The 71,214-nt window shown below is 43.9% G+C and overlaps 3 protein-coding genes and 1 long non-coding RNA gene across 7 annotated transcripts; 1 reads left to right on the forward strand and 3 right to left on the reverse strand.

Annotated features, from left to right (window-relative positions):
• Positions 1-5,560: 5,560 nt before the first annotated feature.
• LOC146890961 (cytochrome P450 2D20-like) lies at positions 5,561-41,852 on the reverse strand. Of its 3 annotated transcripts, none has more exons than XM_087899112.1 (9): positions 41,577-41,852; positions 40,680-40,851; positions 40,254-40,406; positions 40,016-40,176; positions 39,149-39,325; positions 38,823-38,964; positions 38,436-38,623; positions 5,868-6,009; positions 5,561-5,774 (listed from the first exon to the last, which is right to left on the reverse strand). In XM_087899112.1, the coding sequence occupies exons 1-9, from the start codon at positions 41,763-41,765 to the stop codon at positions 5,596-5,598; spliced, it is 1,503 nt and encodes a 500-aa protein (XP_087755238.1). In that variant the 5' UTR covers positions 41,766-41,852; the 3' UTR covers positions 5,561-5,595. The 3 variants fall into 3 exon arrangements, with proteins under 3 accessions (XP_087755238.1, XP_087755237.1, XP_087755236.1); XM_087899111.1 differs by lacking the exon at positions 5,868-6,009 and adding an exon at positions 37,895-38,036; XM_087899110.1 differs by lacking the exons at positions 5,561-5,774; positions 5,868-6,009 and adding exons at positions 37,539-37,794; positions 37,895-38,036 and having other exon boundaries at positions 41,577-41,851.
• LOC125407439 (cytochrome P450 2D27-like) lies at positions 22,236-26,568 on the reverse strand. Of its 2 annotated transcripts, XM_087899115.1 has the most exons (9): positions 26,380-26,568; positions 25,416-25,587; positions 24,993-25,145; positions 24,753-24,913; positions 23,910-24,086; positions 23,576-23,717; positions 23,192-23,379; positions 22,652-22,793; positions 22,350-22,552 (listed from the first exon to the last, which is right to left on the reverse strand). In XM_087899115.1, the coding sequence occupies exons 1-9, from the start codon at positions 26,566-26,568 to the stop codon at positions 22,374-22,376; spliced, it is 1,503 nt and encodes a 500-aa protein (XP_087755241.1). In that variant the 3' UTR covers positions 22,350-22,373. The 2 variants fall into 2 exon arrangements, with proteins under 2 accessions (XP_087755242.1, XP_087755241.1); XM_087899116.1 differs by lacking the exon at positions 22,652-22,793 and having other exon boundaries at positions 22,236-22,552.
• On the forward strand, positions 23,309-28,130 carry LOC125407442 (uncharacterized). Its single transcript, XR_014997897.2, has 3 exons — positions 23,309-23,446; positions 24,230-25,217; positions 25,490-28,130. It is a non-coding gene; the product is annotated as an uncharacterized LOC125407442 (long non-coding RNA).
• Positions 41,853-51,665: 9,813 nt separating the features above from the next.
• Positions 51,666-55,917, reverse strand: LOC125407437 (cytochrome P450 2D20-like). The gene is made up of 9 exons (XM_087899113.1): positions 55,687-55,917; positions 54,784-54,955; positions 54,361-54,513; positions 54,116-54,276; positions 53,273-53,449; positions 52,947-53,088; positions 52,562-52,749; positions 52,022-52,163; positions 51,666-51,923 (listed from the first exon to the last, which is right to left on the reverse strand). The coding sequence occupies exons 1-9, from the start codon at positions 55,873-55,875 to the stop codon at positions 51,745-51,747; spliced, it is 1,503 nt and encodes a 500-aa protein (XP_087755239.1). The 5' UTR covers positions 55,876-55,917; the 3' UTR covers positions 51,666-51,744.
• Positions 55,918-71,214: the final 15,297 nt, after the last annotated feature.

Consider the following 71,214-nt stretch of genomic DNA (forward strand, 5'->3'; position numbering starts at 1 on the left):
CAGACCACCTAAAGACACAACTAAGATATAGAATTACAGATCGATCTTCCTGATGAACATGGGTGCAGAAATACTCAATAAAATACTGACAAACTGAATTCAAGAACACATCAGAAAAATCATCCACTATGACCAAGTAAGCTTTATCCCAGACATGCAAGGATGGCTGAACATATGAAAATTTATGAATGCAATCCACCTTATAAACAAACTGAAAGAAAAACCCACATGATGTCTCAACAGACGCTGAAAAAAGCCTTTGACGAAAGTCAATGTGCCTTCATAATAAAGAGTTTGGAAAGAGCAGCGATACAAGGAACATATCTAAACATAGTAAAGGCAATATACAGCAAGTTAACAGCCAACATCAAGCTAAATGGAGAGCAACTCAAAGTGATCCCACTGAAATCAGAAACAAAACAAGGCTGTCAACTCTCTTCATAACTATTCAATATAGTACTCAAAGTTCTAGCTAGAATGATAAGACAACAAGAGGAGATTACAGGGATAAAAACTGGAAAATAAGAAGTCAAACTTTTGCTATTTGCTGATGATATGATAGTATACATAAGTGACCCCAAAAGTTCTAACAGGAAACTACTATAACTGATACCTTAGGTCATGTTGCAGAATGTAACATTAACTACAAAAATCAATTGTCCTCTTAGATACAGATGAAAAATGGGCTGAGTGAGAAATCAGAGAAATATAACCCTTTATACAAAACAAGAGTGAAAGACCTGTATGACAAGAATTTTAAGTCTTTGAAGAAAGAAATAGAAGAAGACATCAGAAATGGAAAGATCTCCCAAGCTCACGAATAGGTAAGATTAACATAGTAAAAATAGAGATGTAAAGTTTCTAAGGTTGAGAAACATAAAAGCTTAAATTGTTTAAAATATATTTTGAGTCCTTAAAAGATAATTTGGGGTTGGTAATACAAGTTAAGATAGAAAGTAAATGAGGTCACAACTTCAGACTCACCAAGATAGGCTAGATAATGGAGCATTTTCTCTGAATTAATCAAATGCAAATGAACCTGATATTGTAAATATAATTCTTATTTGGTAATTGTTTTTATTGTAAGTAGTCATGCTGTGTTAAAGCTAAAACCTTTCATTTTATTTAGACAGAAAAGGCGAAATTTTGCAGAATATTTGTTTAACTATGCAAAGGCGTGCTGCATTTGCTTAACTATGTAAATATATGTTGTATTTGTGTATATTGCAAAGTATTTGTTTAACAATGAAAATATGTGTTGTATTTGTTTAATTATGTAAAGATATGTTGCTGTTTTACCTTGCCTCCCTAAGGCACCTGACTCGTAGAATAAAAAGCTGAATGACCAATAGCAAGGCAGGAGGTACAGACAGAACTTGCAGTTAGGGAGATTAATTAGTAGGAGGAATTTAGGCCCAATAAAAAAGAAAGGAGACAAGAGGGAGACCTCATGGGCCAACCAGTCACAGAGAGGAAGCAGGGAAGTAGAAAATACAGACAAAAGAATGCTAAAAAGAACCAAGGAAAAAATGTAGTTGAATAGAAACAGGTGAAATTAAGATAAAAAGACTATTAGGACAAGCTTGACCTACGACCAAGCATTTGTAATTAATAATAAATCTCCATGTCTCTATTTGGGTGCTGTGTGAATGCCCACAGAAAATTCCAACTGCATCTGACTCCTTTACAAGCTCCCTCCCAGCCAGGTTGGTAATGGTGGTAAACAGAGAGGAAGATACCTCAGTCACCCACTGCTCCAGTGATTACCTGGCTAGGCAATAGATGATATAATCGCTGCTCTTACCATTCAGGCCCATAAGGTGAAAAGACCATACCTGAACACATGCTGTCTGAGTGTAAAAAGGATACCTATCTATGCTGTACTCTGTTACCCACATTTCTCGTCTCATCTGGGTCCTGTTTCACCCATTTCTCCAAAATGTTGTCACACACACTAGCCATGTTCCTTGTCACCTTGAAATTCAATGACTTTCCCTTTCATTGCCTGATCACGTATCATCACCATGGCTCACGTAGCCCCATACTCACCCCTGACCAACTCTGTCCACACAATCTTTTGATTTTAGTGCTGGGCATGAATCCTGGGTGGTCCAAGATAGATGCTGGCATTTGGTTTGCACCAGTAACTCCTGCATGAATTTCTGTTCATAGACCATGACCTACACCTTCAGGCCATCTGTAAGTGGGACACCTCTCTGCAATTGTTTAGGCACTGAAGGTGAAGGTCAGACTACCTCCAATTAGAAGTCCATCAGATTGCAAGAACCAGGTTCAGCACACAAGTCTTTTTGTCTTGGGAGTTTGGTACATATTTTACCCAAGTGTTGAGGGGGAAGACTGATTGTTTGTTCTTGGCTTCCCAGAACTGAAATAATCACACAGAAAATATATTATTTGCACTACTGTTTGGCCAATAGCTTAAGCATATTGCTAACTAGCTCTTATATCCTGAACTAACACATCTCCATTATTCTGTGCATCACCAGAGGTCATGATCTACCAGCAAAATTTCTGCAGCTCCGGCAGAAGTGTCTGTCTCCTGTGGGTAGCTACACAGCTTTTCTCTGACTCTGACTACTCTCTATATTTCTATAGCCTATCCCCCTTTAAATGTAAACAAACATTTATAAACAATATTTGGGAATTTTGACATAGTTCTTTCCAAACTACTTCCTGCTTTTTGTTGGTGGAAGTAATTTGGGGAGGTTTTCACAGCGACCTTTCAGAGGGTCTTGGTCCATCAAACCACATTAATATGGAAGGAGCCCACAGGTTCTCATCCTTTGTGGAAACAAAAGAAGAACCTCTTTTCCACAGCAACAAAACCTTAGACCCAAATTTTGAAGTCAAGATACCTTTAAAACATGTATGTTGGTTTAGCTTAGCAGCCCATATAATGAAATGTTTCTCTGTACTTAGCTGCTTCATAGTCAAATAATTAAAAAAAAAACCAAAATAGTATACATAATCCAGACTCTCAGTGTATAGTCCATCTTTATGTGGCTTATTTTTCTTTCTCCCTTTAATCTATGACTGTCTTTACTCTGCTTCTTTAAAGACTTTGTTTTAATTTTTAAAACCATTACTTCTTTTTATGACTGTCTGTATTCTTTATCTTCTTTCTCTCGAGCTCTCAAGCCTACATACATTTATCCAGCACTGTGAACCATTCAGATATCTTTTTTTAATCTGAATCTGTCTTTATTGCATACCTGTGATTCTTTTTATAGCAGGAGTGCTTTTTAAAATGGTAAGCAGCTTGGTTGCAGTGGCTCTGGATGCTGGCTCCGCCTCTCTCCACCTTTCAATATGGTGGAGTTACCATTATTGCCATCTCTGGGACTGCCAGGTAGGAGCAGCACTCACCACTTTAACTCTGAGAAGGCACGTGCAGTACATAAACCATTTTTATCTAAGTAATAGCACTGCACGTCCTGAAAATAAAATCTCTCTGTATAGCAGTAGGAATTTGCCCAGGTGGGAGCCGCTGAGCCACGGGTATAGATAGTCTCAGCTACTTTCCCCCCAGCCCTAAGGGGGCAAAAAAGCATCCAGACCCAAAGTGGGTGGCAGACATCAGTTCCAAACATTTCAGATCATGTTGGCACACCAATCTGTTGGGGGGAGGTCGCTTGTTCATTCCCAGCTGCCCAGAACTGAGATAATCACACAAAAAATACATTATTTGCAATACTGTTTTCCAATAGCTTAAGCATATTGCTAGCTAGCTCTTATATCCTAAACTAACTCATCTTCATTATTCTAAGCATCATCACGAGGTCATGGCCTACCAGCAAAGATTCTGAGGCTCCTGTGGAGGCGTCTGTTTCCTGCAAGCGGCTATACAGCTTCTCTCTGACTCCGCCTACTCTCTATATCTCTTTCAGTCTGGCTTTACTCTGTTAGGCCATTGGCCAAAAACAGCTTCTTTATTAACCAATAATAATAAAACATATCACAGCATACATCACCTCCCACATCACCCAGACCCTCCCATGTATCACTGATCTACATCGATAGTCTGAGATCTAGTACCTGTGTCTGGGGAGGACACATCTTGTGAGCTCAACAAAGGAATCCTATCAGATAAGGGCACCTGACTGTGTCCTGGCCAGAGCCCGGGAATTGCAAATTGGCATCTTAACATTTTACTGTGTACAAATAAAGTCAGATTCCATGAGACAGGCAGTGAGGTCAAGAAAACACAGCACCTCCCTTCATTTGCTTTCTTGACTAAAATTCTCCATTAGACTCTGATCCCTTATCCACACCCTCAAGACTTCATCCATTACCGGGATCAGAGGAGACTTGAGTCTCCATAACTCTGCCCTGTGCTATCAGATGTCAAATCAGCAGCCATGTCCTGTTCCACTTCCTGGCCTTTCCATCACACCTTGCACTAAGAAAGTCCAAAGTAACCTCAGACACCACTGAGCCTGTCGTTGGGAAGCTGCTAAGTCTACTATGTGGGGGCCAAGCTCCCTGTCTGTTCTGTGGCTTCAACACCATTTTCTGCTGCTGGAGGTGCTGTGATCTCTGTTGCTTTTAATTAGCACCTATTCCCCTCTCTCTATGTACAAGTTATACCAAGTTTTCGGCAAGTTCATGCCCAGTTGAACAGGGCCTTCCAGGTAGCTGGAATTCCTATATTTGCATTAATGCAACAGTCACACCAGTAAAGGAAGATGTCCATGAATACGATGACAGGTCACAGTCAGCTACCTCAAGGGTACATCTCTGCTGCTAGGAGTTTCTGGAAGAATCTTACGTCAACTACTGCAACCACCGAAGGTCAGGAAAGAGAGCTCATATGGAACCTGGAATCCGTCCCCCAATAAAAGAAGCAATGCTGCCCTTTGTCTTCTGGTTTGAGTTGAGTGCCTACATTTTCTCTTTAGTCTGAGTGCTTCACAGTTTAGGAAGGATTGCCTCAGTTTCCTAAATCTTCTTCCCTTCCCAGGTGGTTACTCACTGGAGGGCATCAGAATGTGGGAGCTGACTCTGCAACAGGTGTGGAAAATGTTAATCTAAGGGCCGTGAGTTTGGGGCACAAAACCATTGAAGCTTGACTTTGGTCAGCAATTTTCACCAACGTAACAGCCATTGATGGGTTTTTACATGTGATGTAGAGTCAATTGCTGAACACCAGCACAATGACCTCTCTTCCTATTTTATCTCAGTGTTTCCTATCTCTTCCCTTTCATTGCCTCCTCCTTCCCTTCATCACAACCTCATGACTACATACCTCCCTTTTGATCAAGGGTCTCATGAAGTAGCTAAAGGTATGTAATGCAGGCCTAACTTGAGCTTGCAGTATTTTTGCCTCCGCCTCTCATGAGCTATACTGCAGGCCTGGGTCACTGCTGTGGCTCAGTAAACTCTTTTCTCACAACATTAAAGTTGTTCATAGGGGAGGTCTGAGGAGAAGGTGAAAGACTGATTGTAGACTGTTGGCTGGGGACACAGTGGAGACAATTGTGTGGGTTGGACCAGGAATCTGAGTGACAGCCACAGAAAGGTTTTATTAGACATCATTCAGCACAAGCTGGGGAGAAGGATGGAGCTGCTGTCCTTCTAGCGCGTGACTGCACAGAGCTCGTAGGGGGTTGGGGGAACTGGCAATGCGAAGATGCCACGGTCGCTGGGCTGGGGCTGTCCACTGGGCACCAAGAAGCTAAAGCGCTGCAGGAGGCAGGTGAAGAAGAGGAAGAGCTCCATGCGGGCCAGGGGCTCCCCCAAGCAAGCTCGGCGGCCTGCAGGTAGGAAAAAAAGTTCAATCAGTCTGGGGACTGGTGGATGCTCCAAAGCCCCTGGGAAGAGACATGGAGACAGGCATCCCACAGGACCTGCTGAGAATGGCATGAAGGCCTCATGTTTCACAAAGCGGCCCTGGGCATCCAAGAAGTGCTCAGGATGGAAGCGGAGGGGCTTCTCCCAGACAATCTCATCCTTCATCACTGAGGACAGATTGGTGATGAGGGTCGTCCCCTGGCAGGAGGCACATGATGTGGACATGCATTGCCACTAAGTTCATATAGACAACCTTTTCCTGCACACACTGGATTCTTTTATTCAGACATAGCTCCAAACCTCTCAGCCCCTTCTCTAAAGCCTTGGAGAGTATGGTAATGAGCCTTCTATGGGCTCCCAAATCAGCCCTTGTTCCTGTGTTCATGCTTCTAAAAGTTTCTTGTGACTTATTTCATTGGACAAACCCATTCTATGTGGAATCCTGGCCAATAGCTGCAGTGAACGGAACCCAGGTTGGTTCTGTCAGCATGTGGAAATCCAGGATGTGTTAGTTTTGGTCTTCACCACCCATGCTTGCCTAGTGGGAATCCTGGGACAAGGGTGCCCACACCTACCTTAGGGATGAGGAAGTCCTGTGCTTCAATGTCACGGGATGTCATATGTGGAAAATTGGTGTGGGAGAATTATCTGTATTCTGTCAATCATATTTTAATAAAATGCTGATTGGCCAGGCAGGCAGTATAGGCGGGAAAGCCAGACAGGAAGTAGGGGTGGAGCAAAGAGACTGGGAGTATTCTGGAAGCAGAAGCTCCCTCTGCCACTCCTGCCCAGATCACTGAGGAAGCAACATGCAAGCTGACAACTGAAAAAGGTACCAAGCCATATGGCTACCATAGATAATAATAATGGGTTAATATAAGTTACAAGGGTTAACAAGATGCCTGAGCTAATGGGCCAATCAGTTTATAACCTTATGGAGTCTTGTGTGTGATTTTCCTTGGGGTATGTCGGTTGTGGGGTGCCAGGTGGGAACAGATACCCCAACAAGCCGGCCCCTCATGTTACAGAAAATTCAATGGGGAAATATCAACATATCGTTGCAGCTGGTACCCAAAACAGTCTTATGGTAGCACTGTCTACATCACGATGTCATCTCTACTAGGTGGAATGGTTACTGTGGGGCCCCATCTTCTTCCTGGAATCTTCAAAGATTACTGCAGGAAAAGGATCCGTAGGAAAATCTTTTGTTCATCATGGAAAACTTAAACATCATTCATATAAACATACTTACAATGAAGAATATGATATAGACAAAATAGGAATGAAGAAGGTGAATTTTTTCTTAAAGTTTTTGTTTGTCCCATACCAGATGGCTCTTGATATGAGACAGAAACTCTGAATGTTCCTTTTAACAATATGCTTGAATTTAGAGAAGTACAGAGCCATTGTCCAACTCCAGAACCAGCTGAATGTGTGTGTGTGTGTGTGTGTGTGTAAATGTAAGTATAACTAGTACCTTTATACATAATCCATATTCCATTTTCTAGATGATCCTTAGTGGATGGCTGTTTTTAGTTCTGTCAGCATTCAAACATCCAGGGTCTCTTGAATTTTTGATGATGTGTAATTTTCCTGCAAAGATAAGAGCAGAACCCTGCCCCAACACTTACCACCTGCATGGCTGTCACCATTGTGGCTGACCTGTCATTTCTGTTTTAATAGGTTATTCCTTTTCAAAACAAATCTTTATTAATTTTGATGGTATCCATAATTTTTCTTCTCCTGTGGAAACAAGCAAAACCCCTTCCCCAATGTAGCACATTTCCTGGTTTCCATTGTGAGGTCAATACATCCTTGAAATATACTGATTGATTCAATTCAGGAATTCATTCCATTACCCAATGTCTCTCTGCTACTGTTGTTCCTTTCTTATTACCCTTAAGAAAAATCAAGATTAATAAATGTTATGCAATCTATTTCTGGGGGGTACTTTCCATCCGTTTTTGTTTGTTCAGTATATCCTTTATAGTACGATTTGAACTTTCTATAACTGCCTGACCTGTAGGATTATTTGGTATACTTGTAATATGCCTTATATTATAATAAGCAAAAAACCGTTTCATTTTCTTAGATACATATGCTGGACCATTGTCTGTCTTTATTTGTATAGGAATGCCCATGATGGCCATAACTTCTAATAAATGTGTGATTACTGAATCAACCTTTTCTGAGCTCATGGCAGGTGCCCATTGAAAATGTGTCTATGGTGTGGTATGCATATTTTAATTTACCAAATTCCGAAAAGTGGAACACATCCATCTGCAAGATTTCATTCCTTTGAATACCATAAGGGTTACTCCCTGCAGGCAATGGTGTTTGATTATAGAAAGAGCAAGAAGGACACCTCTTTATAATCTCCTTAGCTTCTTGCTATGTAATAGAAAACTCTTTCTTTAAACCTTTGCTATTGACGTGAGATTTTTATGAAATTCAGAGGCTTGCAACACACTTCCAATCAATAATTAATCAATTTATTGATTGCCATGTGCTAGAGGACCTGGCAAGCCCATATGAGATTGGATGTGTGTTATGTATATAGAACAAAGCCTATTCCTGATTATGTCTTGCACCTGGATAGACAATGAAGTCAATTACATATCATCTGGTATAAATTCAGCAGTTTCAATATGTAAGACAACTCTTTCTGCATATTATGAATCAGTAACTATATTGAGAGGTTCTTTAAAATCCCTTAATACCATAAGAATAGCATATAATTCTGCCTTCTGAACAGAATTATAAGGGCTTTGTTTCACCTTACTTAATTCTTCTGATTTGTATCCTGACTTCCCTGTTTTATTTGCATCAGTATAAAATGTATGGGCTCCTGTTATTGGTGCATTACATACAATTCAGGGAAGAATCCAAGAAGTTCTCTTTATAAGGTTAAGTCTATCGCTTTTGGGATAATTGCTATTAATTTCTCCCAAAAAGTTAGCATAAGCCCTTTGCCAAGGTTCATTGTCTTCCCATAACTTTTTTATTTCATCAGCAGTAAAAGGTAATATAACCTCTGCTGGGTCTATACCTGCTAATTAATAAGTCTCAATTTACCTTTTATAATTAATTCAGATCCTTTTTCCCACATAAATTTTTATTTTTTTACTTGGTTTATGTGGTAAAAAGATCCATTCTAAGATAATATTGTCCCTCTGCATTAAAATTCCTGGAGGAGAAGTTCTGGAAGGCAATGACTAGAATACAATTAAGATTTGGATTCATCGCCCGCCAGCCATCCCAGCTTCCATCCAGAGGGCCATCGGAGGGGTGAGTTTGCTTCGGGCCCGCAGAAGGGGCCCGGCGAGAAGGAGCTAGGACTTTCCCCGACCCCATAGACACCCAGGTCAGCCTGCACTGCTGGCACCACCCTGCTAGCGTCCCCGCCAGCCATCCCAGCTTCCATCCAGAGGGCCATCGGAAGGGTGAGTTTGCTTCGGGCCTGCGGCAGGGGCCCTGCAACGAGGAGCTAGGACTTTCCCCGACCCCATAGACTCCCAGGTCACCCTGCTCTGCTGGCTCCACCCTGCTAGCGCCCCCGCCAGCCATCCCAGCCTCCATCCAGAGGGCCATCGGAGGGGTGAGTTTGCTTCAGGCCTGCGGCAGGGGCCCGGCGAGGAGGAGTTCGGACATTCCCCGACCCCATAGACTCCCAGGTCAACCTGCAGTGCTGGTTCCACCCTGCTAAGCTCTCCCGCCTGCCATCCCAGCTTCCATCCAGGTACAAATTTCTATATTTCTCCCCTCCCACTGGGGCCATAAAATTTCCCCAGTTCAGCTGCCTTGCACACTGGGCCTGCTCTGTAGGCGCATCCCAGAAAGAGGGAGTACCTGTGCTTCAATAGCCTGCCTGAGGAAAGGTAGGCATTCTATCAGTGAACTCCCTGCCCAACAAGGGAACCTGACCCGCTACCAGAAGTTCCAATAGAGAGCATTTGAATGAAGAGATGGGCAGACGCCAAGGCAAGACCTCCTCCAACAATCTGAAAAACAACATGAAAACACCAGATCCCAATGACCCTACAACAGAAGGACTTGAACACTCTATCCCAGATGAAGTGGAAAAAAGTGCCATTATGAAAGCAATAGAGTCCCTTAAACAGGATATGAATAACTCCCTTAAAGAACTGGTCAAGAAGTATAGCAAAAAGTTTGAAGAAATGAGTATAGAAATGGATGAGAAATATAACAAAAAGTTTGAAGAACTAAGTAAATCTGTGAATGATACCCTGAGAAACCAAGAAAAAACAATCAAACAAGTAAAGGAAACAGTCCAAGAATTGAAAACTGAAATGGAGGCAATGAAGAAAACACAAAACAAGAACCGGCTGGATATGGAAAACCTAGGTAAACGAACGGAGACTACAGAATCAAGCATAACCAATAGAATACAAGAGATAGAAGAATGAATCTCAGATTCTGAAGATACCATAGAGAAAATAAATGCTCTGGTCAAAGAAAACGGCAAATCCAACAAATTCTCTTCACAAAACATTCAGGAAATCTGGGACACAATAAAAAAACCAAATCTAAGAATAATAGGGATTGAAGAAGGAGAAGAACTGCAGATAAAAGACCCAGAAACTATATTTAACAAAATTATAGAAGAAAACTTTCCCAATCTAAAGAACGATATTCCTATGAAGGTTCAAGAAGCATACAGAACACCGAATAGACTGGATCAAAAAAAAAAGTCCCCTCGCCATATAATAATCAAAACACAAAACATCCAGATTAAAGAAAGAATATTAAGAGCTGCAAAGGAAAAAGGTCAAGTAACTTATAAAGGTAAACCTATCAGGCTTACACCAGACTTCTCTATGGAAACCATGAAAGCCAGAAGATCATGGATAGAGGTACTGCAGAAACTAAGAGACCATGGATGCAAACCCAGACTACTATACCCAGCCAAGCTATTGTTCGCTATCAACGGAGAAAACAAAATATTCCAGGATAAAAATAAATTTAAACAATTCGTAGCCACAAATCCATCCCTACAGAAAGTAATAGAAGGAAAATCGCAACCCAAGGAATCCAACATTGCCATCACTGCCTACAATAACCGAGACATCTAGCAACCCTTCACAACCACAACTCAAAGAAGAGAAACACACAAACTCTACTACATACACACACACACACACAAATAATAAACGGAATCAACAACCACTGGTCATTAATATCACTTAATATTAATGGACTCAACTCACCTATAAAAAGGCACAGACTTAGAGACTGGATAAGAAAACAGGATCCAACACTCTGCTGTTTACAAGAAACACACCTCAACCACAGAGATAGACATCTACTCAGAGTAAAGGGTTGGGAAAAGGTTTTCCAAGCAAACGGACCTAAGAAACAAGCTGGTGTGGCCATTCTAATATCTAACAAAATTAACTTCAAACTAAAATCAATCAGAAGAGATGGAGATGGACATTTCATACTCATAACAGGAGCAATTAATCAGGAGAAAGTCTCAATCCTGAATATCTATGCCCCTAATATAAAAGCACCCACTTATGTAAAAGAAAAACTTTTAGAACTCAAGGCAGTCATCAAACCACACACACTAATAGTAGGAGACTTCAACACACCTCTCTCACCAATGGACAGATCAACCAAACAGAAACTCAACAGAGAAATAAGAGAATTGCTAGAGGTAATGAATCAAATGGACTTAACAGATATCTATAGAACATTCTACCCAAAAAGGAAAGAATATACCTTCTTCTCTGCAGCTCATGGAACCTTCTCGAAAATTGACCACATACTCGGTAACAAATCAAACTTACACAGATACAAAAAAAATATTAGTAATCACCTGTGTCTTGTCGGATCACTACGGAATAAAGTTAGAATTCAATAACAATTCGAATTCCAGAAAGCCTACAAATGCGTGGAAGTTGAACAGTAAACTACTGAATCATCCTTGGGTCAAGGAAGAAATAAAGAAAGAAATTAAAGTCTTCCTTGAATTTAATGAAAATAAAGACACAACATACTCAAACCTATGGGACACAATGAAAGCAGTTCTAAGAGGAAAGTTCATAGCGCTAAGTGCCCAGTTAAAGAAAACGGAGAAAGCATATATTGGAGACTTAACAGCACACCTAAAAGCTCTGGGAAAAAAAGAAGCAGACTCTCCCAGGAGGAGTAGAAGATTGGAAATAATCAAACTGAGGGCTCAAATCAACAAAATAGAAACACAGAAAATAATCCAAAAAATCAACGAAACAAAAAGTTGGTTCTTGGAGAAAATCAACAAGATTGACAAACCCCTAGCCAAACTAATCAAACGGCAGAGAGAGAACACTCAAATTAATAAGATCAGAAATGAAAAGGGGGACATAACAACAGACACAGTGGAAATTCAGAGAATCATTAGATCTTACTAAGAGAGTTTATATGCCACAAAGTTGGAAAATGTACAAGAAATGGATTGGTTTTTAGATAAATACCATTTACCAAAGTTAAATCAAGAGCAAGTGAACAATCTAAATAGACCTGTTAGTCACAAAGAATTAGAAGCTGTTATCAAAAACCTCCCCACCAAAAAAAGCCCAGGACCAGATGGTTTCAATGCAGAATTCTACCAGAACTTCCAGGAAGAGCTAATACCTATACTCCTTAATGTATTTCACAATATAGAAACAGAAGAATCATTGCCAAACTCTTTTTATGAAGCTACAGTTACCCTGAAACCAAAACCACACAAAGACACAACCAAGAAAGAGAATTACAGACCAATCTCACTCATGAACATTGACGCCAAAATACTCAATAAAATACTGGCAAACCGAATCCAAGAATACATTAGAAAAATTATCCATTATGATCAAGTGGGCTTCATCCCAGAGATGCAGGGCTGGTTCAACATACGCAAATCTATCAATGTAATCCATCATATAAATAAACTGAAAGAAAAAAACCATATGATCATTTCATTGGATGCTGAAAAAGCATTTGACAAAATTCAACACCCCTTTATGATAAAGGTGTTGGAGAGATTGGGTATACGAGGATCATACCTAAATATAATAAAAGCAATATATAGTAAGCCGACAGCTAACATCAAATTGAACGGAGAGAAACTCAAAGCCATTCCACTAAAATCAGGAACACGACAAGGCTGTTCACTCTCTCCATACCTCTTCAATATAGTGCTTGAAGTCCTAGCAATAGCAATAAGACAACATAAAGGGATCAAGGGGATTCGAATTGGAAAGGATGAAGCTAAACTTTCGTTATTTGCAGACGATATGATAGTGTACATAAGCGACCCCAAAAACTCTACCAAAGAACTTCTACAATTGATAAACACCTTTAGTAATGTGGCAGGATACAAGGTCAACTCCAAAAAATCGGTTGCCCTCCTATATACAAAGGATAAAGAAGCAGAGAGGGAAATCAGAGAAACATCACCTTTCATGATAGCAACAAAAAGCATAAAGTATCTTGGGGTAACTCTAACCAAGGAAGTGAAAGACCTATTTGACAAGAACTTTAAGTCTTTGAAGAAAGAAATTGAGGAGGATACCAGAAAATGGACAGACCTCCCCTGTTCTTGGATTGGGAGAATCAACATAGTAAAAATGGCAATTCTACCAAAAGCAATCTATAGATCCAACGCAATTCCCATCAAAATTCCATCAAACTTCTTCACAGACCTTGAGAGAACAATAATCTTTATATGGCAAAACAAAAAACCCAGGATAGCCAAAACAATCTTATACAATAAAGGAACTTCTGGAGGCATTACCATCCCTGACTTCAAACTCTATTACAGAGCTACAGTTTTGAAAACAGCTTGGTATTGGCATAACAACAGAGAAGTCGACCTATGGAATCGAATAGAAGACCCGGGTATTAACCCACAAACGTATGAACACCTGATATTTGACAAGGGAGCTAAAGGCATACAATGGAAGAAGGAAAGCATCTTTAACAAATGGTGCTGGCATAGCTGGATGTCAACCTGTAGAAGAATAAAAATAGATCCATATCTATCACCATGCACAAAACTCAGGTCCAAATGGATTAAAGACATCAACATTAATCTGACCACTTTGAACCTGATAGAAGAGAAAGTGGGAAGTAGTCTACAAGATATAGGCACAGGAGACCAGTTCCTAAGCAGAACCCCAGGAGCTCAGACAATAAGAGAAGCAATGAATAAATGGGACCTACTGAAACTGAGAAGCTTCTGTAAAACAAAGGACACTGTCAGTAAGACCAAAAGGCTACCTTCCGACTGGGAGAAGATCTTCACAAATCCCTCATCAGACAAAGGTCTGATCTCCAAAATATACAAAGAACTCAAGAAACTAGACACTAAAACTCTAATTAACCCAATTAAAAAATGGGGTACTGAACTGAACAGAGAATTCACAACAGATGAACTCTGAATGGCCAAAAGGCACTTAAGGTCATGCTCAACCTCCTTAGCGATCAGGGAAATGCAAATCAAAACAACTTTGAGATATCATCTTACACCTGTCAGAATAGCCAAACTCAAAAACACCAATGATAGCCTATGCTGGAGAGGATGTGGAATGAGGGGAACACTCATCCATTGTTGGTGGGAATGCAAACTTGTGCAGCCACTGTGGAAATCAGTGTGGCGGTTTCTCAGGAAACTGGGAGTGGACCCAGCAATTCCACTCTTGGGAATATACCCAAGAGATGCCCTATCATACCACAAAAGCATTTGTTCAACTATGTTCATAGCTGCACTATTTGTAATAGCCAAAACCTGAAACAACCTAGGTGCCCCTCAATAGAAGAATGGTTAATAAAGGTGTGGAACATATACACATTAGAGTTCTACTCAGCGGTAAAAAACAATGACATCTTGAGTTTTGCATGCAAATGGATGGAAATAGAAAACGCTTTACTGAGTGAGGTAAGCCAGACCCAAAAAGAGGAATATGGTATGTATTCACTCATATGTGGATTCTAACCATAATTAAAGGTCTTTGAGCCTATTATTCGTGATCCTAGAGAAGCTAAATAAGAAGGTGAACCTGATGAAAATCATGTAGCTATCTGCCTGGAGATTGGAAATAGAGAAGAGTCCCAGGTAACCTCAAGTGCATGGGGGGGGGTGGAATGGTATTGGAAGGGGAGAGGGTTAGAGAGAAGGGAGTAGGGGAGGAATGGGGAAAGCTAGGTGGACTGGGATGGGGGGAGGGAGGAAGGATGGATATGAGATCAGGGAAGAATATATTTCAACTAAGGGAGTCATCTTAGGGTTTACAGGAGACTTGATTATAAATGGGATCACAGGTCCAAGGAGATCCCCAGACTGTTCTCTGGATAGAAGAGAGGGTGCCTGAAACGGCCTAGGCCCATAACCATACTGATGAATATTTTGCTTATCACCATAGAACCTTCATCTGGCGATTGATGGAGATAGAGACAGAGACCCACATCGTAACCCTGAACTTAACTCCCTAGGTCCAAACGAGAAGCAGAAGGAAAGAGAACGTGAGCAAAGACGGCAAGATCAGAGAGAACCTTCATTCCACGATGGTTGGCGATACAGATGGAGACCCACATTGGAGCACTGGACTGGGCCCCCCAAGGTCCAAATGAGGAGCAGAAGGAGGAAGAAAATGAAAAAGGAAATAAGGACTGCGAGGGATGTGATCACCCACTGATACAAGGGGACGGATCTAATGAGAGTTTACCAAGGCCAGTTGGACTGGGACTGAACGAGGACGCAATCCAACCAGATTCTCTGAATGTGGCTGGCCGGAGTCTTTCTGAAAAGCCATTGACAATGGCACTGGGACTTGTTTCCTCTGCATATACTGGATTTTGTGGATCCAGTCTGTCTGGACACTCACCTTCCTGGACCTGGAGGGAGGGGGGAGGAACTTGAACTTCCCACTGGGCAGAAAACCCTGACTGCTCTTAGGGATGGAGAGGGAGGAGGAGAGAGAGTGGGGGGAGTGGGAGGGTGGTGGGAGGAGGGGCGGAAATGGAAACTTTTATAATTTAATAAAATAACAAAAAAAAGACACAGGATCATGGAATTCTGGGTGAGAGGGCTATTTAGAAACTGCTTAGTTCAACATTTAATGATGAGCCCAAGACCCAGGAAGAATAATTGTCTGCATGTAACCTTGGGTAAGGAGCTACTGTGAATCTTTCTGTAATGTCACGTGAAATTATTTTTTCATCGAAGTCTGGATTTTCATTTCAGAGCTTAATCACTAACAAAGAAGTATTCCAATGTGTACTTTATATACTAATATTAATGTAAATATCTAAATAAAAATTAAACTGCTGTTTATTTGAATGCTTAAAAAAAAGATTTGGATTCATCCTATCCACCTGTGCCTCCTGTAATTTCTCCTCAACAATCATCAATTCCTTTTCTGCTTCAGCTGTCAGTTCTCTGGGACTATTCAAGTCTTTATCCCCATCTAAGCTTTAGTTTAAATGAATTATTAAATCAGGTGTTATCCCAACAGCCAGTTGTAGAATGGAAATGTCTCCCAATAATTTTTGAAAGTCCTTAAGAGTCCACAACCAGTCTTTCCTAATTTGTGTCTTTTGTGTTCTAATGTTCTATAAGCCTATTCTGTAACCTAGGTAATTAACAGAATCTCCTCTTTGAATCTTTTCGGAGCAATTCGTAATCCCCATTTAGGTAACACTTTCTTTACTTCTTCAAACATCCTTTCTAAAGTATCTGCATTTGAATCAGATAACAAAATGCCATCCATGTAATCGTAGATTATAGACCTAGGAAATTGCTTACATATTATTCCCAATGGCTGGCTTATAAAGTATTGGCACAGGGTGGGACTATTGAGCATTCCCTGTGGGAGGATAGTCTATTGATCTCTTCTAGTAGGCTGAGAATTATTATAAGTAGGCACTGTGAAGGTAAACTTTTCTGTATCCTTTTCTTGTAAAGTTATAGTGAAGAAAAAAATCCTTTAAATCAATAACTATGAGAGGCCATCCCTTTGGTAACAGAGAATGCAGAAGAATTCCGGATTGTAGAGGGCCCATAGGTTGAATAATCTTGTTGATAGCCCTTAGATTTGTCACCATTCTCCATTTTCCAGATTTCTTTTTAATAACAAATACAGGAGAATTCCAAGGGCTAGTATATTCTTCTACATGTTGAGCATCTAGTTGCTCTTGTACCAGCTGTTCTAAAGCCTGCAACTTCTCCTCAGCTAGAGGCCACTGCTTGACCCATATTGGTTTCTCAGCTAACCATTTTAAAGGTAGGGCTGTTGATACCTCTGAAAGTTTATCAACTGCTTTGTGTTCTTGTACAACCTGAATGGCTTGTGTCTGTTGTCTATATTATCTTCTAATATTTTCCTCAGAAACATAAGTTTTGGGGGCTGCAGGAATGTTAATCTTGTTATTCCATGGCTGCAATCGGTCATGACCCCACAAATTCACTGCAATATTGGCTATATATGGCCTTAGTCTTCCTATTTGCCCTTCTAGTCCTATGCATTTAACCCATCTCATGCTTTGTTTTACCCAAAATAGTGTTCCAATTCCCAGGAACTAAAAATCTACCTCTTGAAGAGGCCAATTCAGATGATCTGGAGTAGTGATACTTATATTCACATCCATGTCTAATAAGCCTTCAATAAAAATGCCATTGGTCTTTGATCATTTATAGAAGTCTGCTAAAATATATGTTTCCTCTGTCTTACTGCAGTTTTTAACTCATCTTCCACATTTAACCTATCATTCAGACCAGTATTGCTTTTTACAGCAGGCTTTGGTTTTTTTTTAATTTACCTGGTGAGATATATTCTCCACAGTAACTGGGAATACTGGACCACATTTATCATGGGGGCCCACAAGAGACCCCCCCCCGTGGCATTTCTTGATATTATCCAGTTGCCTTATCTGTCTTTCATTGACCTACATTCATTGGTCCAAGGTCGACCTTTGCCACACCTCCTACATATACCTGAAGGCTGAGTCCTCCTATTTCTGCCATTCCCAGAGGAGGTATTATTCCTAGGAATTCCTTGTCTACAATCCCTTCAAATATGTCCCATTCTAGCACAATTAAAACATTTGGTATTCTGATGTCTTCTCTTACCATTGGAAATTGCTTCTCCTGTCCACGTTTCAGTACCATAGTCAAGTGTCTTGACATTCATCGTATGCAAGACCCATTCATCCATGGGTGCTGATCTGATTTTTAAAGGCCCAAGGGTCTGTTTGCACTCAATGTTGGCATTTTCATAAGCCAAAGATTCAATTATTATATGTCTAGTTTCTGGGTCAGTTACCCCTATTTGTACAGCCCTACTTAGTCTTTGCAAAAAGTCAGTAAAAGGTTCTCTATGACCCTGTTTAACCCTAAGATATGGTTCAACTCTCTTTTCTGGTTCCTGAACCCTGTCCCAACCTTTAAAGCTGCTATGGTACATAGGGACAAGGTGTGCTCATCATAAAGAGCTTGGTCTTTAGAATCAGAGTAAAGTCCTTCACCTAGAATTTGATCTAGGAAAATCTCAAGTCCTTTGGCTTTTTCTTGTTGCTCTAAAATGCTTGATTCCTCTTTTAAAAAGCACCTCCAAAGCAATTGCAGTCCACTTTTTGGGACTTCTGAGATTAATTGAGTCCAAACTTGAGACATGGCTTTGCTACTGAAAGCCAACATTTTGACCATTTCCCTAACAAAGGATGACTGTAGTCCATAAGCTACAATTGCTTGTTTAATTTCATTTAGATCAGTCATATGTGTGGGCTCCCATGTATATTCCTTGACAAACTTAGGGTACTTGGAGCCAGATACCTTTTCTTTTGTTATTACTAGAAAGGCAGGCAGAACTCTGGAGAAGCTATCCCAGAGATTTTTACGTACCTATGAGGTTAAATTTTGCCTTTTATATTTTGTTCCTCGTCTTCAAATTCAATAATTTCCTCAATCTTTTAAAATTTGTTTATCACTGCCTTTTGTAATGTCTGGATCTCCTGTCCAGTGTTCTACTATAATGCCCTCACCCAGGATTCCAAGGTATAAAGTCTGTCCAGTAGAGATAATGTCGCATCCTTGGACATAATCTTTATAGCATGCATAGTACCTTACTGGAGAGACATTCTATCAATCAATCTGTCATACCCCTTTGACAGAGTCTGATTAAAACATTCAACAGTGTGAATTCTCTCAAATAATGTTTCAGCACCCACTATCATTGATTGGGTTTTATGTACCAAATCGGCTGTTTCTTTCTCTAGAGTTCTGAATCTTCCTTTAAATAAATTACTATCAGTCTGTACCATTTCCAAAAGTATCTCAGTTGACCGAGTTTTGTTAGTTAAATTGTTCATATCCTTCTTCAGATTTCAAACCTCTTTCCTGGGAAGTGTGGTTTCAGTCGGAAAAGACTGTACCATTTCTAAAAATGTCTTATTCCTAGCCCTATTGTCAAACCATATTTTTATGAAAAAAATAATGAGTACAATACTAATCCCCAGAAACAAAAATAGTGATGTAGAAGGGAAATCATATAAGTCTTGTAAAAACTTGCACATGGTGTAAGTAAAGAGGCTATTGGAACCTTGGATGGTTAGATTGTCTGACATATTACCCCTTTAAATGAGAAACTTATGTTCTATATTTAGGATATTAAATCTTACCTGTGGTTCAATCAGCTAGATTAGGTGCAATAACTGTAACCTGCCAGTAGGTGTTGCGGGCCACCTACAAAACTAACACAGCAAGGTGTAGCGGTGCATGGGAATTCACGTGGCTAGTCTGAAATCTGAGTTTAGAGCAAAATGCTGAAAGACAAATCACAGACTGTGTGCTCTGCAGATGTCTTTAGAGCAATGGAATAGGCAAATGCAAACAGATCATTAGAACACTGCAGAACAGTTGGCTCAGATGTGGGAATCCCATGTCTCACCCAAATGTCTGCAGTGTGCCCTGGTGGGAGGCAAATGGTAGGGTGTGTGGGTACTTGAAGTCAATCTGAGTCATGTAAAGAGGAAAGAACTGCAGCTGATCTATAGAAAAACCACTGCGCAAGATTCTATGTGACTGCCTCTGCCAGGGTGGAAGAGGACAGCTGCCAAGTGAACAGGCAGAGGGGCTTATGTAGGCCTTCTTAGGGGCATAATTTTTCAAGAGAGATTTTTCAGTGAGGGAACTGGTCAAATTTTGATCACCTTGAGCTTGGGCAAACTCTGATTGGCTAGGTTTTATGCTCAGGAATTGTTTGATTTTCTTCTCAGGGATTTGTTGGCTTTCTGCTCAGGGATTGATTGGCTTTCCTGGTCACAGATTGGTTGGTTTTGTGTTCAGTAGATCAGGGACAGATTTGACTCTGGTTTCAGGGCCAAAGTGTGTTTCTTTCACTGGCCCTTTTTAGCCTTTAGGCTCTAGTTTCAGGGCCAGGATGTGTTTCTTTCCCTGACCCTGGTTCCAGGGCCATACTGTGCTTCTTTGGCTGTGGTTTCAGGACCAGGATATGTTTGTTTGGTAACGGTTTCAGGGAAAAGGTATTTCTTTCATTGACTCTGGGTCAGGGCCAGGCTGTGTTTCTTTCACTGGCTCTGGTTTCAGGGTCAGAGTGAATTTTTTCACTGCCTCTGGTTTCAGGATCAAGGTGTATTTCATTGACTGGTCCTTTTACTCTACACCTATAACAAGAGAGTCAGTGGGAGAACATTTTCTTTCTTAGAAAAGTAAAATAAAAACAGTGTCTGTAGATCACTGTGTCTCATGCCATAGAGGTTGGGGTCTTGGAATGCTGCAGTCTGACCTAAGACTACATGGAGAATAAGATAATCCTTGAGGGGTGCTACATGGCCCCATGTTCTCCCTGGCCCCAAGAATCCCCAAATTCTTGAACTTTCCTAGTGAGTATAACCCATTATCTGCTGTCCATGGATACCGGGAGCACTCTCCTAAATCTGGAGAGGTGGCTCCAGACATTACAACAGGATTCTGCCCATCCTCCTGGATTCTGACACCTTTTGCTATGTAGATTTTCTCCTGCATCCTTTCACTGCAGCAAGCTGGACTGTGAGGGCAGCAGCTTTTATATCCGTGAGAGACCTCTTTTTTTATTTTATTTTTTATTGATTTTTGTTGAGCTCTACATTTTTCTCTGCTCCGCTCCCTGCCTCTCCCTCCCCTTCAACCCTTTCCCAAGGTCCCCATGCCCCCAATTTGCTCAAGAGATCTTGTCTTTTTCTATTACCCATGTAGATTAGATCAATATATGTCTCTCTTAGGATCTTCATTGTTGTCTAAGTTCTCTGGGATTGTGGTTTGTGGACTGGTTTTCTTTGCTTTATGTTCAAAAACCACTTATGAGTGATTACATGTGATATTGTCTTTTTGAGTCTGGTTTACCTCACTCAAAATTATGTTTTCTAGCTCCCTCCATTTGCCTGCAAAATTCAGGATGTTATTTTTTTCTGCTGTGTAGTACTCCACTGTGTAAATGTACCACATTTTCCTTATCCATTCTTTAGTCAAGGGACATTTAGGTTGCTTCCAGGTTCTGGTCATGACAAACAACGCTGCTATGAACATAGTTGAGCACATGTCCTTGTGGCACGATTGAGCATTCTTTGGATATATACCCCAAAGTGGTATTACTGGGTCTTGAGGAAGGTTGTTTCCTAATTTTCTGAGAAATCACCACACTGACATACAAAGGGGTTGTACCAGCTTGCATTCCCACCAGCCATGCAAGAGTGTCCCCTTTACCCCACAACCTCTCCAGCATAAGTTGTCAGCAGTGTTTTTGATCTTGGCCATTCTTACAGGTGTAAGATGAAATCTCAGAGTTGTTTTGATTTGCATTTCTCTGAAGACTAAGGATGTTGAGCATTTCCTTAAGTGTCTTTCAGCCATTTTAGGTTCCTCTGTTAGGAGTTCCAGTGAGAGGCCTCTTAACCATTTGTGGAACTTCGGGATCTTGGGGATCTATATCAACATCTTTCACCAAAATGAAAATTTTGCTGATTTCCACCAAAAGCCATTCACATTTCCTCACAAGACCCACTGAGGCTTGACTTGTGTCAGCAGTTTGCCAACAGCTCAGCTGCCATTGATGGATATTTAGATGGGATGTAGAGTTAATTGCTGAACACCAGCACAATGACCTCTCTTCCTATTTTATCACAGTGTTTCCTATCTCTTCCTTTCATTCCCTCCTCCTTCCCTTCATCACAACCTTGTGACTACATACCCCCTTTTGATAAAGAGTTTCATTAAGTAGATGAAGCAATATAGCCCAGGCTGACCTTGAACTCGTAATCTTGCCTCAGGATCCCTTGTACTATACTGAAGGTCTGGGTACTGAAGGTCTGGGTAACTGCACTTGGCCCAGTAAACACTTTTCTCAAAACACTAATGTTCATCAGAGAGGTCTGAAGAGGAGGGGAGAGACTGATTGTAGACTGCTGTCTTGGGACACAGTTGAGACAAAGATGGGGCTTGGACCAGGAACTTGAGTGGCAGCCAAAGAACAGGTTGATAGGACATCAATCATCACAAGCCGGGGGAAAGGATTGAACTGTTGTACTTGCTAGCGCACGACTGCACAGAGCTCATATGGAATTGGGGTAAATGACAATGTGAAAATACCATGGTCGCTGGGCCGGGGCTGTCCTTTGGGCACCGAGAAGCTAAAACGCTGCAGGAGGCAGGTGAAGAAGAGGAAGAGCTCCATGCGGGCCAGGGGCTCCCCAAGGCATGCCCGGCGGCCTGTAGGTGAGAAAGAAGGTCAGGCAGTCTGGAGCTTGATTGAAGGGCTACCCTTCAAAGCACCCGGGAAGAAACATGGAGCCAAGCATCCCACAGGACCTGCTGAGAATGGCATGAAGGCCTTATGCTTCACAAAGCGACCCTGGGCATCCAGGAAGTGCTCAGGATGGAAGCGGAGGGGCTTCTCCCAGACAGTCTCATCCTTCAGCACTGAGGACAGGTTGGGGATGAGGGTTGTCCCCTGGCAGGAGGCACATAGTGTGAACATAGATTGCAATGGGCTGCCATGACCCTTGCCATTAGGTTCATATGTACAACTTCTTCCTGCACACACTGGGTTCTTTCATTGAACATTAGCTCCAGAGCCTCTCAGCCCCTTTTCTAAAGGCAGAGACAATATGGTAATGAGTGTCCTATGAACTCCCAAGTCAGCACTTGTCCCTGTGTGCAGTGTTTTCTAAAATCCCTTGTGATTTATTTCACTGGACAATCCCATTTCCTGGGGAATCCCAAGTAATAACCACAGTTTACTGAACCCAGGTTAGTTCCATCACCATGTAGAAATTCAGGGTGTGTTACTTAAAATTACCACTCTTGTTTGCCTATTGGGAATCCTATGAGAAGGATGCCCATGCCTACCTTAGGGATGAGGAATCCCTGTACTTCAATGTCACGGAATGTCATACGTGGAAAATTCAATGGAGCAATGTCACCAAATCGCTGAATCTCATGGACAACAGCATTGGTGTAGGGCATGCGGGCCTGGTCTGCCATCTCTGGACACCGCACCTGCCCTATGACTTCATCAATTTCCTGTTGGACGCGGCCTGGAGGGACAGCCTCCCCTCAGTGAAGCAGTCCCTTAGTGGCTCTTCCTCGACCTTCTACCACTGGGTGAGTAGGTGACTAAAGACTCCCATCAGAATTATGGGACTCTGAGTCAAGGTGATGCTGGAGCCCCCAGCTTCTCAAGTACTTCTACCTTTCTTCCTTACGTTAACTCCCAGCCCTAGCCAGGCTCACTCTGCACATCTGGGTGTAGGATCATGAGCAGCAGGGCCCAGGACAGTGTGATCGCAGAAGTCGCAACCCCTGCAATGAACATGTCAGCCACCATCACACGCAGGTTCTCATCATTGAAGCTGCTCTCAGGATTCCCCTTGGCCTGGGTCAGGGGTCAGACAGAGAAAGTAGGCTCAGGGACATGGAACAAGGGAAAAATGATCTATCATTGTGTTCATGACTCCCAGGGGTTAGGTCCATGGATGACATATAAAACCACCCACTTGCCTGGTATCACAGCTCACAGAGCACATCAACCCAGAGGCCCTGAGTCCATTTTGCTGGCTGTCCTAACCTTTGCTATCTCAGCCAGGAAGGCATCTGTTAGGTCTCGGGGTGGCTGGGCAGGATCCCAGGTTGTCTTGTGGTCAATCAACAATTTATCCAGGGAGTTCATCAATGCATTCTTCTTGGGGAAGGCTTTCTCAGGAAGCCCAGGGATGTGGAGGAGTACTGGGAGGGCTTTCAGCACCTGTCAAAGAAACAGAAGACATCTAGTTGTATTTATTATTAATTGAAAATTAATTAGTTTTTGTGTGTATCTGTGTGTGTGTATACATGCACCTGTACAAGCGCACTCACACATGTGCACAATGCCTTTTGTTTGTTGGCCAGAAATCAATCTGTAGAGTAAGATATATCTCCAACATGGGTCCCAGGGATCCAGCTCAGAGCTCCAGGCTTGCTTGGTAAGTTCCTTTACCCCTTGATCATCTATCTCTCTTTCCCCTGAATGCTGTTTCTGTTCGGAGTTCACCTGGACCAGTCTCAGTTCCCAGTCTCTCCCACAAAGGACTCATGGTCTATCTTTACCCACCCAACACCTGCTTCTTCCTCAGTTTGAACCTGTAGGCTGTCTTGTAGCCCAGGATGAACAAAATGGTTATTTTACCCGGCACATCAAACAGTCTTGTGTATTTTCCAATGGACGGGGGAAGTGGCTCACCTCCATTCTAGAGCCATTGACCTTAGTTCACTCTTTCTCTCCTGTTATCTGAGATTTGCCAAGGTTAAGGCATTTCCTCCTGCATTTAACTATCACACAAGGCCCTCACCCTATTTGCCCTGAATGAACATTCATTCTGATTTTTTACAGCACAGAAGTGGCCATGCACACTGACTGCCCTGAGCCTCATACCTCAGCAATGAAGCCAGTGTCCTCTCCAAAACTTTCCTGTAAGGTTTGGAGCAGCCTGTTGAGGAAAGGATCTTCATACTCAAAGCGCTGGGCATAAATGAGGGATGAAATCACATTGCATGCACCTTTGTTCAGGAGGGTGGTGGGATTAAATGGTTGTCCTAGGAGCAGAGATGCAAACAAGTCATAACGTTGTTCATAAGTGCATGCCCACGTCTCTACATCTCACCCATCACCCACCAGCCTCCTTGGTGAAGGCGTCACAGAGGTGTCCAGCCTCCTCCATCACCCACTGCTCCAGGGATTTCTTGCCCAGGCCGAAGTCTCGCATGGTGGACACAGAGAATCGCCGCTGTTCTCGCCATTCGCGTCCATAAGGTGCTAACACCACACCTACAGGGACATCTGTGTGTAACCAAGGATACGTGGCTGTGCTGTCTGCTCTGCTCCCAACATTTCCCTGTGGTTAGTCTGAGCCATCAGTGCCCCAGCACTTTGCTATCACAATCAGCACAGGCCACTTTGGAGGCTCCACCCCTCATTGCAGTGACTTCCATTGAAAGACATTGCCTGAACACAGTCCCTCCGTTAGCCCTGCCCATCTCCTCTTCACTGCCCCTCAAGTCTTATTCTCTATATCTTGTCCCCACTATAGCTATTTGCCTTTTGATTTGTGACCATAGCCCAGGTGATCATAGACAGGAAATGGAGGGCGGTCAGCAGTGTCCTCTCCACAGGTCACCAGCACTTCCCGCACCGCCTTTAGTCCATTGATTACGACCACGGGGTTCCAGGCCAGTTGCAAGCTGAACACGTCACCATAGCGCTGTCGAAGCTGAAGTAGAGGGACAGAACGCTTAGTAAGTGGAGGTCCCTAGCAGACTGGACAATCCAAGCACAACACATGTATGTAAGTTGGTGTGTGTGTGTGTGTGTGTGTGTGTGTGTGTGTGTGTGTGTGTGTGTATGTATGTGCAAGTGTATAAACTTGAGTTCATTTGCATCATAAACATTATTAAGCCTTGGTCCTGCCTGCCCTATGCCAGACAAATGTTCTATCACTGACCTACAGCTTTAGCCTGAGGTATGACACCCTGTGACTATGCACCCCATCTTCTAAATCTACCAAAAGTCTCACGGTAGATATGCTCATTCAGTCACCTTGCCAGTGCATGTTCCTTGACCCCCTTCCTACCCCACCATACATGAGGAAAGCCCAGATGCCCGAGATGTGGAGCAAGTCCTGAGACCACACAACAGCAGAGATTATAGCAGACACAGCCTCTCCCCCTGCTTTGCTTTCCTGACTGACAGGCTACACTGGAGCCTTGCTCCTCCCCTCTGTCCCTGAGACCTCAGCCACTGATGGGATCACAAGGAACCTATGTCTTCCCTGACCTCTGTCCTGTCCAACCACAGTCCACGCCTGCCTCCATGACCTTGTCCATACTGAGCTCCTGCTCTTAGAAGTCCACAGAAATCAAAGACCCTGAAGCAAGTGCCACAAGGCAACCACTAAGCCTCTTCCACTTGGTGGCCATCTTCCCGTCTATCCTGTGGCTTCAGCACCACCATGGACTACGGGGGCACCATGACCTCTACTGCCCTCCACTACCATCTCTCTTACCTTGTGTAAACTATACGGCATGTTCTTGAAGTCCACCTGCAGGAGGTTGCCCAGCCCAGGTAGTGGCACAGGACCTGGAGGGTAGCGGGCAGTCCAGAACTTGCGTCGGTGCATCAGGTCCACCAGGAGCAGGAAGGTAACTATGAAGAGGACCACAGACCACAGGTCAGCTCCAGTCAGCAGTGCCATGGCTGCCCCTGCTTCCCAGGCTATTTGGGAATGCCTGATCCAGACACCTAGGATCAGGAAAGACACTCTGAAGACGGACTGGGCACCTGGTCCCTTATGAAGGGGATAAGGCTGCACTTTGTTCTCTGCCTTGAACCATGCAGCTGTGTTTACTTTTCAACCCGTGTTTGTAGGGAGGGGTAAGAAAAGGCCAGCAAACATCAGTCTCAGAGATTCCTGCCCTCTCTTCTCTCCATGGGTGTTTATCCAGGAGGGCAGCATCAGTTTCTTCTCAGGGAGCTGTACGCAGTGGTTATGTAGGGTTCGGCACAGCGAGTATGGTAGGAGAACCAGTGACCCTGCTCAAGGTTCAGGATCACTAGGTACAGTGAAGTCAGTCAGCCATGTGCCACACAGTCAGAACCCTGAGGGGCCTGAGGACAGTGTCTCAGAAGGGGTCTAGACTTCTGCGAGTCTCCATTGAACCCTCGGCAAATAGGACCTGAGGTGTGACTGACTCTGCAGGCACCATCACAGTGTAGCAAGGGTCACTCAAGTGGCTTGTGTGGCTAGACAAGGAGGGTGAGTGAGAGGCAGTGTGGGGAATGGCGTTCCAGCCATGAGTACAGGTGTGAGATCACTCAGCTCATGAGGAAGACCAACGTCATAACCTGGGAACTTCTTAGCTCTGAACTGAGAAAGCTGAAAACCTATCTACAACTGTCAAGAGAATCCTGGGGAGGCCAGCAGGATGTCCAGGTGTTTGTCACATCGAGGCCATTCTCTGGTTTTACTCTTCCATTGCTTCTTGGTGAGTGGAGCCTTGTGTCTCCAGTTACCATAATTGGGATAGATAGGGTGTCTTCCTCAGGCAGAATTTTGAAGTACTTGTGAACATTGCCACAAATTCGGGTAAGACCACCTTTGAGGCTCAAGGCTCCCTTAGTTGGCAGGACACAGTACCTGGCTATAAGAGTAAACTTCACTGATTGGTTTTATGGTTAGTGGGGGGCATTGGGAGAAAGGTGGCTGCAGCCTGTGGCACCTTGTGGTCGGGTTAGAGGTTGCCGAATTGATTGGGAAGGCCAGACTCAGAACCTGGACACTTATGAGATCAGATCTGAGAAGGCTGTGACAATGTCAGCTCTCAGAGAGTCCCTGGTGGCCATTAGGTTATGTCAGATACTAGTCATATGGTGGTCTCTATCTGATACACAATTTTTCGAAACTCAGGTACAGTTATTGAGATTCAACCTGAGAACCAGAAAAGCAAAACAGCCAACCACTGGCTCTTACCTCGACTTCAGTCCAAAAATGGTGATCCTGCCTCTAGGAAATCTCTAAATGAGATTGTGTCTGAGAACTCTCTCCTCTAGTCTTATAATCCTCTCTGGTTCTGGGATTAAAGGGGTGCGCCACAACCACCTGGTTTCTATGGCAAGCTAATGTGGCTACTGGGATTAAAGGTGTGTGTCATTGCTGCCTGGTCTGTAAGGCTGGCCAGTGTGGCTGTTTTACTTTTCTGATATTCAGGCAAGCTTTATTTATTAAAATACAAATAAAATGCAAGCTCATTCATCTTTTATTCGCCCTTTGTTTCTTGGCATGTCCTAGTCTTCCAATGCTTGAGATGACATACACTTGGTATATAAAGAAATACAAAGTTTTAAAAATCAACCTCTTATAATTCCTAGATGAGTGTCTGTAGGGTGAAACTGTTATGGAATCCAGATAGACCCATGACTTCAGGTCACAAAAAACAGAGTCCAAGGGGGTGGGGTGTAGAGCAAAGTCCAGCAGTCACTGAATCCGGTTCCAGGTGGCACTGTTTCCTATGTGAGTGGAGCACGGTTATCAGTCAGGAAAACCAATGGAATATGCTGGGCACACTGGAGGCTCTTGGTTCTGAGTGTTGTAGAAGTGTGAGCTACTCTGTGAGACACAGGACCACAGCTCACTTGAGACAATGCATCCCAGGTAGGAAGAAGGACCATAATCCTTGATCATAGATTACATAATTGTGCGTGTAGGTCACAGGGAAGTTTCATGATACCGTATGAGAACATCAAACAAATTCATCAAAGATACCAAGCCATACACGAAAATGACTTGTTTTTTCTTAATCTAACAATGATCCATCTGAGAACTGAATGACAAGTGATATTATATATAAAATAGGATTAAAAGAACAAGTATTTTAGGGCAGGACAGTGGCTCTCACAGAATGCTGCTTACTGTGTAAGCATGAGAACACGCATTCATTCCCGAGCATCTGAACCCACCAACCACTAGTGCAATCCCAGTGCTAGGGAGGCAGGAATGGGAGGGTGCTCAGTTGCTGGCCAGATCATCTAGCTCAGTGAGTGGGTTCCAAGTTCAGTGAAACCATCTCAATAAACAAGGCGGAGAAGAGTTGAAGAATACACTCAACTTTGACCTCTGCTTTCCATGCAGAAATGAAGGTATGCATACATGTGCATTCATTCCCCTCTGAAGAAGTCACACAGATACACACACATACACACACACACACACACACACACACACGTACACACACACATACACACAATGAATAGAATGTTTGCACAATAACCTATAAAAATCGTCAGCAGTGACTGACTGGTATGTAAATGAAATGCAGAGAAGTAGAATTTTAGAGAGAACATTAAGACAGGAAGGCTTGCTTCATTGTTCATGACTTGGAAAGAAATCCTGGGAAAAGTTCTGGTACTCAATGGGATCTACACATTCAATTTAATTCCTATCTGATTCCAAAATTACTAAAATTTATATGGAATATTGAGCGACCACAAATACTATCAAATATCTTTAAAAATGATACGTTTGGGGATAGTGAGATGGCTTAATTAGTAAACAACTTGTACAGGAACATGAGGACGGGAGTTCAAATCCCAAGAACAAATATTGCCTGTAATCTAACACTGTACCTGGGAGTACAGAAAGACCCTGGGGTTTGCTACCCAGACAGTCTAGTCACGTTGGTGAGAATGTGCTCAGAACAGACTCAGAAAGGGGCCCTGTGTCTAAAAACAAGATGGATAGTAATTGGAAAAAGTGGCTGACATTAATCACTGACTTCCACATGCATGTTCCTATCCACACACATGAATCCACATATGCGCAAACACAGATCCCAAGAGCCAAACGTTGGCTCATGCCTGCAATCTAACACTACACCTGAGAGGACAGAAAGACCCTGGGGTTTGCTACCAGACAGTCTAGTCACATCTGTGAGAACCAGGCTGAGAAAGGGGCTTTGTATCTAAAATCAAAATGGAAAGTGGTTGAGGAAAATACCTGACAGTAATCACTGACTTCCACATGCATGTTCCTATGTATGCACATGAATATACACATGCACAAACATACACATTGGAAAACTCACATTTCCATTTTGATTGTTTGATTGGTTTGGTTTTTCTTGACAATGTTTCTCTGAGTAGCCCTGACTGTCCTGGAACTCACTCTTCAGACAAGGTTGACCTTAAACTCAGAGATCCACCAGTCTCTGCCTCCATGATGGGACTAAAGTCACTGTCTGGCTACACTTCCTGTTTTCAAACAGGATCTCAGCTCTGGATTGTGATAGGGCTAAATCCCAGAAGACCCAGTGAATAAACTACGATGCATTTCACATTCTAACCTGCAGCACAGCACCATGGCACACTGCAGAGCTTTGAGAGTCATTCTTGAGAGACTGGGGCCAACTGAGATCTGTAACTACTTCCCAACCACCATCATTGGAGGTTCCTACTCACACGGGCATGCTAAGAAGATAACATTCAAAATCTGGAGTATGCACTGAGCGTGTGATACATTCTTCTGATCTCATCATTTGTGGTCTGATTACCAAGGGTAGCCTGAGCTACCTAGTGAGACATCAGTTCAGAAAATAAAACTCAAGTTGAACAAGAGTAAAAACATATTATGTTTAGTTACTACTGGGATTGTATCACTTTTGATACAATATAGCGGTATAACTGCGACACCTGCTAGTCCACATCATTATTACACCTTAAAATCCTCATCTGAACCAGGATTTTAAGGGAGGTAAGTGATCTGACGATGGCAGATAATATCACCATCCAGAAATTTAAAAACCTTTTTGTTTTTACTATGGAAGGAATTTTAGAAGAGGTATATGACCTCCCCGGGATGTATACATACTTAGTCTTAGCCGCTATTAGTTTGATACTTCACATACATTCTTAGAGAAATGGTTTGATAACAGAGTCAAGAATGAGAAACTTTTAGAAATGATACTGACTGTACAGGCTAGTAAAGAGAAGTTGGCTGAAAAGACTCATAAGTTGAAAATGATAACCATAATTTGACAGACAAAATTCATTCCATGTCAACAGGTTATGGAACCTGACAGAATGGTATGGAGATTATCTGAAAGGATTCATACTGTTGAAATTGATAATCAAAATCTGTTAAAAAGTTACGAAAAGCTAGCAGATAGAACCTTCCTCTTGGAAGGCAATCTATATGCTATCTAAATAATATCTAAGGATGAGAAGATATCATTAATGGAAAAACTTAAAGAATTGAAATCACATGTACATGATGAGAACCAGAAATTAGTTGATTTGATGAAATCATTAGAAATATTCGTAGGTAAAGAAATTCAGACTCTACAAAAGACAGTGATACGTAGATTTGAAATCATTGAAGAACTTGTCAGGACTAATATTCAAGGAGATTATGTACAGACAAAAGACAGTACATCTCAGAGTCAGAGATGACTTACCAAGAGTTATAGCTACTTATCCTGTTACTATTTCTGAAAAGCCAGCAAATAGTAATTACCCAAAAGGAAATACAGAATATAAATGGGAGACTATGCATATGAAAGATCTAAAAGATGTTAAGCAAGCAGTAGTATCTTACGGCAAGCATTCACCATGTGTGAAACAGTTGGTAAAGACATGGGCTTCAAGAAATAAGGTTACTTCATGTGATTGGCTTCAGTTAGTCTCAGCTGTATTAGACCCATGGTCCACAGCTTCAGTGGAAAAGTTATTGGAGAGAGAAAGCTAAGACTCTTGAACATCAAGGTACAGCTAAAGGTTTTGAGGCCTCCCAAGATCAAATTCTTGGTGAGGGCCTTTATGCTGATCTGGATACTCAAGCTATATACAATAAACACATATTGTCCCTATGTGGTAGAGCAGTCTTGAATTCAAGAACCAGGAAAAATAATTGAATCATATTCTAAGGTTATACAAGGCCCAAGAGAAAAATTTAGTAACTTTTTGCAAAGATTAACTAAAGCTTTATAAATGGGGGTAGCAGATCCAGCAGCTGTATGAGCTCTCATTGAATCTCTGATTTTAAAAAATGCTAATTTAGAATGGAAAAAATACTTAGGCCCTTAAAGGTAAGATCATCACCAATTGATAAAAGGATTCAACAAACAGACAATGTTGAGTCCTTTGGCTATAACATCGAAATAACAAATGTTTTAATTGTGGCAGAATAGCCAGTGTGGAAGAAATTGAAGACAGGGAGTTCCTAGAAATATGTTTTCAGGGAATGATCCAAAAGGAAGTCCTAGGAGTAGAGATGTAAAGAAGACAAGATGTTGTGCCTCTCTCCTCTGACTCCTGCAGAATATTTAGCTATGCAAAGATGTGTTGCATTTGATGAACTATGGAAAGATGTGTTGTGTTTATTTAATTTTGTAAAGATGTGTGGCTGTTTTACCTTGCCTGCCTACGACACATGATTGGTCTTTTAAAAAAACTGAATGGCAAATAGTGAGGGAAGAGGTATAGGTAGAATTTCCTGGCAGGGAGAGTAAATAGTAGGAGGATTTTAGACTGGAGGAAAAGAAAAGGAGACACAGGGGGATAGATGCCAAGGACCAGACAAACAGACATGAAGGAAGCAGGAAAGTAAGACATACAGAATGAAAAAAAGGTAAAGAGCACCAAAGGAAAATGTAGATGAATAGAAACAGATTAAAGTAAAACAAAAAAGAGCTAGTGAGACAAACCTAGGCTAAGGCATTCAGAATTAATAATAAGCATTCAGAATTAATGCTGAATAAGCATTCAGAATTAATAATAAGTCTCCATGTCTTTATTTAGGAGCTGGTTGGAGGCCAAAAAAAAAAAATCCAACCACAAATGGCATCCAATATGGGGGCCAAATTTCCACACAGGGCTTCAGCCAGCTAGGAAAGGGAGAGGCAGGATAGCTCCTTTAGAGGAGCTGCTGTGAACACAGCACTTGAACAGCTGGAACACTAAGCAGAAAGAACAAGCTAAGTGGAACAGGGCAGGCAGCAGCTTCCTAGAACTGGGGGAGTGGAAAGGAGCTCTTAGCTAAACACAGCTGCCAGCCAGTCCTGCAGGCATAAGGCTGGGCTCTCAGGGACCCAAGGAGGGGTGGGGCCAACCAACAGAGCCACAAGGGAGAGACCTAGCTGCGACTTAACAGTTTAAGATTTGGCTTACTTGGTAAGAGAATGCTCCAGGTGCACAGTAACCTGGTTACAGGACCAGACTGAAAAACCATTACACCGTTTACAATGTGCATAGGTGCTTAAGAAAATAAAGAAAGTGGGTATAGACGATCATAGGAAAGAATAGTAGTTTTAAAATAAATAAGTAAAATCTTTAAAGAAAGAGAAAAGTAATATAAAAAGTATAACCAGTAAATATGGTAGATATGCAGGGAGTCTGGATCCTGTATAGTGCTTTGTTGACTTTGAATTTTTCTGAATGCTCATGGCTGAACAATAGTTGCCAAGAGACACGGGATTGTAAAGAAATTGTTGAATTTAGTCTGCCTAGATATTTTAGGAATTTCTTAACTTTAAAATGGAAATCAGAAAATATATTGTGTTGGGGAAAAGGTTATATTTTTGTTTCCACAGGAAATGAAAGGCTGTGGATTCCTTCAAAATTAATACAGACTAGATTTAATGGGGAGACCCCTCAAAATCTTGGCTACTGACATGAAGAAATAAGCCGAGAAAAACAATAAGACAGGAGACTTCTGTGCTGATCCCTTCACGTGGGTCTGTCTGGGGGACTGAATGAGACATGATAACTCAGGTTGTTTAGAGAGTCCTCATGACTCATTATTACATGCCATCCTTACATGTGGCGTGGGAAGAGGTTTGGTTATACAGTCCCAACAAACTTATACATTGACAGATATCTTTTATCTGATCAAACATAAAATAAAATTCTCTTTGGCTGGCTTGTGTACAACACACAGTCCATACTTGTTGTGATGTAGATTTATATGTTACCTTTGAAAGTTTGTGTGTTTTCAGGATAGAGGATCAGACACCAATGAAAATGGGTGGCCCCAGTTACCCAGCCGTTCAGAGTGCATCTGTTGCAGTTTCTTCAGAGTTCTGCATTCAGAACAACTTCAAGTTTACTAGCTGAGATGGTCCAGCCTCACAGACTAGGCAGGACTTCAGATAAGCTTGCACTTTCCCTTTGCACAGACTGGACAACAAATGCTACAGCTACTTGTCTTTGGATTTGGCCATTATCTCATTTTTTTTCATTATCTCATTTTTTTCATTATCTCATTTTTTTCAGGGTTCCCTGGTCATGCTGTAACCCTCAGACAATAAGAAGCAGTCTAGAGAACACAATGCCCCAAGAGATGGGGCAATTGTTTTTCAGTCATTTAGTGGGTTCTGGTTGTCTGTATCATTTAGTGGGTAAATAGGAATAAAGGATAAAAAGATAACTATTCATCTCAAACATTTTACATTGGTAGAGTTTTTTGTATGTGATACAAATTTAAGGTTATTTGTTTTACCATATATGTGTGTGTGTGTGTGTGTGTGTGTGTATGTCTGTTTCTACACTAATTTAAATCATTGTACCAATGCAGCTTATTAAAAATCCATATAAAGTTTTGGTGCTGAAAGTTATTGCTTATGATAATTAAAATGCAGGTTAGTAGTTACTATTGTATGAACATCAAATTTGTAGTCTTGTTAAATATGTTTATAAGGTTAAACAGATATATTTCAGATAGTTGATATTCAAATGCTTCAGAGACCCACAGAATATTACATTTAAGATAATTAGATTAGGATACATTTGACATAAGATTTTCATGAGAATGAGACATGTCTGCTCTTAGCAGCACCAATCTAATTCATCAAAGGGTAATGGGCATTGACGATCCACCATATAGAGTTTGCTTTCATTGTGGCAAAGCTATCCATTTTGTCAGGAATCTGCCCTTGCCTCAACTGCAGATAGTATACTGTATAGACAGAACAAACCGAACACAAAGGAAAAGGACTGTTGAACTTTGCCAAGACAAGGTAAAGCAGTCCTTTAAAATTTCTGCTTCACAGAAAAGCCTGTCAAATACATTAGGCCTGTGACCAATTACAGATGTCTCAACTGAGCAGAAGAACCTTGAGTGACTGTCCAGGCAGCCAGCTGTTTCTGCCATTTCTATACTTTTGGAAGTCCCTTGCCTTGCACTTCCTGCTCGTTAGGGACTATTATGCCCTTCCCAGGACTCCAATAGAACCAAAGACAAGATAGTTATAGAAAAACAGAAACAAGTTAAATTAAGATAAAAGAGCTAGTGGGACAAGCCTAAGCTAAGGTCAATCATTCATAATTAATGATAAGTCTCCATGTCTTTATTGGAAGCAGAGTGGCAGCCCAAAGAAAATTCCAATTATATCTGATTCTTTAACACTCCACCTACCAGCAGCCATGAGCTGCCACACTTCCTGGTCTTTCCATTATACTTCCACTAACTAAAAAAGTCCAAACTAACCTCAGACCCGACAGAGCAAGTCACCAGGAAGCTGCATTGCCTACTTCTTGGGGACCCAGATACCTGTGTCTCCTGTGTCTTCAGGACCATTATTTGAAGTCAGAATTAAGGGAAATCTGTAGTCCTGATTGCCGTGTGTGTGTGTGTGTGTGTGTGTGTGTGTGTGTGTGTGTGTGTGTGTGTGTGTGTGAAGCTATACCACATGTTCTTTAAGTCCAGGCCACTTGTGGCACAGGGTCTGGTGGGTAGCTGAAATTCTAGAACTTGCACCACTGAATAAATCCACTTTTTAAAAAATATGGCCATGAATATGACCACGGGCCACAGCTCATCTCCAGTCAGTTACCTCAGGGCTACATCACTGCTCCTAGGTAATTCTGCAAACATCTTAACCACTGCAACCATGTAAAGTCAGGAAGGAGACCTCTTACTGCAAAATGGCATCTGGTCCCTAAGGAAGATGGCAAGACTGTCCTTTCAATAGTGTCTTCCGTTGAGCTGCTGTGTTCTCTCTTCCATCTGAGTGACAGGAGGAGTTAGAGCACTCTAGGAAGGTTTGCCTCAGTTTTCTACCTCTTCTTCCCACTCCAGGAGCTTACTCAATGGTGGGCATCAGGAGGTGGAGGCAGACTCCACAGCAGCTGCGCATGCTGGTTATGTTAGGCTGAGGACTGTGAGCATGAGGCACAAATGTCCAGTGAACCCTTGCTCCCAAGGACATAGAAAAGTCATTCATCTGACATGTCACACATGCAGAGCATAAAGGAAATATAGGACATGGCCTCAGACTGGAGTAAGACCTTCCAGAACCACTAAAAGAGGAAGTAGGAGCGTTGTCCAGATGTCCGTACAGTGAAGCACACTGACTACTCTTCCTGATGATCCAGGCTTGATTCCCAGGACTCACAAGAAGTTTACAACTAACTGTGATGCACGTCCCTGGAGATCCCATGTTTACCCCTGTCCTCCTCAGGAACCACACACATGCAAGCAAATACCCATGAATACACAATAAAAATAAGGGGCTGGGGAGGGGAGAAGGGATGGTGGCAAATGATGTGGCTATTCCTGTAGGCAGCGAGGAGGGGGACTGCGAAGTAAAGCTATAGCAGCTTGGTGAGTGTCTGGTCCTGAATATTACAACAGGCATTGTCTGACCACTGATGGGTGGTGGAGGACCCCTAACATTCCATGGCAGAGAGTCTGTGGGAGGACATTTTCTATTTCACAAAACAAAAGCAAAATCAATGTCTTCATAGCTGTGTCTCAAGTCATGCCATAGAGGATGGGGGATTGTAATGCTACAGTCTAGCCTCAGATTATATGGAGACTAAGATGAGCCATGAGGGGTCCTGCATGCCTCCATGTTCTCCCTGGCCCACCGAAACAGAAATTTGCAAAATTCTTGAGCTTTCCTAGTGAGTAATATCTATTATATCATGCCCACTTGCTTGCTGGGAGCACTCTCCCCGGTCAGGAGAGATGGCCCCAGACAGTACAGCAGGATCCCGCCCAGCCTCCTGGATTCTGACACCTTTCCTACAGCAGATGTTCTCCTGCATCCCTTCACTGCAGCAAGCTGAGCTGGGAGGACAGCAACTTCTCTAGCAGTAAGAGACCCCTTAACCATTTGTGACATTTCAGGATCCTGGGAATCTACACCAACATCTGTCCCCCACCCCTCCAAAAATATTGTGCTGAATCCCACAAGTCATTCACACTTCCTCACAGGAACCACAGAGTACTGACTTCTGTCTGCGGTTTGTCCCCATCCCCGCAGAGGATGGGCGGGCCTTTAAGTGTGATCTATGCCCAATCACTGGACACCAGCACAAGGCCCTCTCTTCTTACTTTGTCCCGATGCTTCCCCCTCTCATTCTCCCTTTCATTCTCTCCTCTGTCTCTTCATCACCTCCTGACCTACTTCACCCGCCAATTTTTTCTGTTTTGGAGAAAAGATCTCAATAAGCAGTCAAGGCCATACAGCCCAGGCTGGTCTTGAACTTGCCATCTTCTTGCCTCAGCCTCCCTTGTGCTATACCGCAGGCCTGTGCCACTACTGTTGGCTCAGTAAACTCTTCTTACAACATTAAAGTTGTTCATAGAGGAGGTCTGGGGCAGAGGGGAAAGACTGTAGCCTGTTGTCTTAAGACAGAGTGGAGACAAGGATGGAGGTAGAACCTGCAATCTGAGTGGCAGCCACAGACTGGGTTTATTGGACATCAATCAGCACAAGCTGGGGAGAAGGATGGAGCTCTTGTCCTTGCTAGCGCACGACTGCACAGAGCTCGTAGGGGGTTGGGGTAACTGGCAATGCGAAAATGCCATGGTCGCTGGGCCGGGGCTGTCCACTGGGCACCGAGAAGCTAAAGCGCTGCAGGAGACAAGTGAAGAAAAGGAAGAGCTCCATGCGGGCCAGGGGCTCACCCAGGCAAGCTCTGCGACCTGTAGGTGGGAAAGGGGCTCAGTCAGTCTGGGCCTGATGGATGCTCTGCCCTCCAAGACACCCTGGAAAGAAACATGAAGCCAAGCATCCCACAGACACCTGCTGAGAATGGCATGAAGGCCTCATGCTTCACAAAGCGGCCTTGGGCATCCAGGAAGTGCTCAGGATGGAAGCGGAGGGGCTTCTCCCAGACAGTCTCATCCTTCAGCACTGAGGACAGGTTGGTGAGGAGGGTCGTCCCCTGGCAGGAGGCACATGGTGTGAACATTGACTGTGGTGGGGCTGCCAGTACCCTGGTTACCGTGGTCACATGCACAACCTCTTCCTGCACACACAGGGTTCTTTCATTCACCTCAACCTCAGATCCCCTTGGTACCATTTTCTGGTACCATTCAAGGCCATACGACAAAGCTACCCTAAGTACCCAAATCAGAGGCTGCACTGTGTGCAGTGCTCCCTGCAATCCTGTGGCTTATTCCACTAGCCATCCTCTTCCCTGGGGAGCCCTGGGCAATGGCTGCAGTGTACTCACACCCAGGCTGGGCCCTTCACCATCTGCAAATTCAGGATGTGGAAGACTTGGTCTTTATAGCCTCTGTTTGACCAGTGGTGACCCAGGGACAACAGTGACCGTGCCTACCTTGGGGATGAGGAAGCCCTGTACTTCAATGTCACGGGATGTCATGTGTGGTAAATTCACTGGGACGATGTCACTAAATCGCTGCACCTCATGAATGACAGCATTGGTGTAGGGCATGCGAGCCTGGTCTGCCATTTCTGGACGCCGCACCTGCCCTATGACTTCATCAATCTCTTGTTGGACGCGGCCTGGAGGAACAGCCTCCCCTCAGTGAAGCAGTCCCTTAGTGGCTCTAACTTGACCTTCTACCACTGGGTGAGTAGGTGGTTTAAGACTCCCATCAGAATTGTGGGAGTCTGGGTCAAGGTGATGCTGGAGCCCCAGATGCTTCTCAAATACTTCTATCTTTCTTCCCTCACACTCCCTCCCAGGCTCAGCCAGGCTTACCCTGCACATCCGGGTGTAGGATCATGAGCAACAGGGCCCAGGACAGTGTGGTTGAGGTGGTCACCATCCCTGCAATGAACAGGTCAGTTACTACTGCGCGCAGGTTCCCATCGTTGAAGCTGCTCTCAGGATTCCCCTTGGCCTGGGCAGACAGAGAAGGTAGGCACAGGGACAAAGGGAGTAAACCCCAAAATGATCCACCATTGTGTTCATATACCCCAGATGTTGGGTTCATGGATGACATACAAACTCCACTTCCCTGGCTTCACAACTCACAGAACACTTCACCCCAAAGGCCCTCTCCCCATCTTTATTGCTGTCCTCACCTTCTCCATCTCAGCCAGGAAGGCATGTGTCAGGTCTTGGGGTGGCTGGGCAGGGTCCCAGGTTCCCTTGTGCTCAAGCAACAACTTATCCAGTGAATTTGTCAATTCCGTCAATTTGGGGAAGGCTTTACCAGGGAGCCCAGGGATGTGCATGAGCACCGGGAATGTGTTTACCAGCTGTCAAAACAACAGGTCAAGTGGTTTTTATTCCAAATTAAGAGGCATGTGTGTATGTGTGTGTGTGTGTGTGTGTGTGTGTGTGTGTGTGTGTGTGTCTACATGTGCACTCTCACAGCTACATGTGCACAATGACTACTGTTTGGAGGTCAAAGGACAACTTGTAGAGTAGGATCGCTCTCCCATGTGAGTCCCAGGGATACTGCTCAGAACTCCAGGCTTCCTTACTAAGTTCCTTTACCCACAGACAATGGTCTTGAGCCTGGATGCTACTTCTGCTCAGTGTTCACCTGGAGTAGACTCAGTTCCCAGCCCCTTTTCTTTTTAGTTCCCAGCCTCTTCCACAAAGGACTCAGGGTCTGTTTGTCCCCAAACATCACTTGTTGCATCCTCAGGTCCTACCTGTAGATTGTCTTGAGCCCAGGGTGAACAAAATGCCTTACTACTCTGCACATCTAACAGTCTTACATGGTTTCCATGTAGACAGGGGCAGAGCCTCACCCCCTTTCTAGAGCCCCTGACCTTGGTCCACTCTTCCCCTCTGTTATCTGAGATTTGCCAAGGGCATGGGCTTTCCTCCTGCATTTGACTATCACACAAGGCCCTTACCCGATTCCCCCGGAATGAATATTCATCCTAATTTTATAGCACAGAAGTGGCCATGCACACTGACTGCCCTGAGCCTCATACCTCAGCAATGAAGCCAGTGTCCTCTCCAAAACTTTCCTGTAAGGTTTTGAGCAACCTACTGAAGAAAGGGTCTTCATACTCAAAGCGCTGGGCATAAATGAGAGATGAAATCACATTGCATGTACCTTTGTTCAGGAGGGTGGTGGGATTAAATGGTTGCCCTAGAAGCAGATGCAAACAAGTCATGATGTTGTTCGTCACTGCGTGCCCATATGGCTACCATATTCCCATCACCCACCAGACTCCTTGGTGAAGGCGTCACAGAGGTGTCCAGCCTCCTCCGTCACCCACTGCTCCAGGGATTTCTTGCCCAGGCCGAAGTCTCGCATGGTGGACACAGAGAATCGCCGCTGTTCTCGCCATTCGTGACCATAAGGTGCTAACGCCACACCTGCAGGGACATCTGTGTGTAACCAAGGATACATGGCTGTGCTGTCTGCTCTGCTCCCAACATTTCCCTGAGGTCAGTCTGAGCCATCAGCGCCCCAGCACTTTGCTATCACAATCAGCACAGGCCACTTTAAAGGCTCCACCCTCCACTGCAGTGACTTTCCATTGAAAGACATTGCCTGAACACAGCCCCTCCATTAACCCTGTCCATCTTCTGGTCACTGCTCCTCAAGCCCTATTCTCTCTGCCCATGTCCCACTGTATAACTCTTTGCCTTTTGTTTTGGGCCCATAGCCCATGACAGCATAGATGGGCATTGGAGGGCGGTCAGCAGTGTCCTCTCCACAGGTCACCAGCACTTCCCGCACCGCCTTCAGTCCATTGATAACGACCACGGGCTTCCAGGCCATCTGCAGGCTGAACAGGTCCCCATAGCGTTGACGAAGCTGAAGTAGAGGGACAAAATGCTTAGAAAATGGAAATCCCTAGCAATCTGGACAATATAAGCACAACACATAACACGTGTATCTCTGTGTGTGTGATGTGTGCAGTTACACATAAGCACATTTTATGGTATGCATTCTGTAGCTTGGTCCTGCCCTATGCTGGGCAAATGCCCTATCACTGACCACATCTCTAGACTGAGGTATGACACCTTATGCCTGCATGACTCTGTCTTCTAAATCCAGCAATGTTCTTGTAGTAGATGTGATCATTAAACTGTTACATTGCGACAAAAATGTTGGTTCTCCTTCATATCCTGCCATACATGATGGAATTCAGGTGCTTGAGATGGACAGCAAGGCCTGACACCATACAGCAGTAAGAGATTATAGCAGATGCAGCCCATCCTCACTACATGCTACAATGAATCCAGATCCTCCCCTCTGCCCTGAGACCTCAGCCACTGATGGGATCACAAGAAAACTGGGTGACTCTGACCTCTGTCTTGTCCAACCACAGTCCACGCCTGTCTCCATGACCTTTTCCATACTGAGCTCCTGCTCTTAGAAGTCCACAGAGAGCGAAGAACCTGAAGCAAGTGCCACAAGGCAACCACTAAGCCTCTTCCACTTGGTGGCCATCTTCCTGTCTGTCCTGTGGCTTCAGCACCACCATGTACTGCTGGGGCACCATGACCTCTACTGCCCTCCACTGCCATCTCCCTCACCTTGTGTAAACTATACGGCATGTTCTCGAAGTCCACCTGCAGGAGGTTGCCCAGCCCAGGTAGGGGCACAGGACCTGGAGGGTAGCGGGCAGTCCAGAACTTGCGTCGGTGCATCAGGTCCACCAGGAGCAGGAAGATGGCTGTGAATAGGACCATGGACCACAGGCCATCTCCAGTCAGCAGTGCCATGACTGCCCCTGCTTCCCAGCCTGGTTGGGGAAACGCCTGCTCCAGACACCTAGGATCAGGAAAGACACTCTGAGGACAGGCTGGGCACCTGGTCCCTTATGAAGGGGAGAAGGCTGCACTTTGTTCTCTACCCGGAGCCAAGTACCTGTGTTTACTGTTCAGTCAGGTTGTGTAACAAAACGTCAGGAAAGTCCAGGGCACGTCAGGCTCAGAGGTCAATGCCCTGTCTTCTCTCGATGGATACTTATCCATGGGACCTGCTTCAGCTTCTCCTCGGGGAACTGAACAGAGTGGCTATGTATGGCTGGGCACTGTGAGCACAGTGGGCAGAGGACCAGTGGACCCTGCCTGAAGGTGCAGCATCACAAGGTATAGCAAAGTCAGTCAGTGATGTGCCACACTGGAAAGGCTCTGGGGACCTGAGGCCATTGTCTCAGAATGAATGTGGACATGTTTGAAGTTCCATTGAACACTCAACTTATAGGACAGGAGGTGTGACTGACTCTGCAGGCACCATCACAGTGTAGCAAGGGTTACTGAAGTGGCTTGTGTGGCTAGACAAGGAGGGTGAGAGAGAGGCAGTGTGGAGAAGGCAGCCACAGCCTGGGGAGCCATGACTACAGGTGTGAGGTCACTCAACACATGAGGAAGGCCAACCTTACAAACTGGAAACCTCTTAGCTCTGATCTGAAAAAAGCTAAGAAACTGTTTTTAACTCTTAAGAGATTCACGAAAAGGCCATCAGGATGTCCAGGTGGTTGTCACAGGGAGGCCTCTGTCTAATTTTATTCACCCTTTGCTTCTTGGCAGGTGGAGCCCTGTGTCTACAGTTATCATAATGTGAATGGATTGGGTGTCTCCTTCCTGATACACAGGCAGTTTTGAGGATCTTGTGAACATTGTCAGAAACATGGCAAAGACCACCATGGAGGCATAAGGAGCGCTTTGTTGACAGGACACAAGGATACAGCACTTTAGGACACACCGCCTCTGCATCACAAACCCTGGCTTCAAACTCTACTACAGAGTTACAGTACTGAAAACAGCCTGGTTTGGTGTGAAAACAGAAAGAAGGCCAAATGGAACTGAATCGAAGACCTGGATATCAAGCCACACACCTACTAACCCTGATTTTGACAGAAGCAAAAAGTATCAGATGGAAAAAAGAAAGCATAATCAACAAATGGTGCTGGCATGACTGGATATCAACATGCAGAAGAATGAAAAGAGATCCATATCTATTGCCATGCACAAAATTCAAGTCCAAATGGATCAAAGACCACAATGTAAAACCAAAAACACCGAACCTCATAGAAGAGACAGTGCAAAGTACACTTGAACACATTGGCACAGACGATCACTTCCTAAATATAACCACAAGTTAGCGCAGACACTGAGAGAAACACTTAATAAATGGGACCTCCTGAACGTGAGAAGCTTCTGTAAAGCAAAAGACAAAGTCAACAAGACAAAACGGCAGCCTACAGACTGGGAAAAGATCTTCACTAATCCAACATCAGAGAGTGGTCTGATCTCCAAAATATACAAAGAACTCAAGAAATTAGTCATAAAAAGAACAAATAATTCAATTAAAAAAATGGAGTATAGACCTAAACAGAGAACTCTCAACAGAGAAATCTAAAATGGCTGAAAGACACTTAAGGAAATGTTCAACATCCTTAGCCATCAGAGAAATGCAAATCTAAACAACTCTGAGATTCCATCTTTCACCAGTAAGAATGGCCAAGATCAAAAACACTGATGACAACTTATGCTGGAGAGGTTATGGGGAAAAGGGAACACTTCTGCATTGCTGGGGGGAATGTAAGCTGGTACAACCCCTTTAGATGTCACTGTAGTTATTTCTCAGAAAATTTGGAAATAACCTTCCTCAAGACCCAGTAATACCACTTTGGGTATATATTAAAAGGATGCTCAATTGTACCACAAGAACATATGCTCAACTATGTTCATAGCAGCTTTGTTTGTCATAGCCTGAACCTGGAAACAACCTACATGATTCTTGACCAAAAATGGATAAGAAAAATGTCATAAATTTACACAATGGAGTACTACACAGCAAAAAAATATAATGACATCTTGAAATTTGTAGGCAAAGGCATAGATCTAGAAAACATATTGAGTGAGGTAACCCAGACCCGGAAAGACAATTATCATATGAACTCACTCATAAATGGCTTTTAGACATAAAGCAAATAAAAACTAGCCTACAATTCACAGTCATAGAGAACTTGGACAACACTGAGGACCCTAAGAGAGACACACAGTTGTAACCTACACAGGAAGTAGAAAAATACAAGATCTCCTGGGTAAATTGGGAGCATGGGAACCATGAGAGAGAGTAGAAGTGCAGGGGAGGGGAAGGGAGGTAAGCAGAAGAAAATATATAGCTCAATAAAATCAATGAAAGCATTTAAAGGATAAAAAATGGATAAATGCCTGTGATTAGTTTTGTAGTGAGTTAGGGGCGGGGAGAGGATGGTGGCTACAGCCACTTGAGTCTTGTGGACAGGTGTGAGGCTGCAGAATTGACCAGGAAGTCCTGACTCAGAACCTGGGCCCTTCTTCCTTCAGTTCCAAGAATGCTGAGAAATGCCAACAACTATGAGATAGTCACAGACCCTCAGGTTAGGTGAGCTACTTGTCACATGATGATCTCTTTCCTTTATCCACCCTTTGTTTCTCCTCATGCCAGATGTCTGTGGTTAGTATGGGCCCCATGTGGAAAATGGAAATATGACTCTGAGCCTTCTGACAAATGGCACACTGTATGTGCCAAATCATGACTCAGTAGGTGGAGTCCCTGTCCTTGCTGGGGATCCAGAGTTGTGAAGGTCAAAGACTCAGAAGTCCCAGTGCAATTCAAAGACTCAGAAGTCCCAGTGCAATCCAGACAGTGATCTCTGCTGCCCCTCTAGTGTGGCAGAAGGGAGACAGGAGCTGAGTTAGAGGAGATGAGCCGAGTTCACACCATGTAGCCCTCAATAAGGACTGGACACTGGGTCATCTTCTCTCTGCTGCTCCTGCCACCCCGTTCTCTGCCCACATCTGTGTCACCAGGGCCTGTGAAGAACTCCATGCTTATTGACATCCTGAAGACCCAAGTCTGCTCCCTGTTCCTCTCCATGACTCCTGGCCATGCAAAACTCAATTACACAGGATGGCATTTTAGGTTGGACCACAGACAAGGGTCTTTGTCCAGCTCCAACTTGGCCTGAATGGAGCCCTGAATGGGAGTCAGGATAGGAGCCTGGGTCACGGTCAGAGGGGAGGGACAGAGACAACTGTGTTCTGGTCACTCATAGGCTCAAGCTGGTGGCTTCCTCCTGGTTTGCTCCAAGACCCTCCCAGACTTCATGGCTAGGCCTAGATGATAGTTGTCACACGTTCTGCCTCTCCTCGGGTCTCCACATCTCTTCTGTGTGTCACATATGATGACGTGAAAGAGAAACCATGGTGCTGACTGGGTCTGATCTTCCTACTTCAGGCTGAGTGAGGCCCTGGGAGGTTAGTGCACTGAGCAGGCGAGGGGTGTCACACACTGTATGTTGTACAGGTTCCTGGTCTGTCACCAGCTCATGGGAGATGACCTGGATGCTCTGGTAACATCTGCCTGCCAGCACTGTTTGCTTCCCTTCATCCTCAGTTCATGGTCCCTCAGCCACGTGAGCACTAGTGTCCTGTAAGGTCAGTGTGACTTCCGGGGACTGGGGTCTTGGAATCCATGTCAGCTGCAAAGATGTGCCATGTCTACGACAGGAAGGTGGAACTGAGTTATGAGTTCTCATTGGCCAGCAATGTTCCTAGTTTAACAATTCTCTGTTCACATGTCAACAGATAGTTAATCACTGTCCTTTGGACTCTACTGGAAGAAAACAATGGAACCTGGGCACATCTGTCATGGACTGACCTGTGTGCCCTTCCCTTTGCTGGCTTCAACTGCCTGGGTTAACTGAAGTGAAGACCAACAGTGACACCTAGAGCCACTCCTAGCTCTGTGCTTTCTTTCCCTAGGCATGGTTGGAAGTGCAAGCCATTCAGCTTAGTAAGAGTGATGTGACTCACTGGGGTCATTGTGACTCAGACTGTTGACTTGGGAATACTCATTTGGGCAAAACACGGCCTGGGTTTGTTTGGTGTTGGTGAAACTCCCATACCTGAATGGTTACGTCACCCCTCTTGGTATGACAGGATGGTAGCTATGGAAACAGAAACCACAAAACTTATGCTTGAGATGACATATGTAAAATACTGAAAATCAGCCTCACATATAATTCCTGGATACCGTCACTACTCACATATTTTTGGAAGTTGCTTATTGATACTTCTTGTTTATTCAGCTGATATTGTTTCCTTCTTGGGTCTCTGAGGAAGTTGAAGACTAGATAGGTATAGTTTTCCTTGTTTCCTTGCAGAAAGCAAGTTATGATAAAGTATATTAGGTATAAGCCCTTGGACTCACGAAGAATAGGATAGATATGGAGTATTGTCGATAAAATTGTTGAATGAAAATGGACTAGACATTGTTGATGTATTTATTGCCTGGATATAATGTATATAGTCGTTGTACTTATTCTGTATAGTTTTTCTCACATTAGTTATAGCCATCTCTTTATTTTAGACGAGGGGTAATGTAGTGATATTTCACTTGTATTTTAATAAATAAAATTTGCCTGAGGATCAGAGAGTAAAACAGTCACCCTGGTCAGCCTTACATCCCAGGCAGTGGTAACACACAGTTTTAATCACAGTAGACATGCTAATTTGCCATAGAAACTGGACGGTAGTGGTGCACGCCCTTACTCCCAGCCGTACAGAAGAGTATAAGATAGGAGGAGACAAATCTCTGTCAGTCTCATTCTGTGAATTCCTGGGAGCAGGATCATCATTTCAGATTGAGGTAGAGTTAAGAGCCACTGACTGGCTGTTTTGCTCTTCTGACCTTCAGGTTGAACCCCATTGTCTGTCTCTGGGCTACTATTAATCATGCTACAGATGGAAGCCTACAATGACCTTCCATTGTCTCCAGGAAGTCCAGATACTAGGTTAGCGTGTGACAACAGACTCTGTCCTGCCTGTCCTTACCCAACATTGCAACTCACAGCTCTCACCTTTCCACCTCAGTTAGGAAGGCATCAGTCAGGGCTCAGGGTGGACAGGATCTCAAATCATCTGGGCTCAGTTAACACACTGTACTGCAAACCCATTAGTGGACTGTGCTCTGGGAAGTTTTGCCAAGATGCCTTAGGATATGCTGGAGCAATGTAACTACATTCAACACACATGACAACCACAGAGAGTAGCTGAGGACATATGTCCTTTAGTAGCTTTTAAATTACCTTTATTCTTATTAATGTGTGTGGACAGGTATGTGTAAGGATCTATGAATTTATGCAAGTGTGTGTGCGTGTGGCTTCATACGTAGTGTTGTTAGAGAGAACCCACTAGTGATGACCCCTCAGACACAGTCTGTAGACAACTGAACGTCTATTTCAGCTGGTTGGGACTACACTCAGGTATTCGAGACCTAACTGTAGCCCTGTGCATTTAGAACAAGGGGCTTTTAAGGGCAAAATACACAGTCTACTTAGATCTGAGGTAACTCCGTGGGAGGTATTGTACTAGCAAGCAGTTTAAGAGAAGCCAAACAAGACAAGCTGTTAGCTGGACAGAGGTTTGCTTAAGCAGGCAGTTGTGAGCTAAAAATAATCTAGCCGGGGCCTCTCTACCTCAGGTTCCCTAGAATCAACTTGAGTAGTTTCCCACCAAGGAGATCAAATTCTAATCAAACCTAAATCATATTCAGCAAGAATATGAGATGGAGAAACCTCTGCACTGTCTTTCCCTGTTACAGTGTGCATATAGCATGGTATGTGTTTCTGTTACATGAATGTGTCCATATGAATGCATGTATGTGAGTATAGTGTGTGTGTTCATAGTGCTGTGTATATGTGTAAGAGTGTGTGCATAGTGTGCATGCATATGTGTAAGTGTGTGTAAGGCATAAGTGTTGCATGGTATGTGTATGTGTGTAGGTGTACTAGCCCTTGTGAGAATGTCAAAGACAGTAAACACTTACAGAGTCAGTTCTTTCAAACCCAAATGTGATCCAGAGAATGAATCAGGTCTGCAGGCTTGCATGGCAAATTCCTCTACTACTGACTATTATGGCTGGTCTGTGTGCTGATTCTGCAGAGTGTCCACCTGGACCCGTCTCAGTTCCAAGCCTCTTACTAGGACCAGTTTGTTCCCATCCATAACCTGCCTCATCCTCACTTCCAACCTTTAGGTTCTTGAAGCCAAGGTAAATAGAAAGAATATTCTACCCTGAAAATCTTACAGGCTTGTGTGGTTTCTGTGTAAACAGTGACACAGGTTCTCTCCCTTTCTAGAAACCCTGACCTTCATTGATCCACTTCTCCCCTTGTGTTGTAAGAGCTTTGTCAAGTTTGAGGCATTTCCTTCTGCAGTTGACTCCAAGAAGACCACTCCCAAAGCCTAGATACACAGCTCCCTGGGTACAGGATGGGCAGCATAGATGTGGCCCTGCAGAATGCCCTGAGTCTTCTACCTCAGCAATGTTCCTCTAATATTTTCAGATGATGTTTTCAACAAAATCTCAATCGTTTGACTTTATCATGAGCCAGACGCTGGGGTAAAGTCTGGCAGCTCAGAGAAGCAATGAAAGCACCCAGCTGACCTTCCACCTCATCCATGATCCCATCCAAAATTCTCATCTCCTGCACTGTCTCAATCAACTCTCTCTCCACACTCCACACCCCTCCTTTCCACTTCCTGTGCATCTCTCTACCCATCTTCCTGACTCCCCATATGTTCCCTTCAGGTCAGTTGGTCACTTGCTCTGCCTCTTGATCTATGGTTGACTTTATTTAATCCTGTTTACAATATTCAAGCAGAAAGCACGTGGAATAATGATCTGTGTTAGGGCTTAGCCACTCCCCAACTAGAAACAGGTTCTTCCAATCTTGGTGTTCACAGTATGGTCAAATATCCTGAAACATTCAACATCTTGCCAAATCAAAGGACTCTATACTCAAAATGACAGGCATAAATGAGATAGTCATGTTGCATGTGACTTTGTTCAGTAGGGACTGGGACTGAAAGGAAGTCCTAGGAGTAGAGATGTAAATAAGACTAAATGTTGTGCCTCTCTTCTCTGACTGTTTCAGAATATTTAGCTAGGCAAAGATGTGCTGCATTTGTTGGATTATGGAAAGATGTGTTGATGTTTCACCTTGCCTGCCTAAGGCACATGATTAGTCTAACAAAAAAAACTGATTGGCAAATAGTGAGGAAGGAGGTATACGTAGAAATTCCTTGCAAAGAGAGTAATGGTAGGAGAATTTTAGACAGGAGGAAGAAAGAAAAGGAGACACAGGGGGATAGATGCCAAGGACCAGACAGACAGACACAAAGGAAGCAGGAAAGTAAGACATACAGAATGAAAGAAAGGTAAAGAGCGCCAAAGGAAAATGTAGATGAATAGAAACAGATTAAAGTAAAACAAAAGAGCTAGTGAGACAAGTCTAGGCTAAGGCCCAGCATACATAATTAATAATAAGTCTCCATGTTTATTGGGAGCAGAGTGGCTGCCCAAAGAAAATTCCAATTATATCTGATTCTTTAACACTCCACCTACCAGCAGCCATGTGCTGCTACACTTCCTGGTCTTTCCATCACAACTTGCACTAACTAAAAGTCCAAAGTAACCTCGGACCCGACAGAGCAAGTCACCAGGAAGCTGCATTGTCTACTTCTTGGGGACCCAGATCCCTGTGTCTCCTGTGGCTTCAGCACCATGATTTGCAGCCAGAATTAAAGGCAATCTGTAGTCCTGATTGCCGTGTGTGTGTGTGTGTGTGTGTGTGTGTGTGTGTGTGTGTGTGTGAAGCTATACCACATGTTCTCTAAGTCCAGGCCACTTGTGGCACAGGGTCTGGTGAATAACTGAAATTCCAGAACTTGCACCACTAAATCAATCCACTTTTTAAAAAATACGGCCATGAAGATGATCACAAGCCACAGCTCATCTCCAGTCAGCTACCTCAGGGCTACATCACTGGTCCTAGGTCATTCTGCAAACATCTTAACCACTGCAACCATGTAAGGTCAGGAAGGGGACCTCTTGCTGCAAAAATGGCATCTGGTCCCTAAGGAAGATGGAAAACTGTCCTTTCAATAGTGTCTTCAGTTGAGCTGCTGTGTTCTCTCTTTCATCTGAGTATAAGGAGGATTCAGAGCACTCTAGAAGGTTTGCTTCAGTTTCCTACGTCTTCTTCCCTCTCCAGGTGCTTATTCTCTAGAGCGCATCAGGAGGTGGAGGCTGTGCTGCTGGTCATGTTAGGCTGCGGACTGTGAGCATGGGGCACAAATGTCCAGTGAACTCCTGCTCCCAGGAACATAGAAAAGTCACTCGTCTGACATACCACACGTGCAGAGCATGAAGGAAATATAGGAAATCGCCTCAGACTAGAGTAAGACCTTCCAGAACCACTAAGAGGGGAAGGAGGAGGGTTGTCCAGATGTCCCTACAGTGAAGCACACTGACTACTCTTCCTGATGATCTAGGCTTGATTCCCAGCACCCACGGGAGGTTGACAACAAACTGTAATGCATGTCCCTGGAGATCCCATGTGCACTCCTGTCCTCCTCAGGTGCCCCACACATGCAAGCAAATACCCACAATTGCACGATAAAAATACGGGGGTGGGGAGGGGAGAAGGGATGGTGGCAAATGATGTGGCTATTCCTGTAAGCAGCGAGGAGGGGGACTGCGAAGTAAAGTTATAGCAGCTTGGTGAGTGTCTGGTCCTGAATATTACAAAAGGCATTGTCTGACCACTGATGGGTGGTGGAGGACCCCTAACATTCCATGGCAGAGAGTCAGTGGGAGGACATTTTCTATTTCACAAAACAAAAGCAAAAATAGAGTCTGCACACAGCTGTGTCTCAAGCACGCAATACAAGATGGGGGCTTCGAATGCTACTGTCTGGCCTCAGATTATGTGGAGACTAAGATGAGCCATGAGGGGTCTTGCATGCCTCAATGTTTCCCAGGCCTACCAAACCCCAAATTTCCAAGAATCTTGGGCTTTCCTAGTGAGTAATACCCATTATATCATACCCACATACTTCTTGGGAGCACTCTCCCGGGTCAGGAGAGATGGCCCCAAACAGCACAGCAGGATCCTGCCCATCCTCCTGGATTCTGACACCTTTCCTACAGCATATATTCCCCTGCATCCCTTCACTGTAGCAAGCTGAGCTGGGAGGACAGCAGCTTCTCTAGCTTAAGAGACCCAAGACCATTTGTGACATTTCAGGATCCTGGGAATCTACACCAACATCTGTCCCCAAAACAAGAATTTGCTGAATCCCACAAGTCATTCACATTTCCTCACAGGAACCACAGAGTACTGACTTCTGTCTGCTGTTTGTCCCCATCCCCGCAGAGGATGGGCAGGCCTTTAAGTGTGATCTATGCTCAATCACTGGACACCAGCAAGAAACCCTCACTTCCTACTTTGTCCGATGCTTCCTCCTCTCATTCTCCCTTTCATTCTCTCCTCTGTCTCTTCATCACCTCCTGACCTACTCCACCTGCCAACTTATTCTGTTTTGGAGAAAGGACCTCAGTAAGTAGTCAAGGCCATACAGCCCAGGCTGGTATTGAACTTGCCATCTTCTTGCCTCAGCCTCCCTCCTGCTATACCGCAGGCCTGTGCCACTGCTGTTGGCTCAGTAAACTTTTCTCACAATATTGAAGTTGTTCATAGAGGAGGTCTGGGGCAGAGGGGAAAAACTGTAGCCTGTTGTCTTAGGACACAGTGGAGTCAAGGATGGAGGTAGGATGTGAAATTTGAGTGGCAGCCACAGACCAGGTTTATTAAACATCAAACAGCACAAGCTGGAAGGAAGGATGGAACTGCTGTCCTTGCTAGCGCACGACTGCACAGAGCTCGTAGGGGGTTGGGGTAACGGGCAATGAGAAGATGCCATAGTCACTGGGCCGGGGCTGTCCACTGGGCACCGAGAAGCTAAAGCGCTGCAGGAGGCAGGTGAAGAAGAGGAAGAGCTCCATGCGGGCCAGGGGCTCCCCCAGGCAAGCTCGGCGACCTGTAGGTGGGAAAGGGGCTCAGTCAGTCTGGGCCTGATGGATGCTCTGCCCTCCAAGGCACCCTTGGAGAAACATGAAGCCAGGAATCCCACAGGACCTGCTGAGAATGGCATGAAGGCCTCATGTTTCACGAAGTGGCCCTGGGCATCCAGGAAGTGCTCAGGATGGAAGCGGAGGGGCTTCTCCCAGACAGTCTCATCCTTCAGCACTGAGGACAGGTTGGTGAGGAGGGTCGTCCCCTGGCAGGAGGCACATGGTGGAACATGGATTGCGATGGGGCTTCCAATACCCTGGTTACCATGGTCACATGCACAACCTCTCCCTGTATACATGGGGTTCTTTCATTCACCTCAACCTCAGATCCCCTTGGTACTATTTTCTGGTACCATTCAAGGCCATACGACAAAGCTACCCTAAGTACCCAAATCAGAGGCTGCACTGCGTGCAGTGCTCCCTGCAATCCTGTGGCTTATTCCACTAGCCATCCTCTTCCCTGGGGAGCCCTGGGCAATGGCTGCAGTGTACTCACACCCAGGCTGGGCCCTTCACCATCTGCAGATCCAGGATGTGGAGGTCTTGGTCTTTATAGCCTCTGTTTGCCCAGTGGTGACCCAGGGACAACAGTGACCGTGCCTACCTTGGGGATGAGGAAGCCCTGAACTTCAATGTCACGGGATGTCATGTGTGGTACATTCATTGGGACGAGGTCACCAAATCGCTGCACCTCATGAATGACAGCATTGGTGTAGGGCATGCGGGCCTGGTCAGCCATCTCTGGATGCCGCACCTGCCCTATGACTTCATCAATTTCCTGTTGGACGCGGCCTGGAGGAACAACCTCCCCTTAGTGAAAGTGTCCCTTAGTACACCTTCCTTGACCTTCTACCACTGAGTGAATAGGTGACTTAAGATTCCCATGAGAACTGTGGGAGTCTGGGTCAAGGTGATGTTGTAGCCCCCAGCTTCTCAAATATTTCTATCTTTCTTCCCTCATACTCCCTCCCAGGCTCAGCCAGGCTTACCCTGCACATCCGGGTGTAGAATCATGAGCAGCAGGGCCCAGGACAGTGTGGTTGAGGTGGTAAGAATCCCTGCCGTGAACAGGTCAGTTACTACTGCGCCCAGGTTCCCATTGTTGAAGCTGCTCTCAGGATTCCCCTTGGCCTGGTTCAGACACAGAATGTAGGCTCAGGGACACACGGAGTAAACCCCAAAATGATCCAGCCTTGTGTTCATATACCCCAGATGTTGGGTTCACGGATGACATACAAACTCCACTTCCCTGGCATCACAACTCACAGAACACTTCACCCAAAGGCCCTCTCCCCATCTTTATTGCTGGCCTCACCTTCTCCATCTCAGCCAGGAAGGCATCTGTCAGGTCTCGGGGTGGTTGGGCAGGGTCCCAGGTTCCCTTGTGCTCAAGCAACAACTTATCCAGTAAATTCGTGAATGCCATCATTTTGGGGAAGGCTTTACCAGGCAGCCCAGGGATGTGCAGGAGCAATGGGAATGTGTTCACCAGCTGTCAAAGGTACAGGTCTAGGTGTTTTTATTCATAATTAAGAATCGTGTGTCTGTGTGTGTGTGTGAGTGTGTGTGCATTCATGTGCACACTTACACATACATGTGCACAATGACTCCTGTTTGGGGGTCAAAGAACAATTTGTAGAGTAGGATCTTTCTCCCATGTGAGTCTCAGGGGTCCAGTTCAGAACTCCAGGCTTCCTTTGTAAGTTTCTTTCCCCTCTGCCATATTTCTTGAGCCTGGATGCTACTTCTGCTCAGTGTTCACCTGGAGTAGACTCAGTTCCCAGCCCCTTTTCTTTTTAGTTCCCAGCCTCTTCCACAAAGGACTCAGGGTCTGTTTGTCCCCAAACATCACCTGTTGCATCCTCAGGTCCTTCCTGTAGATTGTCTTGAGCCCAGGGTGAACAAAATGCCTTACTACTCTGTACATCTAACAGTCTTACACGATTTCCATGTATAGAGGGGGCAGAGCCTCACCCCCTTTCTAGAGCCCTGTAGGCCTCTCTTCCCCTCCTGTTATCTGATATTTGCGAAGGGCATGGGCTTTCCTCCTGCATTTGACTATCACTCATGGCCCTTGCCCTATTCCCCCTGAATGTATATTCATCCTGATTTTACAGCACAGAAGTGGCCAGCAGGGTAACTACCCTGAGCCTCATACCTCAGCCATGAAGCCAGTGTCCTCTCCAAGACTTTCCTGTAAGGTTTTGAGCAGCCCATTGAAGAAAGGGTCTTCATACTCAAAGCGCTGGGCATAAATGAGGGATGAAATCACATTGCATGCACCTTTGTTCAGGAGGGTAGTGGGATTAAATGATTGTCCTAGGAGCAGAGATGCAAACAAGTCATGACATTGCTCATAAGTGCCTGACCATATGGCTAGGCTACCATATTCCCATCACCCACCAGACTCCTTGGTGAAGGCGTCACATAGGTGTCCAGCCTCCTCTGTTACCCACTGCTCCAGGGATTTCTTGCCCAGGCCGAAGTCTCGCATGGTGGACAAAGCAAATCGCCGCTGTTCTCTCCATTCGTGACCATAAGGTGCTAATGCCACACCTGCAGGGACATCTGTATGTAACCAAGGATACGTGGCTGTGCTGTCTGCTCTGCTCCCGACATTTCCCTGTGGTCAGTCTGAGCCATCAGTGCCCCAGCACTTTGCTATCACATTCAGCACAGCCCACTTTGGAGGCTCCACCCTCCATTGCAGTGACTTTCCATTGAAACACATTGCCTGAACACAGCCCCTCCGTTAGCCCTGTCCACCTTCTGGTCACTGCTCCTCAAGCCCTATTCTTCTTCTTTGACCCCACTATAGCTCTTTGCCTTTTGCTTTGGGCCCATAGGCCATGATATCATAGACAGGCACTGGAGGGCGGTCAGCAGTGTCCTCTCCACAGGTCACCAGCACTTCCCGCACCGCCTTCAGTCCATTGATAACAACCACGGGCTTCCAGGCCATCTGCAGGCTGAACACGTCACCATAGCGCTGTCGAAGCTGAAGTAGAGGGACAGAATACTAAGTAAGTGGAGATCCCTAGCATACTGGATAATCCAAGCACAACACATGTACGTATGTTGGTGTATGTGTGTGTCACATGTGTAGTTGCACATAAGCACATTTTATGATATCCATTATTGAGCCTTGATCCTGTCCTGTGCTGGGCAAATGCTCTACCACTGACCACACCTCTCGCCTGAGGTATGACACCTTACGCCTGCATGATTCTATCTTCTAAATCCAGCAAAGTTCTCACAGTAGATATGATCATTAAGATGTCACCTTTCCAGAAAAAGGTCCGTGTTCCCTCATACCCCACATACATGAGGGAATTCAGGTTCCTGAGATGGGCAGCAAGGCCTGACACCTTACAGTAGCAAGAGATTATAGCAGACACAGCCCATCCTCACTACACGCTACAATGAAACCAGACTCTTCCCCTCTGTGACTGAGAACACAGCCAATGATGGGATCACAAAAGAACTGGGGCCTCCCTGACCTCTGTCCTGTCCAACCACACTCTACGCCTGCCTACATGGCCTTTTCCATATATGTTTCTGCTCTTAGAAAGCCCACAGTATCCTCAGAATGAGAAGCAAGTCCCACAAGGCAACCACAAAGCCTTCTCTCTTAGTGGCCATCTTCCTGTCTGTCCTGTGGCTTCAGCACCACCATGTACTGCTGGGGGCACCATGACCTCTACTGCCCTCCACTGCCATCTCTCTCACCTTGTACACACTATACGGCATGTTCTCAAAGTCCACCTGCAGGAGGTTGCCCAACCCAGGTAAGGGAACAGGACCTGGAGGGTAGCGGACAGTCCAGAACTTGTGTCGGTGCATCAGGTCCACCAGGAGCAGGAAGATGGCCGTGAATAGGACCAGAGACCACAGGCCATCTCCAATCAGCAGTGCCATGGCTGCCCCTGCTTCCCAGCCTGGTTCAGACACCTAGGATCAGGAAAGACACTCTGAGGACAGGCTGGGCACCTGGTCCCTTATGAAGGGGAGAAGACTGCACTTTGTTCTCTACTCTGAGCCAAGTAGTTGTGTTTACTTTTTAGTCGGGTTGTGTAGCAAAACATCAGGCAAGTCCAGGGCAAGTCAGGCTCAGTGTTGCATGCCCTGTCTTCTCTCAATCGGTACTTATCCATGGGAGTAGCTTCAGCTTCTCCTCAGGGAACTGAACACAGTGGCAATGTAGGACTGGGCACTGTGAGCACAGTGGGCAGATGACCAGTGGACCCTGCCTGAAGGTGCAGCATCAGAAGGTATAGCAAAGTCAGTCAGTGATGTGCCACACTGGAAAAGCTCTGGGGGCCTGAGGCCATTGTCTCAGTATGACTCGGGACATGTTTGAGCTCCATTGAACACTCAACTTATAGGACAGGAGGTGTGACTGACTCTGCAGGCACCATCACTGTGTAGCAAGGGTCACTGAAGTGGCTTGTGTGGCTAGACAAGGAGGGTGAGAGAGAGGCAGTGAGGAGAAGGCAGCCCCAGACTGGGAAGCCATGAGTGTGAATTCACTCAATGCACAAGGAAGGACAACCTTACAAACTGGAAACATCTTAGCTCTGATCTGAAAAAGCTAAGAAACTGTCTACAACTCTTAAGAGATTCCTGAAGAGACCATCAGGATGTCCAGGTGCTTGTCACAGGGAGGCCTCTGTCTAACTTTATTCGTCCTTTACTTCTTGCTGGGTGGAGCCCTGTGTCTACAGTTATCATACTGGGGATGGATTGGGTGTCTCCATCATGCTACACAGGAAGTTTTGGCGGACTTGTGAACATTGCCACAGACATGGAAGGACCACCATGGAGGCTCAAGGAGCACTTTGTTGACAGGACACAAGAATATACAGGGATACTCCACTTTAGGACACACCACCTCTGCATCACAAACCCTGGCTTCAAATTCTACTACAGAGCTACAGTACTGTAAACAGGCTGATATTCGCGTGAAAACATACAGAAGGACAAATGGAACTGAATCAAAGACCCGGATATCAACCCACACACCTACAAACACCTGATTTTTGACAAAGAAGCAAAAAATATCAAATGGAAAAAAAGAAAGCATTTTGAACAAATGGTGCTGGCATAACTGGATATCAACATGTAGGAGAATGAAAATATATCCATATCTATTGCCACGCACAAAACTTAAATCCAAATGGATGAAAGACCTCAACATAAAACAGACCACACTGAACCTCATTGAAGAAAAAGTGGGAAGTACACTTGAACACACTGGCACAGGAGACCACTTCCTAAATATAACCCCAGTACCACAGACACTGAGAGCAACAATTAATAAATGGGGCCTTCTGAATCTGAGAAGCATCTGAAAGCAAAGGACATGGTCAACAAGACAAAATGAAAACCTACAGAATGGGAAAAGATCTTCACCAACCGCACATCAGACAGAAGGCTGATCTCGACAATATACAAAGAACTCCAGAAATTGGTCATCAAAAGAACAAATAATCCAGTAAAGAAAAGGGGGGGAGGGAGATACAGACCAAACAGAGAACTCTCAACAGAAGAATCTAAAATGGCTGAAAGACACTTAAGAGAATGCTCAACATCCTTAGCCATCAGCGAAATGCAAATCAAAACAACTCTGAGATTCCATCTTTCACCTGTAAGAATGGCCAAGATCAAAAACACTGATGACAACTTATGTTGGAGAGGTTGTGGAATGGAGAGGATGTGGAGTATTCATCCTTCCTCCCTCCCCCCCCCATCCCCGGCCACCAAGCTTTCCCCGTTCCTCCCCTACTCCCTTCTCTCTAACCCTCTCCCCTTCCATCGACCCTCCCACCCACCCCATGCACCCGAGGTTACCTGGGACTCTTGTCTATTTCCTACCTCCTGGTGGATAGCTAAATAATCTTCATCAGGTTCATCTTCTTATTTAGCTTCTCTAGGATCACGAATAATAGGCTCAAAGACCTTTAATTATGGTTAGAATCCACTTATGAGTGAATACATACCGTGTTCCTCTTTTTGGGTCTGGCTTACCTCACTCAGTAAAGCGTTTTCTATGTCCATCCATTTGCATGCAAAATTCAAGATGTCATTGTTTTTTACCGCTGAGTAAAACTCTAATGTGTATATGTTCCACACCTTTTTTAACCATTCTTCTATTGAGGGGCACCTAGGCTGTTTCCAGGTTCTGGCTATTACAAATAGTACTGCTATGAACATAATAGAACAAATGCTTTTGTAGTATGTTAGGGAATCTTTAGGGTATATTCCCAAGAGTGGAATTGCTGGGTCCTGAGGGAGGTTGACTCCCAGTTTCCTGAGAAACCGCCACACTGATTTCCACAGTGGCTGCACGAGTTTGCATTCCCACCAACAATGGATGAGTGTTCCCCTCACCCCACATCCTCTCCAGCATAGGCTATCGTTGGTGTTTTTGACTTTAGCTATTCTGACAGGTGTAAGATGGTATCTCAAAGTGATTTTGATTTGCATTTCCCTGATCGCTAAGGAGGTTGAGCATGACCTTAAGTGTCTTCTGGCCATTCGAAGTTCATCTGTTGCGAATTCTCTGTTAAGTTCAGTACCCCATTTTTTAATTGGGTTAATTAGAGTTTTAGTGCCTAGTTTCTTGAGTTCTTTGTATATTTTGGAGATCAGACCTTTGTCTGATGAGGGGTTGGTGAAGATCTTCTCCCAGTCAGAAGGCAGCCTTTTTGTCCTACTGACAGTGTCCTTTGCTTTACAGAAGCTTCCCAGTTTCAGTAGATCCCATTTATTCATTGTTTCTCTTATTGTCTGTGCTGCTGGGGTCCTACTTAGGAAGAGGCCTCCTGTGCCTAAATCTTGTAGACTACTTCCCACTTTCTCTTCTATCAGGTTCAAAGTGGACGGATTAATGTTGATGTCTTTAATCCATTTGGACTTGATTTTTGTGCATGGTGATAGATATGGATCTACTTTCATTTTTTTACAGGTTGACATCCAGTTATGCCAGCACCATTTGTTAAAGATGCTTTCCTTCTTCCATTGTATACCTTTAGCTCCCTTGTCGAAAATTAGGTGTTCATAAGTTTGTGGGTTAATATCTGGGTCTTCTATTCGATTCCATAGGTCGACTTCTCTGTTCTTATGCCAATACCCAGCTGTTTTCAATACTGTAGCTCTATAATAGAGTTTGAAGTCAGGGATGGTAATGCCTCCTGAAGTTCTTTTATTGTATAAGATTGTTTTGGCTATCCCGGGTTTTTTGTTTTGCCATATAAACTTGATTATTGTTCTCTCAAGGTCTGTGAAGAAGTTTGATGGGATTTTGATGGGGATTGCATTGAATCTATAGATTGCTTTTGGTAGAATTGCCATTTTTACTATGTTGATTCTCCCAATCCAAGAGCAGGGGAGGTCTTTCCATTTTCTGGTATCCTCCTCAATTTCTTTCTTCAAAGACTTAAAGTTTTTGTCAAATAGGTCTTTCACTTCCTTGGTTAGAGTAACCCCAAGATATTTTATGCTATTTGTGGCTATCATGAAAGGTGATGCTTCTCTGATTTCCCTCTCTGCTTCTTTATCCTTTGTGTATAGGAGGGCCACTGATTTTTTGGAGTTGATCTTGTATCCTGCCATGTTACTAAAGGTGTTTATCAGCTGTAGGAGTTCTTTGGTAGAGTTTTTGGGGTCACTTATGTAAACTATCATATCGTCAGCAAATAACGAAAGTTTAACTTCATCCTTTCCAATACGAATCCCCTTGATCTCCTTATGTTGTCTTATTGCTATTGCTAGAACTTCAAGCACTATATTGAAGAGGTATGGAGAGAGTGGACAGCCTTGTCGCGTTCCTGATTTTAGTGGAAAGGCTTTGAGTTTCTCTCCATTCAGTTTGATGTTAGCTGTCGGCTTGCTGTATATTGCTTTTATTATATTTAGGTATGATCCTTGTATCCCCAGTCTCTCCAACACCTTTATCATAAATGGGTGTTGAATTTTGTCAAATGTTTTTTCAGCATCTAGTGAGATGATCATATGGTTTTTTTCTTTCAGTTTATTTATATAATGGATTACATTGATAGATTTGCGTATGTTGAACCAGCCCTGCATCTCTGGAATGAAGCCAACTTGATCATAATGGATAATTTTTCTAATGTGCTCTTGGATTCGGTTTGCCAGTATTTTATTGAGAATTTTCGCGTCGATGTTCATGAGTGAGATTGGCCTGTAATTCTCTTTCTTGGTTGTGTCTTTGTGTGATTTTGGTATTAGGGTAACTGTAGCTTCATAAAAGGAGTTAGGCAGTGACTCTTCTGTTTCTATATTGTGAAATACGTTAAGGAGTATAGGTATTAGCTCTTCCTGGAAGTTCTGGTAGAATTCTGCATTGAAACCATCTGGTCCTGGGCTTTTTTTGGTAGGGAGATTTTTGATAACAGCTTCTAATTCTTCGCGACTAACAGGTCTATTTAGATTGTTCACCTGTTCTTGGTTAAACTTTGGTATATGGTACTTATCTAAAAAAATGTCCATTTCTTTTACATTTTCCAACTTTGTGGCATATAAACTTTCATAGTAAGATCTAATGATTCTCTGAATTTCCTCTGTGTCTGTGGTTATGTCCCCCTTTTCATTTCTGATCTTATTAATTTGCATGTTCTCTCTCTGCCGTTTGATTAACTTGGATAGGGGTTTGTCAATCTTGTTGATTTTCTCCAAGAACCAGCTTTTTGATTCATTGATTCTTTGGATTGTTTTCTCTGTTTCTATTTTGTTGATTTCAGCCCTCAGTTTGATTATTTCCAGTCTTCTAGACCTCCTGGGTGAATCAGCTTCTTTTTTTTCTAGATCTTTCAAGTGTGCTGTTAAGTCTCCAATGTGTGCTTTCTCTGCTTTCTTTAATTGGGCACTTAGTGCTATGAACTTTCCTCTTAGCACTGCTTTCATAGTGTCCCATAGGTTTCAGTATGTTGTGTCTTTGTTTTCATTAAATTCAAGGAAGAGTTTAATTTCTTTCTTTATTTCTTCCTTGAGCCAGGGGTGATTTAGTAGTTGACTGTTCAGTTTCCATGAGTTTGTTGGCTTCCTGGGGGGAGCATTGTTGTTGAATTCTAATTTTAGTCCATGGTGATCTGACAAGACACAGGTAGTTACTAATATTTTTTTGTATCTGCGGAAGTTTGCTTTGTTACCGAGTATGTGGTCAATTTTCGAGAAGGTTCCATGAGCTGCAGAGAAAAAGGTATATTCTTTCCTATTTGGGTGGAGTGTTCTATAGATGTCTGTTAAGTCCATTTGATTCAATACCTCCAATAGGTCTCTCAATTCTCTGTTTGGTTTCTGTCTGATTGACCTGTCCATTGGTGAGAGAGGAGTGTTGAAGTCTCCTACTATTAGTGTGTGTGGTTTGATGACCGCCTTGAGTTCTAGAAGAGTTTCTTTTACATATGTGGGTGCCTTTATATTAGGAGCATAGATATTCAGGATTGAGACTTCCTCCTGATGAATTGTTCCAGTTATGAGTATGAAATGTCCATCTCCATTTCTTCTGATTGATTTTAGTTTGAAGTCGATTTTGTTAGATATTAGAATGGCCACGCCCGCTTGTTTCTTAGGTCCATTTGCTTGGAAAACCTTTTCCCAACCCTTTACTCTGAGTAAGTGTCTGTCTTTGTGGTTGAGGTGTGTTTCTTGTAAACAGCAGAATGTTGGATCCTGTTTTCATATCCAATCTCTAAGTCTGTGCCTCTTTATAGGTGAATTGAGTCCATTGATATTAAGTGATATTAATGACCAGTGGTTGTTGACTCCGGTCATTTTTTTTTTTTTTTAGGTAGTAGAGTGTATGTGTTTTTCTTCTTTGATTTGTGCTTGTGAATGGTCGCTAGATGTTCGAGTTATTGTAGGTCGTGTTGGGAATGTTGGATTCCTTCGGTAGTGATTTTCCTTCTAATATTCTCTGTAAGGCTGGATTAGTAGCTACGTATTGTTTAAATTTGTTTTTATCCTGGAATATTTTGTTTTCTCCGTTGATAGTGAACAATAGCTTGGCTGGGTATATTAGTCTGGGTTTGCATCCATGGTCTCTTAGTTTCTACAGTACCTCTATCCAGGATCTTCTGGCTTTCATGGTTTCCATAGAGAAATCCGGTGTAAGCCTGATAGGTTTACCTTTATAAGTTACTTGACCTTTTTCCTTTGCAGCTCTTAAAATTTTTTCTTTAATATTTATGTTTTGTGTTTTGATTATTATATGGCGCGGGGATGTTTTTTTCTTATCCAGTCTATTCGGTATTCTGTATGCTTCTTGAACCTTCATAGGAATATCGTTCTTTAGGTTGGGAAAGTTTTCTTCTATAATTTTGTTAAATATATTTTCTGGGCCTTTGATCTGCAGTTCTTCTTCTTCTTCAATCCCTATTATTCTTAGATTTGGTTTTTTTATTGTGTCCCAGATTTCCTGAATGTTTTGTGAAGAGAATTTGTTGGATTTGCCGTTTTCTCTGACCAGAGCATTTATTTTCTCTATGGTATCTTCAGAATCTGAGATTCGTTCTTCTATCTCTTGTATTCTATTGGTTATGCTTGATTCTGTAGTCTCCGCTCGTTTACCTAGGTTTTCCATATCCAGCCGGTTCTCGTTTTGTGTTTTCTTCATTGCCTCCATTTCAGTTTTCAATTCTTGGACTGTTTCCTTTACTTGTTTGATTGTTTTTTCTTGGTTTCTCAGGGTATCACTCACGGATTTACTTATTTCTTCAAACTTTTTGTTATATTTCTCATCCATTTCTATACTCATTTCTTCAAACTTTTTGTTATACTTCTCGACCAGTTCCTTAAGGGAGTTATTCATATCCTGTTTAAGGGACTCTATTGCTTTCATAATGGCACTTTTTTCCACTTCATCTGGGTTAGAGTGTTCAAATCCTTCTGTTGTAGGGTCGTTGGGATCTGATATTTTCATGTTGTTTTTCAGATTGTTGGAGGAGGTCTTGCCTTGGCGTCTGCCCATCTCTTCGATCAAATGCTCTCTATTGGAACTTCTGGTATCGGGTCAGGTTCCCTTGTTGGGCAGGGAGTTCACTGATAGAATGCCTACCTTTCCCCAGGCAGGGTATTGAAGCACAGGCACTCCCTCTTTCCGGGATGCCCCTACAGAGCAGGCCCAGTGTGCAAGGCAGCTGAACTGGGGAAATTTTATGGCCTCAGTGGGAGGGGAGAAATATAGAAATTTGTACCTGGATGGAAGCTGGGATGGCAGGCGGGAGAGCCTAGCAGGGTGGAAACAGCACTGCAGGCTGACCTGGGAGTCTATGGGGTCGGGGAAAGTCCTAGCTCCTCCTCTCCGGGCCCCTGCCACAGGCCCGAATCAACTCACCACTCCGAAGGCCCTCTGGATGGAAGCTGGGATGGCTGGCGGGGAAGCTAGCAGGGTAGAGTCAGCAGAGCAGGCTGACCTGGGAGTCTATGGGGTCGGGGAGAGTCCTAGCTCCTCCTCGCCGGGCCCCTGCCGCGGGCCCAAATCAACTCACCACTCCGAAGGCCCTCTGGATGGAAGCTGGGATGGCTGGCGGGGAAGCTAGCAGGGTGGAGCCAGCAGAGCAGGCTGACCTGGGAGTCTATGGGGTCGGGGAAAGTCCTAGCTCCTCCTCGCCAGGCCCCTACCGCGGGCCCGAATCAACTCACCACTCCGAAGGCCCTCTGGATGGAAGCTGGGAAGGCTGGCGGGGAAGCTCGAGAGGATGTGGAGTAAAGAGAACACTCCTCCATTGTTGGTGGGAGTACAAACTGGTATAGCTGCTTTGGATATCAGTATGGCGATTTCTCAGAAAATTAGGAAACAACCAACCTCAAGACCCAACAGTACCACTTTTGGGTATATACCAAAAGGTATATATCCCAAAGGATACTCAATAGTATCACAAGGACATATGTTCAACTATGTTCATAGAAGCATTGTTGGTCATAGTCAGAACCTGGAAACAACCTAAATGTCCCTTGACCAAAAATGGATAAAGAAAATGTGGTACATTTACACAATGGAGTACTACACACTAGAAAAAATGACATCTTGAAAATTGTAGGCAAAAGTATAGATTTAGAAAACATAACATTGAGTGAGGTAACCCAGATCCAGAAAGAGAAATATCATATGTTCTCACTCATAAGTGGCTTTTAGACAAAAGCAAAGAAAAACCAGTATGGAATTCACAGTCCCAGAGAACCTAGACAACACTGTGGACCTTAAGAGAGACATACATGGATCTAATCTATACGGGAAGTAGAAAAAGACAAGATCTCCTGAATAAATTGAGAGCAAAGAAACCATGGGAGAGCGCAGAAGGGAAGGGGAGAAAAAGGGAGGTGAGCAGAAGAAAATATATAGCTCAATAAAATCAATAAAAAAAATTAGAAGACTAAAAAAAAAGTAATTACGTGTGATTGGTTTTGTAGTGAGTTAGGGACAGTGAGAGCCCCCTTGAGTCTTGTGGACAGGTGTGAGGCTGCAGAATTGACCAGGAAGTCCTGACTCAGAACCTGGGCCCTTTTTCCTTCAGATCTAAGAATGCTGAGAAATTATCAACAACTGGTGACCCTCAGGTTTGGTGAGCTGCTAGTCACATGGTGGTCTCTTTCCTTTATTCACCCTTTGTTTCTCCTCATGCCAGAGGTCTGTGGTTAGTATGGACGGCCATGGGGAAAATGCAAAGATGACATCCAAGCCTTCCAACAAATGGCACTTGTGTGCTGGGCACACTGTATGTGCCAAGTCATCACTACTGGGGTCAACGAAGGTGTAATTTCTGTTCTTGCTAGGGATACAGAGCTGTGAAGTTCAAAGGCTTAGAAGTCCCAGTGGAATCCAGGCAGGTGCCCTCTCTTGCCCACTCCAGTGACAGGCAGGAGCTGAGTTAGAGGAGATGAGCCAAGTCCACACTATGCAGGTCCCAGCAAGGACTAGACCCTGGGTCATCTCCTCTCAGCTGCTCCTGCCATCCACTTCTCTGCCCACATCTGTGTCACAAGGGCCTGTGGAGGACTCCATGCTTGTTCACATCCTGACGACCAAGTCTGCTTCTCTTCCTCTCCATGACTCCTGGCCATGCAAAATCCAGTTACACAGGATGTGCTCTAGGTTGGACTACAAAGACAAGGGTCTTTGTCCAGCTCCAACTTGGCCTGAATAGACCAGTGAATGGGATCAGGACACCAGCCTGGGTCACAGTCAGGAGGGGAGGAACAGAGACAACTGTGCTCTGGTCACTCATAGGGTCAGGCTGGTGGCTTCCTCCTGGTTTGCTCCGGGACCCTCCCAGGATAATTTCTGAGACATCATGGCTAGGCCTGGATGCTCTTTGTGCCACCTTCTGCCTCTCCTCAGGTCCCCACCTCTCTTCTGTGTGTCACATATGATGGCATGAAAGAGAAGCCATGGTGCTGACTGGGTCTGATCTTCCTAATTCAGGCTGAGTGAGGCCCTGAGAGGTTAGTGCACCGAGCAGGCGAGGGGTGTCACACACTGTATGCTGTACAGGTTCCTGGTCTGTCACCAGCTCATGGGAGATGACCTGGATGCTCTGGTAACATCTGCCTGCCAGCACTGTTTGCTTCCCTTTATCCTCACTCCATGGTCCCTCAGCCACATGAACACTTGTCCTGTAAGGTCAGTGTCACTTCCAGGGGGACTGGAGTCTTGGTATTCATGTCAGCTGTACAGGCGTGCCATGTCTACAACAGGAAGGTGGAACTGAGTCTCTGGCTGTCATTGGCCAGCGGTGTTCCCAGATTCACAATTCTCTGTGCACACGTCAACAGATAGTTAATCACTGTCCTTTGGACTCCACTGGAAGAGGACAAATGTAACCTGGATAAGTCTGTCCTGGACTGTCCTGTGTCCCCCTCCCTTTGCTAGTTTCAACTGCCTGAGTTCACTGAAGTGAAGACCAACAGTGACTCCTAGAGCCATTTCTAAATATGTGCTTTCTCTCCTTAGGCATGTTGGGAAGTGCAAAGCCAGTCAGTTTAGAAAGAGTGATGTGACTCACTGGGGTCACTATGACTCTGAGTGCTGACTTGGGAAAGCTCATTTGGGCAAAGGACGGCCTGGGTTTGTTTGGTGTTGGTGAAACTCCCATACCTGAATGGTTACTTCGCCCCTCGTGGTATGACAGGATGTTACCTATTGAACCACAAGCCACAGAACGTATGCTTATGTTCATGTGGTTCAACATATGTAAAGTACTGAGGATCAGCATCACATATAATTCCTGGATTCTGTCACTACTCACACATTTTTGGAATTCACTTGCTCACATTTCTTGCTTACTCGGCTAATATTGTTTCCATCTTGAGTCTCTGAGGAATTTGAAGACTAGATAGTTATAGTTTTCCTTGTTTCCTTGAGGAAAGCAAGTTATGATAAAGTATATTAGGTATAAGCCCTTGGACTCACGAAGAATAGAATAGATATGGAGTATTGTCGCTAAAAGTATTGAACGTAAATGGACTAGACATTGTTGATGTATTTATTGCCTGTATATATTGAATATAGTCATAGTACTTATTGTATATAGTTTTTCTCATATCAGTTATAGCCATCTCTTTATTTTAGACAAGAAGGAGAAATGGAGTGATATTTCACTTGTATTTTAATAAATAAAATTTGCCTGAGGATCAGAGAGTAAAACAGTCACCCTGGTCAGCCTTACATACCAGTCAGTGGTAACACACAGTTTTAATCACAGTAGATATGCTAATTTGCCATAGAAACTGGGTTGTAGTGGTGCACGCCCTTACCCCCAACCCTACAGAAGAGTATAAGATAGGAGGAGACAACTCTCTGTCAGTCTCATTCTGTGAATTCCTGGGAGCAGGATCATCATTTCAGATTGAGGTAGAGTTAAGAGCCACTGACTGGCTGTTTTGCTCTTCTGACCTTCAGGTTGAACCCCATTGTCTGTCTCTGGGCTACTATTAATCATGCTACAGATGGAAGCCTACAATGACCTTCCATTGTCTCCAGGAAGTCCAGATACTAGGTTAGCGTGTGACAACAGACTCTGTCCTGCCTGTCCTTACCCAACATTGCAACTCACAGCTCTCACCTTTCCACCTCAGTCAGGAAGGCATCAGTCAGGGCTCAGGGTGGACAGGATCTCAAATCATCTGGGCTTAGACAACAGACTGTACTGCAAACCTATTAGTGGATTATGCTCTGGGAAGTTTTGCCAAGATGCCTTAGGATATGCTGGAGCAATGTAACTACATTCAACACACATGACAACCACAGAGAGTAGCTGAGGGCATATTTCCTTTAGTAGCTTTTAAATTACCTTTATTCTTATTAATGTGTGCAGACAGGTATGTGTAAGGATCTATGAATTTATGCAAGTGTGTGTGCATGTGACTTCATGCATAGTGTTGTTAGAGAGAACCCACTAGTGATGACCCCTCAGACACAGTCTGTAGACAACTGAAAGTCTATTTCAGATGACTGGGATTACACTCAAGTATTCAAGACCTAACTGTAGCCCTGTGCATTTAGAACAAGGGGCTTTTAAAGGCAAAATACACAGTCTACTTAGGTCTTAGGCAACTCCATGGGAGGTATTGCACAAACAAGCAGTTTAAGAAAAGATAAGCAAGACAAGCAGTTAGTTGGATAGTTGGAAGCTAAAATAATCTAGCTGGGGCCTCTCTACCTCAGGTTACCTAGAATCAAGTTGGGTAGTTTTCCACCAAGGAGATCAAATTCTAATCAAACCAAAAATGGCTTCACCAAGAATATGAGATGGAGGAACCTCTGCACTGTCTTTCCCTGTTACAGCATGCATATAGCATGGTATGTGTTTCTGTTACATGAATGTGTCCATATGAATGCATGTATGTGAGTGTAGTGTGTGTGTTCATAGTGCTGTGTATATGTGTAAGAGTGTGTGCATAGTGTGCAAGCATATGTGTAAGTGTGTGTATGGCATAAGTGTTGCATGGTATGTGTATGTGTGTAGGTGTACTAGCCCTTGTGAGAATCTAGAAGAGACAGTAAACACTTACAGGCTCAGTTTTTTCCAACCCAAATGTGATCCAGAGATTGAATCAGGTCAGCAGGCTTGCATGGCAAATTCCTTTACTGCTGACTATAAGGCTGGTCTGTGTGCTGATTCTGCTCAGTGTCCACCTGGACACGTCTCAGGTCTAGCCTTTAGGTTCTTGCAGCCATGGTGAATAGAAGGAATATTCTACCCTGAAAATCTTACAGGCTTGGGGGGGCTTCTATGTATTCAATGGCATGTGACCTTCACTGATCCTCTTCTCACTTTGTGTTGTAAGAGCTTTGTCAAGTTTGAGGTATTTCCTCCTGCAGTTGACTCCCAGAAGGCCGCTCCCACAGCCTAGATACACAGCTCTCTTAGGTGGATGAAGGCCTGCGTGCATGTGGCTCTGCAGGGTGCCCTGAGCCTTCTACCTCAGCAATGTTCTAAAATTTTCAGATGTTGTTTTCAATAAAATCTCAATCGTTTGACTTTATCAATAATACTCATGAGCCAGATGCTGGGGTCAAAGTCTTCTAGTTCAGAGAAGCAATGAAAGCACCCAGCTGACCTTCCACCTCATCCATGATCCCACCCAAAATTCTCATCTCCTGCACTGTCTCAATCAACTCTCTCTCCATACTCCACGCCCCTCCTTTCCACTTCCTGTGCATCTCTCTACCCATCTTCCTGACTCCCCATATGTTCTCTTCAGGTCAGTTGGTCACTTGCTCTGCCTCTTGATCTATGGTTGACTTTATTTAATCCTGTTTACAATATTCAAGCAGAAAGCACGTGGAATAATGATCTGTGTTAGGGCTTAGCCACTCCCCAACTAGAAACAGGTTCTTCCAATCTTGGTGTTCACAGTATGGTCAAATATCCTGAAACATTCAACATCTTGCCAAATCAAAGGACTCTATACTCAAAATGACAGGCATAAATGAGATAGTCATGTTGCATGTGACTTTTTTCAGTAGGGACTGGGACTGAAAGGAAGTCCTAGGAGTAGAGATGTAAATAAGACTAAATGTTGTGCCTCTCTTCTCTGACTCTTGCAGAATATTTAGCTAGGCAAAGATGTGCTGCATTTGTTGGATTATGGAAAGATGTGTTGATGTTTCACCTTGCCTGCCTAAGGCACATGATTGGTCTAACAAAAAAAACTGATTGGCAAATAGTGAGGGAGGAGGTATACGTAGAATTTCCCTGCAAAGAGAGTAATGGTAGGAGAATTTTAGACTGGAGGAAGAAAGAAAAGGAGACACAGGGGGATAGATGCCAAGGACCAGACAGACAGACACAAAGGAAGCAGGAAAGTAAGACATACAGAATGAAAGAAAGGTAAAGAGCACCAAAGGAAAATGTAGATGAATAGAAACAGATTAAAGTAAAACAAAAGAGCTAGTGAGACAAACCTAGGCTAAGGCCCAGCATTCAGAATTAATAATAAGTCTCCATGTCTTTATTTAGGAGCTGGTTGGAGGCAAAAAGAAAATTCCAACCACAAATGGCATCCAATGTGGGTACCAATAATCCCCACAGGGCTTCAGCCAGCTAGGAAAGGGGGAGAGGCAGGATAGCTCCTTTAGAGGAGCTGCTGTGAACACAGGACTTGAACAGCTGGAACACTAAGCAGAAAGAACAAGCTAAGTGGAACAGGGCAGGCAGCAGCTTCCTAGAGCTGGGGGAGTGGAAAGGAGCTCTTAGCTAAACACAGCTGCCAGCCAGTCCTGCAGGCATAAGGCTGGGCTCTCAGGGACCCAAGGAGGGGTGGGGCCAACCAACAGAGCCACAAGGGAGAGACCTAGCTGCGACTTAACAGTTTAAGATTTGGCTTACTTGGTAAGAGAATGCTCCAGGTGCACAGTAACCTGGTTACAGGACCAGACTGAAAAACCATTACACAGTTTACAATGTGCATAGGTGCTTAAGAAAATAAACAAAGTGGGTATAGACGATCATAGGAAAGAATAGTAGTTTTAAAATAAATAAGTAAAGTCTTTAAAGAAAGAGGAAAGTAATATAAAAAGTATAACCAGTAAATATGGTAGATATGCAGGGAGTCTGGATCCTGTATAGTGCTTTGTTGACTTTGAATTTTTCTGAATGCTCATGGCTGAACAGTAGTTGCCAAGAGACACGGGATTATAAAGAAATTGTTGAATTTAGTCTGCCTAGATATTTTAGGAATTTCTTAACTTTAAAATGGAAATCAGAAAATATATTGTGTTGGGGAAAAGGTTATATTTTTGTTTCCACAGGAAATGAAAGGCCGTGGATTCCTTCAAAATTAATGGAGACTAGATTTAATGGGGAGACCCCTCAAAATCTTGGCTACTGACATGAAGAAATAAACCGAGAAAAACTATAAGACAGGAGACGTCTGTGCTGATCCCCTCACACGGGTCTGTCTGGGGGACTGAATGAAACATGATAACTCAGGTTGTTTAGAGAGTCCTCATGACTCATTATTACATGCCATCCTTGCATGTGGCGTGGGAAGAGGTTTGGTTATACAGTCCCAACAAACTTATACATTGACAGATATCTTTTATCTGATCAAACATAAAATAAAATAATCTTTGGCTGGCTTGTGTACAATACACAGTCTATACTTGTGGTAAGGCAGATTTATGTGTTACCTTTGAAAGTTTATGTGTTATCAGGTTAGAGGATCAGACACCAATGAAAATGGGTGGCCCCAGTTACCCAGCCGTTCAGAGTGCATCTGTTGCAGTTTCTTCAGAGTTCTGCATTCAGAACAACTTCAAACTTGCTAGCTGAGACGGTCCAGCCTCACAGACTATTCTAGCCAGGACTTCAGATAACCTTGCACTTTCCCTTTGCACAGACTGGACAACAAATGCTACAGCTACTTTTCTTTCGATTTGGCCATTACCTCATTTTTTTCAGGTTTCTCTGGGGATGCTGTCATCCTTGGATAATACGAAGTAGTCTAGAGAACACAATGCCCACATCCCCAAGAGGTGGGGTGGTGGTTTTTCAGTCACTTAGTGGGTTCTGGATTGAAATCATTTAGTGGGTAAATAAGAATAAAGGATAAAAATACAAATATTCATCTCAAATATTTTACTTGTTAGAGTTTTTTTGGTATCTGATACAAATTAAAGGTTATTTTGTTATAATACACACACACACATAGGTATATAAAGTCATTGTACCTATGTAGCTTATTTGAAAAGGCATATAGTTCTTGTGCTTGAAAGTTATTGCTTATGATAAT

This window comes from Myodes glareolus, chromosome 19 (genome assembly GCF_982192425.1).
Source record: "Myodes glareolus chromosome 19, mMyoGla1.1, whole genome shotgun sequence".
Lineage (NCBI taxonomy): Eukaryota > Metazoa > Chordata > Mammalia > Rodentia > Cricetidae > Myodes > Myodes glareolus.

Bases quoted from the DNA above. Each gene is read 5' to 3' on its own strand.
- LOC125407437 (XM_087899113.1), bottom strand. From the start codon at position 55,875: ATGGCACTGCTGATTGGAGATGGCCTGTGGTCTCTGGTCCTATTCACG. The intron at 54,956-55,686 runs GTGAGAGAGATG...CCTCTACTTCAG, and splicing joins TGCCGTATAGTGTGTACAAG to CTTCGACAGCGCTATGGTGA. The intron at 52,164-52,561 runs GTAGGCACGGTC...GCCTCCTGCCAG, and splicing joins AGGGCTTCCTCATCCCCAAG to GGGACGACCCTCCTCACCAA.
- LOC146890961 (XM_087899112.1), bottom strand. From the start codon at position 41,765: ATGGCACTGCTGACTGGAGATGGCCTGTGGTCCATGGTCCTATTCACA. The intron at 38,965-39,148 runs GTGAGGACAGCA...CTGTCTGCCCAG, and splicing joins TCCTGGCTGAGATGGAGAAG to GCCAAGGGGAATCCTGAGAG. The intron at 6,010-38,435 runs GTAGGCACGGTC...GCCTCCTGCCAG, and splicing joins AGGGCTTCCTCATCCCCAAG to GGGACGACCCTCATCACCAA.
- LOC125407439 (XM_087899115.1), bottom strand. From the start codon at position 26,568: ATGGCACTGCTGACTGGAGCTGACCTGTGGTCTGTGGTCCTCTTCATA. The intron at 23,718-23,909 runs GTTAGGACAGCC...CCCCTGACCCAG, and splicing joins TCCTGGCTGAGATAGCAAAG to GCCAAGGGGAATCCTGAGAG. The intron at 22,553-22,651 runs GTCCTGTGGGAT...TCTCACCTACAG, and splicing joins CTTCATGCCATTCTCAGCAG to GCCGCCGGGCATGCCTTGGG.